At 50.4% G+C, this 60948-nt stretch overlaps 1 protein-coding gene and 1 long non-coding RNA gene across 3 annotated transcripts; one reads left to right on the plus strand and one right to left on the minus strand.

Moving 5' to 3' along the window:
• The first annotated feature begins 12333 nt into the window (after positions 1-12333).
• On the plus strand, positions 12334-31526 carry TPRX1 (tetrapeptide repeat homeobox 1). The gene is given in 9 exon segments (XM_031659106.1): positions 12334-12413; positions 12843-12913; positions 28938-29107; positions 29651-29831; positions 29834-29857; positions 29860-29909; positions 29993-30070; positions 30072-30104; positions 30106-31526. Coding segments are annotated over 9 exon segments (1353 nt in total). The 3' UTR covers positions 30772-31526.
• Positions 31527-44972: 13446 nt separating this feature from the next.
• Positions 44973-51100, minus strand: LOC100999318. Of its 2 annotated transcripts, XR_641027.2 has the most exons (7): positions 51086-51100; positions 50588-50710; positions 48636-48660; positions 48468-48521; positions 48211-48285; positions 48005-48103; positions 44973-45366 (listed from the first exon to the last, which is right to left on the minus strand). It is a non-coding gene; the product is annotated as an uncharacterized LOC100999318 (long non-coding RNA). The 2 variants fall into 2 exon arrangements; XR_002519006.2 differs by lacking the exon at positions 51086-51100 and having other exon boundaries at positions 50588-50719.
• Positions 51101-60948: the final 9848 nt, after the last annotated feature.

Genomic DNA, 60948 nt, shown 5'->3' on the forward strand with positions numbered 1-60948 from the left:
TAAAATACAAAACTAGCCGGCGAGGTGGCGGGCGCTCAGAACAGCCACCGGGAGGGGCTGAGGCAGGAGAATGGCTGCAAAACCCGGAGGTGGAGCTTGCAGTGAAGCTGAGTATCTGGCCACTGCACTCCAGCTCGGGCGACAGAGCCAGACTCCGGCCTCAAAAAAAAAAAAAAAAAATGCAAAACCCCAGCTTAAAGGAAGGCGGCCGCATCCCAGCTGCTGGGGAGGCTGAGGCAGGAGAATGGCTGAACCCAGGAGGCGAGCTTGCAGTGAGCTGAGATCTGGCCACTGCACTCCAGCCTGGCGACAGAGCTGCAGACTCCGTCTCAAAAAATAATAATAATAATAATAATAATAATAATAATAAATAGGCCAGGTGCAGTTGCTCATGCCTGGAGTCCCAGCACTTTGGGAGGCTGAGGCAGATTGATCACCTGAGGTCAAGAGTTCGAGACCAGCCTGGTCAACATGGCAAAACCCTGTCTCTACTAAAAATACAAAATTAGGCGGGCATGGTGGTGGGCACCTGTAATCCCAGCTACTCCAGAGGCTGAGGCAGGAGAATCGTTTGAACCCGGGAGGCAGAGGTTGCAGTGGGCCGAGATCCCGCCATTGCACTCCAGCCTGGGCAACAAGAGCGAAACTCCATCTCAAAAAAAAAGTAATAATAATAACATAAATTTAAAAATAAAAATAAAATAAAAACATAAAAATTAGCCAGGCATGGTGGTGCATGCCTGTAATCCCAGCTACTTGGGACGCTGAGGGAGGAGACCCTCTGGAACGAGGGAGGAGACCCTCTGGAACCTGGGAGGTGGAGTTTGCAGTGAGCCGAGATTGTGCCAGTGCACTCCAGCCTGGGTGGCAGAGTGAGACTCCATCTCAAAAATAATAAGTATTATTATTATTAATTAATTAATAAAATGGAGCATTGATTTTACTCATGTGTAGAATATACACTTGTAGATGCATAGAAAATTCCCAGGAAGGAAGCAAGCTACTAGTACCAGTGACTGCCTCTGGGAAGGAGTGCTAAAGCCATATCTTGTTTCTATAGTTTGGATTCGTTTTTAATTGTGCGTGTGTGCATTCATGTGTGTGTGTGGTTTTGTCAAAAGCAAAAACAACAATGAAATCTTCGAAAAAGCAAACAGAACATGAAACCCTCCGAGGGTTCCTCATTGCCCTCATTAGGATGGCCTCAGAAAACCTCTCAGCCTCCACAGCTATTTACATAAGCCGTTTCCTGGGCTAGGAACGCCTCTCCCTCACCCCAAAGCCCCTCTCACCAGCTAACCCCTTCTCCTCCAGGTCTCAGCTCAGCTACTTTCCCCAGAGAAACCAGCCTACGCCCCTGAACTGGATTTTACACACACACACACACACACACACACACACACACACTCCCTACCTCCTTTTCTTCAAGACACAGCTTGTATTAAATGACATATTTACATGTTTGTTTATCTATCTCTCTCCCTCAAATTCTATCAGTTACCTGAGTTCAGGGACTGGGAATATCTCGGTTCCTACCATGTCCCCAGCACCCCCAATAAATATTTGAAACATAAGAAAAAGAATTAAAAATGGATGGCGTTGCCGGTCGCGGTGGCTCACGCCTGTAATCGCAGCACTTTGGGAAGCCAAGGCAGGCGGATCACGAGGTCAGGAGATCAAGACCATCCTGGCTAACATGGTGAAACCCCGTCTATACTAAAAATACAAAAAAAATTAGCCGGGCGTGGTGGCGGGCGCCTGTAGTCCCAGTTACTCAGGAGGCTGAGGCAGGAGAATGGCGTGAACCCGGGAGGCAGAGTTTGCAGTGAGCCAAGAAAAAAAAAAAATTAAAAATGGATGGCATTTATTTTCAGCTCCCACCCTTCATTCCTCTCACTGTCCTTTCCTTCTCATCCCTCACGTGAGGAGGGGGAACAGATTCTGTTTATTTTAAGTGAGATTCTACTGCTCATTCAGTACATATTTTTTGAATGCCTTCCCTGCTCTAGGAACTAGGAATATAGCAAGAAATAAGACCACAGCTTCTCTGTTCTCATAGAATTGAACTTCTTGGTTCCGTTCCTAGAGAAACCAATAATGAACAAGGAAAAAAAAATAGTCTCCCTCTTGTCCCCCAGGCTGTAGTGCAGTGGCGCGATCTCGGCTCACTGCAGCCTCTGCCTCCCGGGTTCAAGTGATTCTCTTGCCTCTGCCTCCCGGGTAGCTGAGATTACAAGCGCCTGTCACCACACCCAGCTAATTTTTGTATTTTTAGTAGAGACGGGGTTTCACCGTGTTGGCCAGGCTGGTCTCGAACTCCTGACCTTGGGTGATCCTCCCACCTTGACCTCCCAAAGTGCTGGGATTACAGGCGTGAGCCACTGGGCGCCCCAGCTTTTTAATAAAGATGCCATGGCCGGGGGCAGGAGCTCATGCCTGTAATTCCAACACTTTGTGAGAGGCTGGAGTTAAGTGAGGATCATTTGGTGCCTGGTGAGTTTGAGACCAGCCTGGGCCAAACAGCAAGTGCAAAACCCCATCTCTACTAAAAATACAAAAATTAGCCAGGCATGGTGATGGGTGCCTGTAATCCCAACTACTTGAGAATCACTTTAAATCTCGGAGTGAGCTTGCAGTGAGCTGTGATGTCACTACTGCACTCCAGCCTGGGCGACAGAGCAAGACTCTGTCTCAAAAAAAAAAAAAAAAAAAAGAAAGCCTTCAGCAAGTCTCAAAAACTCCCAGAAAATAAAACGGGTGGAAAAAAAGCCTTCAGAGAGCCGGGTGCGGTGGCTCACGCCTGTAATCCCAGCACTATGGGGAGGCCGAGGCTGGCTGGATCACTTCTAGGTCAGAGAGATTGAGAGCATCCTGGCTAACACGGTGAAACCCCGTCTCTATAAAAATAAAAAAAATTAGCCGGGCATGGTGGTGGGCATGGTGGTGGGCGCCTATAGTCCCAGCTACTCGGGAGGCTGAGGCAGGAGAATGGCGTGAACTTGGGAGGCAGGGCTTGCAGTGAGCCAAGATCATGCCACTGCACTCCAGCCTGGGTGACAAAGCGAGACTCCATCTCAAAAAAAAAAAAAGCCTTCAGAAAGTTTCAAGAACTCCCAAGAAAATAAAACAAGTTGTTATGAGAGTGAAGGAGTTTGGGGTGGAGTGAGGCATCTAAGAAGTTTTGTGGATCTGGGATAGAGATTTCCAGGCAAAAAAAAAACAAAAAACAAAAAAACCAGCAGGTGCAAAGGCTTGGAGGCTGGGCTGGACTCTCACACTGTCACCCTGAGCGAGACGGAGTCTCCAACTTGGTCTTGTTGGAGGAGAAACAAGGCACCCCGTGTGACCACAGCAGAGTGGTCATGGAGAAAAGCAGAAAGAACAAGTAAAACCTGGTAGGAATGTCACGAGGAGGCTCAGTGCTGACAATAAAATCAAAAGCAGCCACATTAAATCCCCAAAATCAAACTGCCTCCAAGGTAACTCCCAATAATCCTTACCTGCTGATATTCATGCCCTGTGTAGTCCCTACTGACAAGCAGGCTGACGTGTGTAACCAATGGGATATTGCAGAAATGACAGAGCGTAGCTTCCAAGGCTAGCACCTGCTCTAAGGACAGCCAGCCACCATGTTGTGAGGATGCTCAAGCCATCCCATGGAGAGGTCTATGTGGCAAAGAAATGAGGCCTCCTGCCAACAGCTATGAGAGTAAGCTACTATGGATGCTATCTCCCCAGCCTCAGCCATGCCAGTAAGTGACTTCAGTCCTGGTCGACATCTGACTACACAGCCCCATGGAACACTCTGAGCCGGAATAATCCAGTTAAGCCACTCTTGGACTCCTGTCCCTCAGAAACTATAAGAGATCAGAAATGTTTATTGTTTGGGCCAGGCGTGGTGGCTCACGCCTGTAATCCCAGCACTTTGGGAGGCTGAGGCAGGAGGATCTCGAGGTCAGGAGATCAAGACCATCCTGGTTAACACGGTGAAACCCCGTCTCTACTAAAAATACAAAAAAATTAGCTGGGCGTGATGGCGGGTGCCTGTAGTCCCAGCTACTCGGAAGGCTGAGGCAGGAGAATGGCGTGAACCTGGGAGGCAGAGCTTGCAGTAAGCCGAGATCGCGCCACTGCACTCCAGTCTGGGCGACAAAGCGAGACTCCGTCTCAAAAAAACGAAGAAAAGAAAAGAAATGTTTATTGTTTGAAGCTGCTAAATTTTGGGATAAGCTGTTACCCAGCAATAGGTAACTAATACAGGATGTCATTAAATCCCCAGCATAACCTTGGGAGGTAGAGATTGTATTACTATGATGCTTACATTTTGCTTTTGGTTTTGGTCTTAGGGACAGCATCTCACTCTGTCACCCAGGCTGGAGTGCAGTGGCACAATCATAGCTCACTGCAGCCTTGACCTCCTGAGCTCAAGCCGTCCTCCCACCTCAGCCTCCCAAGTAGCTGGGACTACAGGTGTGCCACCACGCCTAGCTAATTTTTTTCATTTTTGTGTAGACAGGATTGTCTTGCCATGTTGCCTAGGCTAGTCTTGAACTCCTGGCCTCAGTAGATCCTCCTGCCTCAGCCTCCCAAAGTGCTGGGATTACAGGCCTGAGACACTGGTTTGCCTGATGCTTACAGATTAGACAGCATCGTCAGGCTCAAAAGTGTGACTTATCCAGGATCACACACAGGCTGGCAGTGCAGAATCCAGGATTTCAAGGCTAGAGGAACTCCTGAAGGTCCTAGTCCCCCAGCCCCCTATCCTGGGATCCCTCTGTCCTCTCCCACTTGTCCAAAAACCAATAATGTTAAATATGAACCTCCAGAGAGGGGAGGCAAGGAAACTGGTGAACTTGCCCCACTGAGGACCATTTGCAGGGCCTGGAACAAAAGCACACACTTTCATTGTCTTCGTCGTCAAATCTGAGCCAGGTTGCCCGGCTAAGCAGTTGACCTTATAGGAAAGCCAAGAAAGCTCACATTTAGGATCACCCCTTTCCGGATTTTTGTTGCTTTTGTTGTTGTTGTTATTTTGAGATGGAGTCTCTGTCATCCAGGCTGGAGTGCAGTGGCGCGATCTCGGCTCATTGCAACCTCCACCTCCGGAATTCAAGCAATTCTTCTGCCTCAGCCTCCCAACCTGGGACGACAGGCATGTGCCATCACGCCTGGCTAACCTTTTTTTTTTTTGTGTGTGTGTGTGTGTGTTTTTAGTAGAGATGGGGTTTCTCCATGTTGGCCAGGTTGGTCTCAAACTCCTGACCTCAGGTGATCCGCCCACCTCGGCCTCCCAAAGTGCTGGGATTACAGGTGTGGGCCATGGTGCCTGGCCAGGATCATCCCTTTTTACGGATAGGGGATAGGAGGCTCCGCAAGAGGAAAGTGTGGGCCGCAGATCAAACAGCTGATAATAATGATTAAAGTGCTGCCTGGACAAGATGTCAGCAGAGAATAATAACAAGAAAAATAACATCGAACATCCACTGAAATCTTTCTCTGGGTTTGGCAGCAACCTGAGGCAGCTGATGACAGAAGAGCCTGCAGTGAAGGCTGGGCATGGTGGCGTGTACCTGTAATCCCAGCACTCTGAGAGGCTGAGGTGGGAGGATCGCTTGAGCCCAGGAATTGGAGGCTGCAGTGAGCTATGATCAAGCCACTGCACTCCAGCCTGGGCGACAGAGCAAGACGCTCTCTCAAAACAAAACGACACAAAACAGGCCTGGCCTGTGGCTCAGCACTTCGGGAGGCTGAGGCTGATCACTTGAGGTCAGGAGTTTAAGGCCAGCCTGGCCAACGTGGTGAAACCTCGTCTACTAAAAGTACAAAAAATAGCCAGGCATGGTGTTGCGCACCTGTTGTCCCAGCTACTGGGGAGGCTGAGGCACAAAAATCTCTTGAACCTGGGAGGCAGAGGCTGCAGTGAGCTGAGATTGCACCACTGCACTCTAGCCTGGGCGACAGAGCAAGACTCCAGCCCAAAACACAAACAAACCAACAAAAAATCAATCAGTCAATCAAAAGAGGACGTGTGTCATGGGGAGGAAATAAAAAAGAAAGTCCGGGAAAATTCATCACTCGGCAGACACGACCAGGCTTTATATACAAGATCTCACAACGACAACGATTTCCAGACACTGGTGTTTTATGATTTCAAAGGGTGGAACAAGGGACATCAGTGTCCCTGCCCTGGGGATCAACCTGGGAGGCCCAAGGCTGGTTCTCAGAGCTGTGGGGTGTGGCACTCCATCAGTCCCCCTGCCCCACCTGAACAAAGTCATTGTTCCCTACAGGTGAGACCTGAAGCCTCGCTGGCAGCCACCTGGTGGGGGCAAGCAGACACGCAGATAACCTGTTCTACAGCAGGGGAGGACTGTTTGGAGGAGGGAGGAGCCCCGCCATGTCAGGTGGGTTAGCAAGACCCAAGGACTTCCAGGTGTCCCAGCTGCCTGGCCACACACACTGCATGCACCACGGACCTTGGGAACAAAATCTCAGGGAACCATAACCCCATGGAAACTTCCTCCCAGGCGGCTCCTGGTATCATCCCCGCTTTACAGAGGAGGAATCTGAGGCTGAGAGAAGTGGAGTCTCCAGCGTCTGTCTCATGGTGCAGAGCCAGGGTTGGGCCAGGCACCTGCCTCTGAGAGCATGTATGTGCCTCCCTGACCACCAGGCGACATGGCTTAGGACACTCACCACAGCCCCACGGAGCTCAGGAGGTCCTTTCTCAGGAGGAGAAACCCAGGCTGAGAGAGGTTTTGCCTACCCCCAAGGGTCACAGCAGATGAGTGAAGAACCAGGGGTAGAATTTAAATCTCTTTGGCCCCAGAGCCCCGCTCTTCACCCTCAAGTCTACCTGGGGACCCCAGAAACAGAATGAAGCTGGTATCCTGCCCTGCTCCCACTGCAGGCCAGGCCTGCAACACGGGGTTCCCATGGCTTATCTGGCCGGATCATCGTGACAACTTCTCATTGTCCCCACTTTGCACAGGAGGCAACCGGGACCCAGAGAGCCCACGTGAGGGGTCCAAGGCCACACAGTGAGAAAAGAACAGGGTTTAAACCCAGACTCGGCAGGGCGCGGTGGCTCATGCCTGTAATCCCAACACTCTGGGAGGCCGAGGTGGGTGGATCACCTGAGGTCAGGAGTTCGAGACCAGCCTGGCCAACATGGTAAAACCCTGTCTCTACTAAAAATACAGAAATTAGCCGGGCATGGTGGTGGGTGCCTGTAATCCCAGCCACTTGGGAGGCTGAGGCAGGAGGATCGCTTGAACCTGGGAGGTGGAGGTTGCAGTGAGCCGAGGTCGTGCCACTGTACTCCAGCCTGGGTGACAGAGTGAGACTCCATCTCAAAAACAGAAAACAAAAAACAAAAAAACAGACTCATGTGGTTTCATGCCAGCCTTTGGGAAGACCCTCCCAGCCCAGCCACGTTCAGGGCCCTCTCCTGTCAGCCACTCCAGCCTCTCTCTGCAGCCTCTGTTGGCACCTCTGTCCAGTGGGGATAAGGAGCTGGGTGGATGCACCCACTGCCGGGCATGAGACCTGGGGGAAGCGGAGATCCATGGCACAGTTAGAGTCTGAGCAAATCAACTCAGTGATCAACAATGTGATCCCTGGAGCATCCAGAAATTCAAACACAGTGGGCAGCCTTGAAGTCAGACCTCACTCTGCGGCCATCACAGCCCTCGCTCGGTCCTTTTGGGAAAACCACATCACACCTCCTCTCTGTGGCAGTCTGTCTACCTGATTCTACCCTCTGCCCTTCATTCATTCATTCATTCATACCTTCATTCATTCATTCCCTCCATATTCAGTGAGCACTCACTGTGTGTCTAGGACTGACCCAGGCACTGGGAATACAGCCAAGAACAAGACAGACAAGGCCCCAGTCCTCCTGACTGGGGCAGACAAGGAACAAAGTGTCAATCAGAGTTTTGCAGGAGACCGGCCAGGCGCAGGGGCTCATGCCCGTAATCCCAGCACTTTGAGAGGCTGAGGCGGGCAGATCACTTGAGGTCAGGAGTTCGAGATCAGCCTGGACAACATAGAAAGACCCCCATCTCTACTAAAAATACAAAAAATAGCTGGGCCTGGTGGCACGCGCCTGTAGTTCCAGCTACTCAAGAGGCTGAGGTGGGAGGACTGCTTGAACCCAGGAGGTGGAGGTTGCAGTGAGTGGAGATCATGGCGCTGCACTCCAGCCTGGGCAACAGAGCATGACTTCATCTCAAAAAAAAACAGCTTTGCAGAAGATCAGAGAGAGTGACTGTGCTGGAAGCTAAGAGGGCAGGAGTGTGAGGAACCCCCCAGTCCCAAAGTAGAGCCTGGGCTGAAAGCCGGAGCCTCTGGGTGCGTCGAGGCCCCAAGTGATCAATTCACCTGCACAGTGATCCCCAGTCATCACATTTCCAGCTCCCTCGGGCAGGCCCAAGTCCACCCGGACTCCTTCCTGCTGCAGCCACAGACCTGGGCTCTCTGCGTCTATGTCCGTTCCGTCCCTTGTCTGTCATTCATCCATCCATCTACGCAACACATATGTAGGCAAATCCCAGCCACAGGCTGGGGCACTGGGGAGAAATCAATGCTCAGCAAGGGAGGGAGACCGGCCATTTGTGGATCATCGCGCAAATGAAAATTTTGGGCAGTGCTAAGAGTTTTAGAGAAAATCCAACAGAACTGTGTGCTGAGGAGTTGCCTTAGAACCACGGTGAGAAGCCCCCAACCCCGGATGCTGTCAGGGCTTGAGGGCGCCCACAAGCCACCCTGAATCCTCCAATGCCCCGAGTGCCATGGGCCAGTCCCTGCTGTCTAACCTTACTCCCTCCTGCTGCAATCACATCCCAGCCCTGTTTCCCCAAACACCAGGACGACACCTCTGTTTTGTGCGTGACTATTCAGCAAATGTCACCTGCAGAGCACGGCAAACACAGCTATGAATAAAATAAACCCAACTTCTCCCCTCTCTTTCTTCTCCCCCATTCCCTCTCCCTTCCTTGGTCCCCTCCGCCTCTCCTGCAGACGCTCACCTTCAGAAAGGAGGGACGGAGCTCTCCTGGTGGCCCAGGACCTAGACAGAGCGGCCAGACAGCAGAGGCTGAAGGAAACACGTCCCCTCACATGGGGAGATTTTAAGCCCGGGCTGGGAGTGATGTCATTTGTCATGGCCCGGATCTCGGAGGGTAATCCTGGCCAAGGTGGGGGACTCGACTGGGCACCAGGAGGTGACATTGGCTGGAAGGGGGAGGGGCACCCGTCTGCTTAATCCCCTCCTCTTCCCCCCATGACATCTTGGCAATTAGGGTTGATGGGGAAGGGAGGCCCCAGCTCCTGCCGGTGACCATAAGCCCCTACTCCTCAGGGAAGTCCTTCCTTTGGTCTGACTGGTGTCTCTCCAGCTTCAGCTGGTATCCCAAGAGAGAGGCATCAAAGAGGAAGGAGAGAACTGTCAGAGGGTCCTGAGAGACCATCTGAAAAAAGAGAGGCGCGGGGCTTTCGGGATCCCTCTCCTGGGTCCCCCTTTCTCTGCACAACAGTTTGTCTGATAGTTAGTTTATCTCTGTACTGCCTCATTGTTCTCCGTTTCTGCCTCAGTTTCCCCTGTTTCTCTTTCTTTGACTTGATCAACTCCTGCCTGTGGCCTGTCTGTCTCTGTGTTGTCAGACATGATATTCTCCTCTTTTGGGGGACAGTGGTGGGGGCGGGGGCTGCTCCCAGCACTGAAAATAGGCAGACATTAGAAAGGGTGTTTCGTTTTTCTGGTTTTGGTGGAGTTTGAGATTTGGGTTTTTTTTCTTTTTCTTTTTCTTTTCTTTTCTTTTTTTTTTTTTTTTTTTTTGAGGGTGGGTCTCTCTCGCTCAGGCTGGAGTGCAGTGGCATGATCACGGCTCACTGCAGCCTTGACCTCCTGTGCTCAAGGGATCCTCCCTCCTCAGCCTCCCAAGTAGCTGAGACTTTACAGGCACACACCACAATGCCCAGCTAATTTTTTCATTTTTGTAGAGATGGAGTCTCTCTATGTTGCCCAGGCTGGCCTCAAACTCCTGGCCTCAAGGGATTCTCCCACCTCAGCCTCCCAAAGTGCTGGGATTGCAGGCATGAGCCACCGCACCCAGCACTTGCCATCTCTCTACACACCATTGGCCTTTGTCTGGTTTCTCTGGACCTCAGTTTCTTTTCCTTTGGGCCTCAGGCTGTGGCATTTCTGCCTGCTTGCCTGAATACCCCTCTTTCATTCTCCATCTGCTCCTCTCACCTGCATTACCACCTTGGTCTCTCTTATTCTTTCCCTCTCTTTCTCTGTCTCTCCCTGTCTGTCTCACTCTCTCTCCCCTCTCCCTCAGCCTCTGTGTCCTTCTGTTCCTGTCTGTCCCTCTCTTTGCTGTCTTTCTGCCTGTCCACCTGTCCCTGTAACTCCAGCCTCGTCTCCGTCTCTGTCCTCACTTATCCACCATGCCTCTCTACAGCTCCAATCTCTGTTCCTCCTTCTCTTTTTCCCTGTCTCTCTCTCTCTCTCTCTCTTTCTCTCTCTCTCTGATTCTTGTTTCCTGTCTCTCTGGATTGCCCTTCATTTTTGTTTTGGTTTGTTTTTGTTTTGAGACAGAGTCTCGTTCTGTCACCCAAGCTGGAGCACATTGGCACCGTCACGGCTCACTGCAACCTCCGCCTCCCGGGTTCAAGCAATTCTCCTGCCTCAGCCTCCCGAGTAGCTGGGAGGATTTCCTTTCATTTCTGTCCTTCTCCCCTATCTTGGTACCTCTGTCGCTCTGTATTTCCGATGTTCCTGGTCTCTGGCCCTCTTTGTGTCTCTCTCCTCTCGTCTGTCTCTCTAGATATTAATATCTCCCTGAGCTCCTGGGCCCCACACGGGTCTGCTTCACTTCCCCATGCACCCGAACACGCACGCACGCACACACAAGCACACACGCGCACGCGCGCACACACACACATGCCCAGTAATCCTTCCTTGTGGCTGGGTCGTGTGTCTCAGCCATAAGGGGCCCTTTCTTTCTCCTCCTCCCTCCCCCAAACCCCCTGCTAGGAGAGATTAAGGCTACAGGCCTGGCTGAGGAATCAGGACAGGTCTCATTAGCTTGAAGAGCCAGGGGTGACAGCAAGAGAGGGAGGGGCCGTCTGACCCTCGGCGACCGGTCCAGAGGCTCCCGATGGGAGAATCCAGTCCTGGAACAGACCCTCTGGCCCTGGAGCAGGGAAGGAAGGTCAGCTGTGCAGGGAGAGGGAAGAGAAAATAACTTCTAACAGGATAGAGAAGGTGTCAGCAACTCTGAAATCGCCTGCCCCTGGGAATCTGGGTACTGGTTGGCTCTTGGATCCAGAGTCCTTCCAGGGGCCAGGGTACAGAGAGGTGGCTTTCAGCTGGTCCTGCACATGGCCCTGGGATCAATTAAGCTGAAATCAAATCCAAGTACTTCCTCTCTGAGCTAGGTCTTCTGAGGCAAGTTGCTTTCCTTCTCATCTCCACCCAGTGGCTCAGGCAGAAATCTGGGCACTCAACCAGGCCCCCAACACCTTTCTCCCCACCACTCACATCCAATCCATCCATAAGTCCTGCCTTCTCTTCTTTCAGATCATTGTCCTACTGAAACAATATAAAGCACTGCTGGAAGAAATTAAAGGAGACTTAAGTCAGTAGTGAACTATATACCATGTTCATGGATTAGAAGACTCAATATTATTATTATTATTATTATTTTTTTTTTTGAGACGGAGTCTCGCTCTGTTGCCCAGGCTGGAGTGCAGTGGCGCAATCTCGGCTCACTGCAAGCTCCGCCTCCCGGGTTCACGCCATTCTCCTGCCTCAGCCTCCCGAGTAGCTGGGACTACAGGCGCCCGCCACTGCGCCCGGCTAATTTTTTCTATTTTTAGTAGAGACGGGGTTTCACCATGGTCTCCATCTCCTGACCTTGTGATCCGCCCGCCTCGGCCTTCCAAAGTGCTGGGATTACAGGCGTGAGCCACCACGCCCGGCCCCAGAAGACTCAATATTATTAAGAGGTCAATTCTTCTCAAACTAATCTTTAGATTTACTGCAGTCCCAATCAGAATCTCCTCAGGATTTTTCTGTAGAAATTGATTGTCAAACTGATTCTGAAGTTGCTATGGAAATATAAGTGATTTAGAATAATCAAAGAAGCCTTGGAAAAATAAAACGAGTTGGAGAACTTATGCTACCTGATTTTGAGACTTATTGTAATGCACATGATTGCAGTTGGAAAAAGTGGGGCTAAAGATTAAGAAAATGTGGCACATATACACCATGGAATACTATGCAGCCATAAAAAAGGATGAGTTCATGTCCTTTGCAGGGACATGGATGAAGCTGGAAACCATCATTCTGAGCAAACTATCACAAGGACAGAAAACCAAACACCACATGTTCTCACTCGTAGGTGGGAATTGAACAATGAGAACACCTGGACACAGGGTGGGGAACATCACACACAGGGGCCTGTCATGGGGTCGGGGGTAGGGGGAGGAATAGCATTAGGAGAAATACCTAATGTAAATGACGAGTTAATGGGCGCAGCAAACCAACATGGCACATGTATACCTATGTAACAAACCTGCACGTTGTGCACATGTACCCTAGAACTTAAAGTAAAATAAAATAAAATAAAGTGGGATTAAATTCTGGGGACAGTCTGAAGATGTGTGGAATACTGGAGGATCCTTGGATCAGGTTGTTAATGAGTTGCACTCCAGGCTCTGCTGCAGGATGGGGGACTCCTCATGCCTGTACCCCCTTAGCTCCCTAACACGTTCATCCTGTTTTCTGCAAAACTCTTATTGACACCTTGTTTCTTGTCTGCCCTTGTCAGGAGGATGGTGCCCTGTCTGTCTTGTTCTCAGCTGTATTCCCAGTACCTGGGACTGTCCCAGACACACCGTAGTAAGTGTGTGTTCAATAAATGTGAAAGAAATGGATGAATGGATGGATGGATGAATGGATGGATGATGGATGGATGATGGATGATGGATGGATGGATGAATGGATGGATGATGGATTGATGGATGGATGGATGAATGGATGGATGATGGATGATGATGGATGGATGGATGGATGGATGAGTCCATCTTAATCTTACTCTAATTTAATTCACTTAATCTACCTCAATGTTCTACCACCTGGAATAATTTTAATTTTAATCTTGTAATTCAAAACCTTAATTCAATCACCCTTTCTTACCTAATTAATTTGTCTTAACTGTTCCTAATTTATTCAATTTTAATTCTAATTCAATTTACCACCTTTTAATTCAATCTTAATTCAAACCACCTTACCTTTAATTCTAATCTTAATCTTAATCTTTAATTCCACCTTTAATCTTTAATTCACTTAATCTAATTTTAATCTTGCAATCTTAATTCAAACCCAATCTTAATCTTAATCTTAATTCATCTTACCTTTTAATCTTAATCTTAACGTCCACCTTTAATTCAATTTCTAATTTTCACCCACTTAATTCAATTCCTAATCTCTAATCTTAATCTTAACTTACCCGTCCCTAATTCACCCACCTTGTCTTAATCTACCTTTAATCTTACACTTTAATCTTAATTCTAATCTTAATTTGACCAAACCTTAATCTTACCACCTTTAATCTTTAATCTTTAATTCTAATTCCACCTTAATCTATTCACTTAATCACCTCTAATTTTAATCTTAATCTAAACCTTTTGACCCTAATCTTAATTTAATCTTTAATCTTAATCTTTAACTAATTCTAATTCTATAATCTTTAATCTTAATTCCAATTTAATCTTTAACTTAACTTTTCAAACCTTAATCTTTAATCTTTAATCTTGACCCCACCACCTTCTAATTTAATTGATGGATGATGGATGATGGATGAATGGATGGATGATGGATGGATGAATGGATGGATGATGATGGATGATGGATGATGGATGGATGGATGGATGATGGATGGATGGATGGATGGATGGATGGATGATGGATGGATGATGGATGATGGATGGATGGATGATGGATGATGGATGGATGGATGAATGGATGGATGGATGGATGGGCAGAACCAGGTAGAGAAACTGGCACAGAGAAATGGTGTGATGTTTCTGCAAAAGGACAAAGGGTCTGTGAGGTCAGACTGTGGGGCTACCCACTGGTGTTTGAATCTCTGGATGCTTCAGTAATCATATTGTTCCTGAGTTAATTCATTCAGGCTCTAACTGTGCCATGAATCCCGGCTTCTACCAAGTCCCATGCCTGGTAGTGGATGCATCCACCCAGCTCCTTGTCTTCACCGGACAGAGGAGCCTACAAAGGCTGCAGAGAGAGGCTGGTGGGGCTGACAAGGGAGGGCCCTGAACATGGCTGAGCCAGGAGGGTCTTGCCAAGAGCTGGCATGAAGCCACATGAGTTTGGGTTTAAACTCTGTTCTTTTCTCACTGCATGGCCTTGGGCTCTTCATGTGGGCTCCTGGGCCTCAGTTTCCTCTTCTGCAAAGTGGATACAGTGACAAGCTGTCACAATGAGCCCTGGGAACCCCGTGTCCCAGGCCTAGCATGGGGTGGCCTGGGGTGGGAGTGGGAGCAGAGGAGGAAGCTGACCTCATCCAACTTCTAGGAACCCCAGGTAGACTTGAAGATGAAGAGCGGGTCTCTGGGGCCAAAGAGATTTAAATTCTACCCCTGGTTCTTCCACTCATCACCTGTGTGACCTCGGAAATTGACGAAACTTCTCTCAGCCTCAGTTTCCTCCTCTGCGAAAGGGACCTCTGAGCTCCGTGGGGCTGTGGTGAGTGTCCTAAGAAGCCATGTCGCCTGGTGTGGTCAGGAGGGCGCAGGCTCCGGGGCAGGTGCCGCCTCCCAGCCCCTGCCTCTTTCCCCTGCCGGGGCTGATGCAAGGGAGACAGAACTGAGACCCACTCCCTCAGCCCTGCGCCTCCCTCTTCTGTAAAGCGGGGATGATACCAGGAGCCGCCTGGGAGGAAGTTTCCATGGGGTTATGGTTCCCTGAGATCTTGTTCCCAAGGTCCAGGGAAGGCGTGAGAAGCTGGGACTCTGGTCTCCTTAAGGTCTTCAGCCACCTGACCTGTGGGCACCTCCCTCCCTCCCAGGCTCAGTCTCCCCTGCTGTAGAACGGAGTTATCTGCATGTCTGCCCCACCAGGTGGCTGTGAGCTTTCAGGTCTCACCTGCAAGAACAACTGTTCAGGTGGGAACCTGGGACCCAGTGGGTGCCACACCCCACAGCTCTGAGAACCAGCCTTGGGCCTCCCAGGTTGATCCTCTGCGCAGTGGCCACTGATGTCCCTTTGTTCCTGTTCTTTTGAGGTCATAGTAAACACGCGCATACCCAACCAGCTCAAGGTTCATACAGCCACAGCACAATCCACCAAAGTGACAGTGGCTCACATTCATTGATCAACAGGGAAAGGCAAATGAAAAGCTCATAGTGGTAACTCCACGTCCCACCAGGACAGCTAAAATGGAAGACTGACAATGCCATGTGTTGACAAGGACATGGAGCATTCAGGATTTGCACACCCTGCTGGGGCAAAGTACTGTAGCTCTCTTTGAAAAATGGTTTGGCAGTATTTTTTAAAGTTGAGTATATGACTCAGTGCCTTCATTCCTTGGTACATACCCAACAGAAACTCTGTCTTGTTTCACCAAAAAGATGAGAACAAGAATGTCCCTAGCATCAACCTTCACAAGAGCCCCACACTGAAAGCTTCCCAAATGACTGTCGATAATAGACTGGATACGTTTTTTCTGCTGCATTCACTTAGAACAATCCTGCCCAGAGATAAGCCCTGTTCCGTCTCAGGATCCCTTTTTATGTTCTTTTTTTTTAATTTATTTATTATTATTATATCTCTTTAGTTGTAGGGGTACATGTGCATAACGTGCAGGTTTGTTCACACATGTATACTTGTGCCATGCTGAATTCAGTTTTTCGCACCCATCAACTCTGTCATTTACATCAGTATAACTCCCATTGCAATCCTCTCCTTCCTCCCCCATGATAGGCCCCCGGGTGTGGTGATGCTGCTCCTTCCTGAGTCCAGGGATCTCATTGTTCAGGGGTTCCCACCTATGAGTGAGAACATGGTGTTTGGTTTCTGTTCTTGTGATAGTTTGCTTAAGAATGATGGTTTCAGCTGCAACCATGTCCCTACAGACGCAAACTCATCCTTTTATGGCTGCATAGTATTCCATGGTGTATATGTGCCACATTAGGGCTAATATCCAGAACCTAAGAACTCAAACAAATTTACAAGAAAAAACAAACAACCCCATCAAAAGTGGCAAAGGATATGAACAGACATTTCAAAGAAGACATTCATACAGCCAACATGACATATGCTGAAAAAATGCTCATCATCACTGGCCATCAGAGAAATGCAAATCAAACCACACAATGAGATACCATCTCACACCAGTTAGAATGGCGATCACAAAAGTCAGGAAACAACAGGTGCTGGAGAGGGATGCTGTGGAGAAATAGGGAACACCACTTTTACACTGAAGCTGGTGGGATTGTAAATCAGTTCAACCATTATGGAAAACAGTATGATGCATTCCTCAAGGATCTGTGAAGAAGTAGATGTGTACCCATATGACCCAGCCATCCACACATTGGGGATATACCCAAAGGATTATAAATGGTGCCGCTATAAAGACACATGCACACGATGTTTATTGCAGCACTATTCACAATAAGGAAGACTTGAATCAACCTTTATGTTCTTAAAAGTCATTGAAAAGTTGGGCATGGTGGCTCACAGCTGTAATCCCAGCACTCTGGGAGGCCAAGGCAGGTGAATCGCTTGAGCCCAGGAGTTCACGACCAGACTGGGCAACATAGTAGGACTCCATCTCTACAAAAAGAAACATAAAAAATTACCTGGCGTTGATGGCACATGCCTGTAGTCCCAGCTACTCAAGAGGCTGAGGTGGGAGGATCATTTGGGCCTGGAGGGACTTAGGCTACAGTGAGCCATGATTGCACCGCTGCACTCCAACCTGGGTGACAGGGCGAGACCGTGTCTCAAAAAAAGAAAAAAAAAAATCATTGAATACCCAAAGAGCTTTTGTTTGTATCAGTTATATCCATTGCCATTTACCTTAAGAAACATTAAAACTAGCCAGGCGCAGAGGCTCACGCCTGTAATCCCAGCACTTAGGGAGGCCAAGGCAGTCGAATCACTTGAGGTCAGAAGTTCAACACCAGCCTGGCCAACTTGGTGAAACCTGTCTCTACTAAAAATGCAAAAATTAGCCGGGCGTGGTGTTGCATGCCTGTTGTCCCAGCTACTCAGGTGGCTGAGGCATGAGAATCACTTGAACTCAGGAGGTGTAGGTTGCAGTGAGCCGAGATCGCACCACTGCACTCTAGTCTGGGCAACAGAGCAAGACCCTGTCTCAAAAGAACAAAAAATTAAAACAGAAAGAAACAAAATAATATATTTATCAATCCATTAAAATAATAAAAATAGGCTGAGCGCAGTGGCTAATGCCTGTAATCCCAGCACTTTGGGAGGTCGAGGCGGGTGGATCACTTGAGGTCAGGAGTTTGAGACCAGCCCAGCCAACATGGTGAAAGCCCACCTCTACTAAAAATACAAAAATTAGCTGGACTCAGTGGCACGTACCTGTAATCCCAGCTACTCGGGAGGCTGAGACAGGAGAATCACTTGAGCCTAGGAGGTGGAGGTTGCAGTAAGCCAAGATTGCACCACTGCACTCCAGCCTGCGTGGTGGAGCAAGACTATCAAATATCCATCAATGATAGACTGGATAAAGAAAATGTGGCACATATACATCGTGGAATACTATGCAGCCATTAAAAAGGGTGAGCTCATGTCCTTTGCAGGGACATGGACGAAGCTGGAAACCATCATTCTCAGCAAACTAACACAGGAACAGAAAACCAAACACCGCATGTTCTCACTCATGAGTGGGAGCTGAACAATGAGAACACATGGACACAGGGAGGGGAACATCACACACCGGGGCCTGTTGGGGGGGGGGGGGCTAGGGGAGGGATAGCACTGGGAGAAATATCTAATGTAGATGACGGGTTGATGGGTGCAGCAAACCACCATGGCACGTGTATGTCTATGTAACAAACCTGCATGCTCTGGACATGTATCCCAGAACTTAAAGTATAATAAAAAATTAAAAATAAATAAATAAACAAAAAGAAACAAATGATAAGATACACAATATATGGGTGAATCTCACAACTATAACACCGAAAAACAGAAGCCAGACATAACAGAGAGTATGTAGGAGAGGGAGAGAGAGAGAGAAGAATACAGTATGATTCCATTTACACAAATTATAAAAACTGGCACGTGGGCACCATGCTATTGGAAGTCAGGATAATGATTGCCATTGGAGGAAGGGAGTGAGTTGAGGGATGAGAAGGGCTTCTGGCTTCTGGAGGGCTGGCTATATTCTCTTTTTTTTTTTTTTTTTTTTTTTTTAGACAGGGTCTCAGCTGGGCGCTGTGACTCACGCCTATAATCCCAGCACTTTGGGAGGCCCAGGCGGGCGGATCACGAGGTCAGGAGATCGAGACCATCCTGGCTAACACGGTGAAACCCCGTCTCTACTAAAAAATACAAAAAAATTAGCCGGGCGAGGTGGCGGGCGCCTATAGTCCCAGCTACTAGGGAGGCTGAGGCAGGAGAATGGCGTGAACCTGAGAGGCGGAGGTAGCAGTGAGCCGAGATCGCGCCACTGCACTCCAGCCTGGACTACAGAGCGAGAGTCTCTCTCAAAAAAAAAAAACCTTGGTTTGGGAGGCCAAGGCGGGAGGATCATTTGAGGCTATGGATTAGAGACTGAGGCCGGCCTAGGCAACATAGGGAGACCCTATCTCTACAAAATAAAATATATTAGAAGGGGGAGGAGGCCAAAAAAAATAATTTTAAAAAATTAAAAAGAAGGTCAGGCGCAATGGTTCACACCTGTAATCCCAGCACTTTGGGAAGCCAAGGTGGCAGGATCGCTTGAGCTCAGGAGTTCGAGACCAGCCTGGCCCACATGGCAAAACCCCATCTCCACTGAAAATACAAAAAATTAGCTGCATGGTGGTGCGCACCTATAATCCCAGCTACTCAGGAGGCTGAGGCGTGAGAATCGCTGGAACCCAGGAAGCAGAGATTGCAGTGAGCCGAGACTGATCACACTACTGCATGCCAGCCTGGGCAACAGAGCAAGACCCTGTCTCAATATATATATATAAAAATACATAAACAAACAATATTTGGAACCAGCCATGTTTGCCTCTCAAAACTGTGCCCTCAACTACCCCGCTACTACACATGACCCAGAGTCTAAATAAGACTTGTCCCAAGTCCCAAAGAAACACCGCAGGGTCCTCTCCAGCTCTTGAAATTTAAAGTAACTAATGGCTCAAAGAGCTTTTGTTGATATTGACTATATATCTATTGCTACTTACTGTATTGGAAATTATTTCTTTTTACTTTTTTTTTTTTTTTTTGAGACAGGGTCTTGCTCTGTTGCCCAGGCTGGAGTGCAGTGACGTAATCACGGCTCACTGAAGCCTCAACCTCCTAGGCTCAAATGATCCTCTCGTCTCAGTTTCCTGAGTAGCTGGAACTACAGGTGCACACCACCACACCTGCCTTTTTTCTTTTTTTCTTTTTTCTTTTTTTTTTTTTGAAGAGACGAGGGTCTCACTATGTTGCCCAGACTGGTCTCAACCTCCTGATCTCAAGTGATCCTCCTGCCTGGGCCTCCCAAAGTGCTGGGATTACAGGCATGAGCCACTGGGCCTGGCATGAAGTAGAAATTAAAAGTGTGGAATTAAAAAAATACTTTTGAAGATTTTAAATTTTATTTAAAATGTATTTTGAGCCGGGCGCGGTGGCTCACGCCTGTAATCCCAGCACTGTGGGAGGCCGAGGTGGGTGGATCACGAGGTCAGGAGTTCAAGACCAGCCTGGCCAACATGGTGAAACCCTGTCTCTACTAAAATACAAAAATTAGCTGGGAATATATATATTCCTAGCTATTGGGAGGCTGAGACAGGAGAATCCTTTGAACCCAGGAGTCAGAGGTTTCAGTGAGCCAAGATCACACCACTGCACTCCAGTCTGGGCGACAGGGCAGAACTCCGTCTCAAAATAAAAAAAATTCAGTAATGTTGGCCCCCTTCTAACCCCTTAAATGTGGTTCCCTAAACAGCCAGGGAATATGCCTGTGTCCACTCCCTGCCTCTGCCGACATGGCCCACAACCCCCATCCCACCCCCACCCCCACCCTGCCCTTCTCTGTCCCCTCTGTCTTCTGGTCTCCCTCGTCCTCTGCCGCCCCCTGGTGGCCGTCCTGGCGCCTGGGTCTCCCCATCGCCGCCTCTCTGACCCTGTCCTGGTCCCATTTAGCAAATGTTCCAATCCTCTTAGGCCCGGCCAGCCTCAGCAGAGCAGAGAGAATTAGATCCGATTTGGGGGTGGAGGGGGGCGGACTCCCAGAATATAATGAAAACTCCTGCTTGTCAGACCCTGGAAGGCGGTAGACATATAGCAACTCACACCCTGGGATCCCACAAGGGGCAACGAGGAGGGGAAACTGAGGAACAGAGAAAGGGGGAGACAGACGGGCAGGGTGTGGGGACGCCAAGGGGCGGAGAGAGCACCTGGAGGCTGAGAGGTCTTGCTCCCTGCGCCTGGAAAGTGTCTTCCCAATTTGGCTCTCACTGCCACGGTCACCGGAGCGCCTAGTGCCTCCACCTGCAATTCTGGAGTATCTTCCCTCTCCACAAGGACCTGATTCTCTCATCCAGAGTTATTTATTAATTCTTGGCATGTGGTTTTTTGGGGTTGTGTTTGGGGGGGCTTGTGGGGTTTTGGGGGGATTGTTTGTGTTTGGAGACAGGGTCTCACCCTGTTGCCCAGGCTGGAGTGCAGGTGGAGGGCACAGCTTAATGCAGCCTCAACCTCCCAGACTCCAGCGATCCTCCCACCTCAACCTCCCAAGTAGCTGGGACTACAGGAGCACACCACTCCACCTGGCTAATTTTGGGAGAGTTTTTTTGTTTGTTTTATGCTTTTGTTTTTATTTGTTTTGAAACAGAGTCTCACTCGGTCACCCAGGCTGGAGTGCAGTGGTGTGAGCTCGGCTCACTGCAACCTCCACCTCCTGGGTTCAAGCCATTCTCCTACTTCAACCTCCTGAGTAACTAGGATTACAGGCGCGTGCCACCACGCCTAGCTAATTTTTGTATTTTTAGTACAGATGGGGTTGCACCATGTTGGCCAGGCTGGTCTTGAACTCCTGACCTCAAGTGATCCATGCACCTCGGCCCCCCAAAGCGCTAGGATTACAGGTGTGAGCCACCATGCCCAGGCTTTTTTGTTTAGTTTTTGGTTTTGGGGGGATTTTTTGAGATGGAGTATCACTCTGTGGCCCAGGCCAAAGTGCAGTGTTTCTCACTTAACCTTTGCTTTATTCTGTTTCTCTCTTTTAATTTCTGCCTCAGTGTGATCTCGGCTCACTGCAACCTCCCCTCCTGGGTTCAAGCAATTCTCCTGCCTTGGCCTCCCAAGTAGCTGGGACTACAGGCACACACTACCATGCCCGACTAATTTTTTGTATTTTTAGTAAAGACAGAGTTTCACCCTATTGGCCAGGCTGGTCTCGAAACCCTCACCTCAATTGATCCTCCTGGCTCAGCCTCCCAAAGTGCTGGGATTACAGGCATGAGTCACCATGCCTGGCCATTTTTTGTATTTTTTAGAGAGACAAGGTCTCGCTATTTTGCCCAGGCTGGTCTCGAACTCCTGGCCTCAAGCAATCCACCCACCTCAGCCTCCCAAGGTGCTGGGATTACAGGCATTAGCCATAGCACGCAGCCTATTCTGTGATTCTTTGAGTAAAGCACCTGACTTCCCCCACTCGGAGGATGAGTTCCATGAGAACAAGGGCTATACCCGTTAACTATCTGGAGGTGCCTAGGTCAGTCCCTTGAATGTACAGAGCACTTAATAAATACAGGCAGTTCTCAGGCCGAGCGCAGGTGACTCACACCTATAATCCCAGCACGTTGGGAGGCTGAGGTGGGCGGATCACCTGAGGTCGGGAGTTCAAGACCAGCCTGACCAACATGGAGAAACCCCATCTCTACTAAAAAAAAACAAAATTAGCCAGGCGTGGTGGCAGGTGCCTGTAATCCCAGCTACTTGGGAGGCTGAGGCAGGAGAATTGCTTGAACCCAGGAGGCAGAGATTGCAGGGAGCTGAGATTGCGCCATTGCACTCCAGCCTGGGCAACAAGAGCGAAACTCCGTCTCAAAATATATATATATATAAAATAAATTAAAAATAAATAAATAAATACAGGCAGTTCTCAGAATATTCTCACTGGTTATGTTCTATGAAGTTGCCGTGAACATGGTCTTAGCCAATAAGGAACCACTGCTCCTGGGGGAAATACAGATTTGGGGTCCTGCAAGGATCTGCTCACACTATTGTCATCAATCGATCAATACCTCACCCTGGTTCATGCGTGTTTCGGTTTAAAGACACCTTATGGAATATATATTAATATATTATTGATTCATTCCAATTAAACTCAGGGCTGGCCAGGTGCAGTGGCTCACACCTGTAATTTTAGCACATTGGGAGGCTGAGGCGGGTGGATCACCTGAGGTCAGGAGTTTGAGACCAACCTGGCCAACATGGTGAAACCCCGTCTCTACTAAAAAGACAAAAATTAGCCAGGCATGGTGGCAGGCACCTGTAATCCCAGCTACTCTGGAGGCTGACGCATGAGAATCCCTTAAACCCAGGAGGCAGAAGTTGCAGTGACCCGAGATCAATCCACTGCAGTCCAGTCTGGCTGACAGAGAGAGATCCTGTCTCAAAAAATAAAATTTAATAAAAAAGAGAGAAAGGACAGTGTTTCAAGAATGAACGTCCAGACACTGAGAGGAACCCCAATGGCAGAAAGACATTGAACAACAGGATTCTAGAAAGCAGGCCAGGCGTGGTGGCTCACACCTGTAATCCCAGCACTTTGGGAGGCCGAGGCGGGTGGATCACAAGGTCAGGAGATCGAGACCATCCTGGCTAACACACAGTGAAACCCCGTCTCTACTAAAAATACAAAAAATTAGCCGGGCGTGGTGGTGGGCACCTGTAGTCCTAGCTACTTGGGAGGCTGAGGCAGGAGAATGGCGTGAACCCGGGAGGCAGAGCTTGCAGTGAGCTGAGATTGTGCCACTTCACTCCAGCCTGGACGACAGAGCAAGACCCCATCTCAATAAATAAATAAATAAATAAATAAATAAATAAAATTTTTTTTAAAAAAATAGAGAAAAGACAATGCTTCAAGAATGAATGTCCGGACACCGAGAGGAAACCCAATGGCAGAAAGACATTGAACAACAGGATTCTAGAAAGCAAAAGCCAACCTCACGCCTTCATCACCCTCACTCTGATCTGCCCAATATTGTCTTCAAAGCCCAAAGGATTCCTTGTTGCTCGTGTGCCCCTCCTGAACCCCCTGCCCCTGCACCAAGAGATACCCTCACAATGCAGAGGATGGGGAGGTGTCTGTGGGCCTCTTGGGGGCAGGAGTAGAGATGAGTCAACCCCACCAAGAGGTCCACCCCATCAGAACCCACAGGCATAGGGTAAAAGAGGAGACTGAAGAATTGATGGAAGGCCAGGTGTGCCTGTAATCCCAGCATTTTGGGAAGCAGAGGCAGGCAGACCACAAGGTCAGGAATTCAAGACCAATCTGGCCAATATGACGAAATGCCAACTCTACTAAAAATAGAAAAATTAGCCAGGGATGGTGGCAGGCACCTGTAATCCCAGCTACTCGGGAGGCTGAGGCAAGAGAAGGGCTTGAACCCAAGAGGTGGAGGTTGCAGTGAGCCAAGATCCCGCCACTGCACTCCAGCCTGAGTGACAGAGCGAGACTCTGTCTCAAAAAAAAAAAAAAAAAAAATTGATGGATAAGGAGAGAGCCATTGTTTCTGTTCTAAAGGAATCGAATACGAATGGATTGATTGATTGATTGATTGATTTGAGATGGAGTCTCATTCTGTCACCCAGGCTGGAGTGCAGTAGCACAATCTCGGCTCACTGCAACCTCTGCTTCCCGGGTTCAAGCGATTCTCCTGCCTCAGCCTCCCGAGTAGCTGGGATTACAGGCGCCCTCCACCATGTGCAGTTCATTTTTGTATTTCTAGTAGAGACGGGGTTTCACTATGTTGGCCAGACTGGTCTTGAACTCCTGACCTCAGATGATCCTCCAGCCTCAGTCTCCCAAAGTGCTGGGATTACAGGTGTGAGTCATTGCGCCTGGCCAAGAATGGATTTCATAATCCCTTCTGCATGCTTTTCCACCTGCTTCATTCCCACCTACGTTGCTTTTGCCCCAGGCTCCGGAAGACCTCCCTCCATCCACCTGACTCTAGGAATTTGGCCATTGCCTGGGAAGGCCCAGGAGGAATCTCCAGAAATTCCATCCAACCCTGAAGACACATCAGGACGAGAGAAGGCATGGGGACTTGCGTGGGCAGGGTGCTGACGAGCCTTCGGGTGGTATTCAAGGCCAGAAATACTTCTTGTTTTCCAGGTTGTCCCTTAAAAAATCATAATTATAAGCAGCAGGAAATAGAGAAAATAGACATTCCCCATCATCTCTGGGTAATTACTTTTGCAGGAGTTTTTATCGTTGTTATTTATCGTTCATTCAAATATATTACAGGCCAGACAAGGTGGCTCATGCCTCTAATCTCAGCACTTTGGGAGGCCAACGTGGATGGATCACTTGAGGTCAGGAGTTAGAGATCAGCCTGGGCAACATGGCAAAACCCCATCTCTACAAAAAATACAAAAATTAGCCAGGCGTGGTGGCGCAGGTGCCTGTCCTCCCAGCTACTTGGGAGGCTGAGGTGGGAGAAGGGCTTGAGCCAAGGAGGCAGAGGTTGCAGTGAGCCGAGATCGTGCCAGTGCAATCCAGCCTGAGTGACAGAGCGAGATCCTGTCTCCAAAAAAAAAAAAAAAAGGAAAGAAAAGAAAAAATATATATATGTATATTATGTATATATTTTTGTATGTGCTTATTAAACGTATACATTCTTCAAAATAAACAATGTGCCTGAGACAGCACTCGACATGGAAAACACAAACTCAATCCTTTAGTTCATTATTAGTCAGCAACTGAGCTTTTCCTATTATAGACATGGGAATTCGGGAGGAATAAAAAAAAAAGCCCAACAAAGTGTCTGTGTTCAAGACACATTTATTTCAGTAAACAGCAAGCAGACATCCAACAGGCAAACAAAACAAAAAATACATTAAAAATCATCATTTGTGACTAATTGGTTACCCCTGCATCCCTTTTTTAGACTTTTATTACCACTCCATAGTCTGAGGTTGCCACAAATTAATCATCTTCTAATTTGTGAGCGTGAGTTAATCCAATTAACTCAGTTGATATTTCAAAGAAATGCTACACTGAACACTGATATCTGCGCTTATTCACAGGGGAGCAATAATTTTCCCAGGATAAGTCTTACAATAAATAATTGAGGGCAGGCACGGTGGCTCACACCTGTAATCCCAGCACTTTGGGAGGTCAAGGTGCACAGATCACCTGAGGTCAGAAGTTCACATGGCGAAACTCCATCTCTACTAAAAATACAAAAAAAAAAAAATTAGCCGGGTGTGGTGGCAGGCGCCTGTAGTCCCAGCCACTCAGAAGGCTAAGGCAGGAGAATAGCTTGAATCCAAGAGGCAGAGATTGCAGTGAGCCAAGATCACGCCACTGCACTTTAGTCTAGGTGACAGATTGAGACTCAGTCTCAATAAATAAATAAATAAAATAAGAAAATTGGCCAGGCGCGGTGGCTCACAACTGTAATCCCAGCACTGTGGGAGGCCGAGGTGGGCAGATCACGTGAGGTCAGGCATTCAAGACCAGTCTGGCCAACATGGTAAAACCCTGTTTCTACTAAAAATACATAAAATTGACTGGGCGTGGTGGTGTGCGCCTGTAATCCCAGCTACTCGGGAAGCTGAGGCAGGAGAATCACTTGAACCCGGAGGTGAGGTTCCAGCGAGCCAAGATCACGCCACTACTGCACTCCAGCCTGGGTGACAGAGCAAGACTCCATCTCAAAAAAAAAAAAAAAAATTAAATGGTTTTTAGTCTATTTGCAGAGTTGTGCCTCCACCACTACCGTCAATTTTAGAACATTTTTCACCATGCCCAGGAGCTATCCCCATAGCTATTGCCAGTTGGTCCCAATTTTCCCTTCTCCCCAACCCCTAGCAACCACTAATCTGCTTTCTGTCCCTATGGATTTGCCTATTCTGGACACTTTGTATAAATAGAATCATATATGTGCTTTTGAGTCTGGCTTCTTTCACTTGGCTTCATGTTGGCAAGGTTCATCCACGTTGTAGCATGTATCAGAGCTTTATTCCTTTTCGTGGTTGAGTACTATCCCGTTGTGTGAATATAGGACATTTTGGGTTTCTATTTTTGGTGGGTTTTTGGGGGGGGCGTTGTTTTGTTTTGTTTTTTGAGGTGGAGTCTCCCTCTGTCACCCAGGCTGGAGTTCAGTGGCACGATCTCAGCTCCCTGCAACCTCTGCCTCCCAGGTTCAAGTGATTCTCCTACCTCAGCCTAACAAATAGGTGGGATTCCAGGCTCCTGCCACCACGCTTGGCTAATTTTTTGTATTTTTAGCAGAGACCCGTTTTTACCTTGTTGACCAAATTGGCCTCAAACTCCTGACCTCAAGCGATTCGCCCACCTCAGCCTCCCAAAGTGCTGGGATTACAGGCATGAGCCACCGCGCCCGGCCACGCGGCATTTTGTTTATCCATCAGTGGATCCATGTTTCAGCATTTTCTCCTCTTGGGTGATTGTGAATCATGCTGCTGTGAACTTGCTTATATTTAAATGTCTGTTTTCACAAAATAGTACCAGTGAGCTTGTTCATCTGTTTAAGTCTTTACTGGCCAAATAAATAGCCACAGTGCAAAATCTCTGTGGTCACCACTGTGTTCCCAGCATGTCCTGTAGATGAAGCCGGATGTGTGCGATGAGGAATCATTGCTGGGGATGCTGCTTTCTACAACAGAACTCTAAGTAGCAGGTGAAAACAATAAGCCAGGCCTGTGGTAACAATGTCTACGTTTTATTGAATTTTGAAATTGATTGCATGAGTTATTTCTAGTTCCCTGCACCATGAGCCTTGTCAATCTCTCTAACCCCCGAATCCATGTGGGTCCTGCCATGGGGAAATGGGGACAGCCAGGTGTCTGACAGAGAAGATGCATCTCTGAGGGATCTGATTTCTGTAGACCAAGGTCATGGGTCCCCTGTATCTTCAGCAGCAGGTTCATTCACTCACAAGGGCAGACCAGCAGCGGTCCATGGGCACGTCCATCAGACCTGTGCCCCTTCCTGATACAGGGAGCCCCGTATATAAACTGGAATAAACCAGCACTGAGGTCATTTACTCACCAGGAGAAACCGGCAGAGGTCTATGTGAATGCCCATCAGAACTTCGCCCCACGGGCAAATTCACTACAGAAACCAAACCATTATCAGCAGGACCAATGTGTACTGAGCTCTGCTTACACCTATAGGCACATGGGGGGCAATTTTTGGAATGGATAGTAGGGGCCAGAGTGGCCTCAAGGGATCAAAGAGGAGGCTGTGGGGTCATCCAGGAGGGAGGGATGGTGGCTGGACAAGGCGGGCAGCCCGGGAGCCGGGAGGAGTGGGTAGACTCGCTGACATTGGTCATGCGGGGCCCCAGCCCTGGGAAGGAACAAGGATGACTCCTGGGGACTGACTGGCGGTGCCTCTCCTGAGATGGGGACCCCAACCACAGGTCACAATGCTGACTCCCCAACCCCGCGTGGAATGCCACCTCGCCTGGGCCCACGAGGGTGAAACCAAGGCTGTGTTGCCCACTGAGGTTCCCCAGCTCCTAGCACAGCTTGGCAGGCAGTACCTGATCAGTGATGAAGGATTCATCCATCATTCAGCTCCTCCAGGGGGTGGGACTGCAGGGCAGGGTGGGAAAGGGAGGGTCCCGGCAGGGTGGGCCAGGGTGGGCACAGCACAGAAGTGATTTAAGAGCCAAGCACTTGTCAGTACACACTTGTGTTTGGGAACAGAGCAGGACGCAGGATGCAAGACCCTGGTCATCGCCAAGGTGAGCGGGGGCAGGGGTGTGAGGGGTCTGAGCTGATCCTGTGGCGGAGGCTGCAGAGTGCAGATCTGGGCAGCCAGAGCAGGGCTGGGCCTGTGCGGGAGGCTTCCCGTCCTGCAGAGAGGGGAGAACTTAGCGGCGTTTGGGAAATGAAAACCCATGCAGCCGTGCGGAGCGTCTCACGCCTGTGATCCCAGCTCTTTGGGAGGCCACGGTGGGAGGATCACTTGAGCCCAGGACTCTGAAACCAGCTGGGCCAACACAGTGAGACCCATCTTTACCAAAAATACAAAAGTTACCCAGGGGCGGTGGTGCACACCTGTGTCCCAGCTACTCGGGAGACTGAGGCGAGGGGATTGCTTGAGCCCCGGAGGTGGAGGCTGCCTTGAGCCGTGATCACTCACTGCACTGCAGCCTGGGTGACAGAGTGAGATCCCCTCTCCAAGAAAAAGAAAGAAGGAAAGATATTAAACCAGCACCTATGCTGCCTGCCTTCCCTTCTCTGGGGTCCCTAATAATACAGGAGCTGTTATCATGCCCATTTCCTAGATGTGGACCCTGAGGCCCAGAGAGGTGCAAGGTCTGGTCCAGATACCAGGCTGCCATCCGCGGTGCCGCCCCAGCCCACACTGCCCGGGCTCCTGGCCTCGGGCAGGGGACAGGGTACCTAAGGGGGCCGGGGGCTCCCTGGGGCCTTCTCTGACCTGTTTCCCTCCCGCCCCCAGGCCCTCCCGTGGCCCCGGACCCTCCAAGGAGACAGCGGCAGGAGCGCACGGTCTACACTCAAAGCCAGCAGGAAGTGCTAGAAAGTTACTTTCAGAACGACCAGTACCCGAACTACCACAAGCGACAGAAACTGGCGGAGGAACTCGGCCTCAAGGAGCACCAACTGCAGGTCTGACTCCCAGCCCCACCCCGCCCGCCCCAGTCACCCCAAGGAGCCTCTCCACCTCTGTCACTCACCGGGGCCTGGCCTGCCCGACCACCTCCTGCCCTGCCACGCAAGGGGTCCCGCCAGTGTAGACCCGGGCTGCATCGAGTCCTGTTCCAACTCTCTGCCAACCCAAACCCGCCCACAGGATCGGCCCAAGCTGTCCCCCACGAGGTCTCCCGGTGCCCAGACCTCAGGCCCCCCTGAGAACCCGCGGTCCTCCCCTCGAACCCTCCCTGGCCCCCCGGGCTCCCGGGCAGCAGGCCCCGCTCCTCCTCTCCCACCCCACCCTTCACCCCTCCCACCCCACCCTCCTCCCCCTCTTTTCCCCTCCCTCTCCCCTCCCTTCTCCAGGCCTGGGAGCCGGGGTGGGGGGGTCCCTCTTATGGTGGGTGCGGGGTGGGGGTGAACACAGGGAGAGGCTTGAGGCCGGCCCCGCCCCCAAGCGGCTCACCGGACCGCGCGAGCCCCTCCTTCACACCTGCTCCCCGTCCCCACTGCCCCCAGGTGTGGTTCAAGAATCGCCGCGCCAAACTAGCTCGGGAGCGACGGTTCCAGCAGCAGCCCCAGCGCGTCCCTGGGCGGAGAGGCCGAGGAGCCCGCGCTGCACCCCTAGTCCCTGCAGCCGCTGCCTCCGCCCCTCAGCCGGGCCTCTCGGGAATCCTTCCAGCTTGTCCCACTTACCCGTGTTTTCCCACCAGGCCTGGGGCACTGCAAGTGCAGAGCCCAAAAGGACATCCCAGATGTCCTGGGTCCAGGCCTCCTGGTCTGATCCTCTCCAGCCCCCAACTGCGGCCCAGCTTCAGGTCCCAGGCCCACTTCTCAGGGCCTCCCACCAGCCGGGTCCAGATCCCAGGCCCACTCCTTGGCCCAATCCCAGGCCCAGCCCAGATCCCAGGCCCACTCATGTCCACCCCAGGCCCACTCTTCAGGCCCAGCCCAGATTCCAGGCCCACTGCCTCGGTCCACTCCCAGGCCCAATTTCAGGCCCAGTCCAGATCCCAGGCCCACTCGCTGGTCCACTCCCAGGCCCAATTTCAGGCCCAGCCCAGATTCCAGGCCCACTGCCTGGTCCACTCCCAGGCCCAATTTCAGGCCCACTCCTTGGCCCAATCCCAGGCCCAATTTCAGGCCCAGCTCAGGTCCCAGACCAAGCCCAGATCCCAGGCCCAATCTCAGGCCCAGGCCCGATCCCAGGCGAGATTCCTGGCCTAGCCCAGATCCCAGGCCCAGGCAGACTGGGAGGCCCAGATCCCATCTTAAGTCCTGGCCGGATGCCAAGCTCAGGCTCACTTCCAGGCCCAGCCCCGATTTTAGGCCCAGGCCCAGGCTCAGTCCCAGCCCCAATCCCAGGTCCAGGATCATTCCTAGCCCCAGCCCCAGTCCCCTTATGGCCTGAGAGCCCCGATGCCTCCGACTTCTTGCCAGACACCCAGTTATTCCCTCAATTCACAGAGCTGCTCCCACCCCTAGACCCCTTGGAGGGATCCTCAGTCTCCACCATGACCTCTCAGTACCAAGAAGGGGATGACTCTATGGGCCAAAAAGACTCAGGGTCTCTGTACCAAGAGGAAGGTGGCTCTGTGAATGAAAATGACTCAGGCCCCAGGTCATTACTGGATTTATAGGGGGCCTGTGCCTGCAAAGTTCTTCAGATCCCAGTGGGCCTGGAGTGGCTGGTCCACACTGCTGGTGACTTTCTGCAGTGAATGCACCACCCTTTACCCACCCGGCTGCAGGCGGACATTTGCTGTCTTCACTGTGCAGCCATCACAGGTGGCCTGTGGATGTGCCTGCCCCTCATTTGAATTAAGCCTGAGCATTTCTCTGCTGGGATTGGAGTCACTGCTCACTGGGATGTTTGGCATTAGTGGATGCCACTTGAGAGAGCTTTGTAAAGGGCTTTTCCCAGTGCTTCTGATGGTCAGCATCTTCCCCAACACTGAGGATTGTGAGACCTTTTAATGTTTGTTGATGCAATGACTTGTGATTTTGTTGTGGCTGTAACATCCATTTCCCTGATGTTTGATAGGTTAAACTCTCACATGTTAACTGAACCTTAGAAATCCTCATAATGTGTCTCTTTGTTTACCCCTTTTCCTTCATTTATTTGAATGTATTCTTATATTCTCTTGGCAATTAAAGTTCTGCAAACGCCTTTCCTATTTGCATTTTGTTTCATTAGTAGCATTTCTTGATTTCAATGTTGTCTATTTCACTGTTTTTCAAATTACCTATTGTTATGGACCAGTTTGTCTTAATTTTTCGTTTCCGTCAGCAGCAGACTGATAACGCTGTAAAACACAATGAAGTTATTAATAAAAATTAAAATGGGCCAGGCAAGGTGGCTCATGCCTGTAATCCCAATAATTTGGGAGGCCAAGGAAGGTGGATCACTTGAAGTCAGGAGTTTGAAACCAGCCTAACCAACATGGTGAAACCCCATCCTCACTAAAAAGAAAAAAAAAAATACAAAAATTAGCCAGGCATGCTGGTGGGTGCCTGTAGTCCCAGCTACTCTGGAAGCTAAAGCAGGAGAATCACTTGAACCTGGGAAGTGGATGTTGCAGTGAGCTGAGATCATACTACTGTACTCCAGCCTGGAGTATGGAATGAGACCTTGTCAAAAAATATAAAATAATAAAATAAAATGACTTTTACAAAATATCTCAATATATCTGTATTTTCAAATTGAACAGAAAAGCTTCTAAAAGCTGGTGTTTCTAAAAGACCTCTGTTACTAATTGTTACTAATTGGAGACGAAGCCCATAGGTGGCACCAGTCTGAGGTGACCAGCTTACTGCTTTGAAAATTGCTCCATTTTCTCACTTTTTCCTTCTAAGAGTAATACTTTTTTTTTTTTTAATGGCTTGTCTAAATTATCTTTCTCCAGGCCAGGCACAGTGGCTCACATCTGTAATCCCAGCACTTTGGGAGGCTGAGGCAGGTGGATCACTTGAGGCCAGGAGTTTGAGACCAGCCTGGCCAACATGGTGAAAACTCACCTCTACTAAAAGTACAAAAATTAGCCAGGTGTGATGGCACATGCCTGTAATCCCAGCTACTCAGGAGGCTGAGGCGGAAGACTTGCTTGAACCCAGGAGGTGAAGGTTGCGGTGAGCCAAGATCATGCCACTGCACTCCAGCCTGGGTGCCAGAGTGAGACTCCATCTCCAAAAAAAAAAAAAACAACTTTCTCCAAGATCAGGTAACCAACAAGAGAAAAAGAAATCTTGCATCATCACATGATGAGGAAGGTATTCCATTTTTTTCTCTAAATTTTTAGTTTTACCTTTCATATTTAGGTCTTTAATACATGTATAATTTATTGTGTATGATGTGAAGTAAGGATTTTTCCTTTCTCATGGATTTCCAGTTGCCAATTTATTGAGAACTTGCAATTTGTTTTGTATTTTGTCATAAATCAAGGGTTCATTAATGTATGAGTCTGTATCTACAAACTCTTTGCCTTTGTTGAGACGGAGTCTCGCTGGCCAGGCTTCCACCCAGGCTGAGGTAGCATGCTGATCTCGCCTCACTGCAAGTCCGCCACCCCAGGTTCACGCCATCTCCTGCCTCTTTAGCCTCCGAGAAGATTACAGTCACCACCACGCCTCTCGGGCTAGTTTTTGTATTTTAGAGATCTGGTTTCACCCATGTTAGCCAGGGATGGTCTCGATCTCCTGACCTCAGGATCCAATCTCGCCTCCCAAAGTGCTGGGATTATGGGTTTGAGCTACATCACACCCGCCAACCCCCTTTATTTTTTGGTCTTTTTTTTTTTTTTTTTTTTTTGAGATAGTCTCACTCTGTTGCCCAGGCTGGAGTGCAATGGCATCATCTTAGCTCACTGCAACCTCTGCCTCCCAGGTTCAAGTGATTCTTATGCCTCAGCATCCTGAGTAACTGGGTTTACAGGCGTGCACCACCATGCCCAACTAATTTTTTGTATTTTTAGTTGAGACGGGGTTTAGCCATGTTGGCTACATTGGTCTTGAACTCCTGGCCTCATTGATCCGCTAGCCTCAGCCTCCCAAAGTGCTGGGATTACAGGTATGAGCCACCACACCTGGCTTTTTTTTTTTTTTTTTTTTTTTTGACACGATCTTACTCTGTTGCCCAGGCTAGAGTGCAGTGACACAATCACAGCTCACTACAACCTCAACCTCCCAGGCTCAAGTGATCCTCCCACCTCAGCCTTCTGAGTAGCTGGGACCACAGGCACACACCACGATGCCTGGCTAATCTCCTTTTACTTTTTGCAGAAACAAGGTCTCACCACGTTGCCCAGGCTGGTCTTGAATTCCTGGGTTCAAGTGATCCCCTCACCTTGGCCTCCCAAACTGCTGGGATTACAGGTGTGAGCCACCATGACTGGCTCTACAAAAAGTCTCTATTGGGTTCTTGGTCTCTATGTCCTTGCACCAATAGCATGCCACCCCTTGCCTCTGTCCTCTCCTCTCCTGCTTCTTTTGCCATCACCTTGCGGCCATCCTGGCCCCTGTGTCTTCCCACAGCTAGTTTTCTGACCCTGTCCAAGTCTCATTTAGCAAATGCTTCAATCCTCTTAGGTCAGGCCAGCCTCAGCAAAACATAGGGAGAATTAGTGCGGATTTGGGGGAAACATGTGACAGGCTGCGGTTGGAGGTGGGGACAGACTGCCGGGATATAATGAAAAACCCTCCTGCTCCTCAGAGAGACCCTGAGAGGGATGTACACAGAAAACCACACTGAGACCGTCCCAAGGGAGGCAGAGCGGTGGAAAAAGGGAGAGACTGAGGGGCAGGGAGAGAGGGAGAGAGGGAGAGTGAGGTGCAAAGAAAAGGGGAAACTGAGGCATGGGAGTCTCCTGCCCTCTAAATCAGAACAGACAGGGTCTCCCCAGCCTGTGTCACTTCCCATGTGACAGCAGCTGTCCTGTGCGCTCTAATATCCTTACAAAAGGTCCTTTGAGGCTGGCAGCCTATAATCCCTTTGCCTATGGGGGGTTACACCAAACCTCAGGGTGTTTAAGTGCCTTTCTGAGAAGACTGAAAAGATTCAGTCGGAGCATGGACCAGTCCACCCAGCCAAAGGGCACAGCCCTTAAACCCTCCACTCTATCGAGTGATACCCAGCTCATCTGCTTCTTGGACTCTTTGGAGGAGGACCTGTGGACAGCTGAATGTCCATGAGACTTTGGGTAACAACTACATCTTCTCCATATGTGTGGGGTGTAGCAACATGGAACTGTGCCATTTACAAGCCCAGCACAGAGCCTAGCTTTCAGGAAGCTCGGAGTAAATGGGTGATCTTATTATTTTGCCATTTAGACACACCTTCCTCCCATATCTCTTCCCTCCTCTGACTCATCTCCTATCTCTCTCTGCCCTGTGCAGACCCGTGCTCCCCCTTCCCTCTCCTTCCCTAGTCTCTCTCCCTCCCTCTCAGTCCCTGCGTTTCTCCCTAGCAGGTTTCCCCGGCCTTGACCTAATCTAACTCACCACCTGCCCCAATCCTCTTAGAGCCAGGTGAGGCAGCATCTGCAGAATCTCAGCCGGGTCAGAGAAGAGTTGAAGGGGAGATGGGACATATTGGTGGATGATGTCATAACCCTTCTCAAGCCCATGCTGGCACCTTTTCATGCTTCCTTACTGGCCATGAGACTTCAGTTACAGAAGTAGGTGCTGTCAGGGTCTCCTGGAGCCCTTCCCCTATATAAACCCCAGAGAGACTCCTCAGGAAGACAAAATGAACCTGCAGAATCTCCTCTCCCTGATTTGGGCAGTGAGTGGAACAACATGTTGTAGATGTTCCACAGACACACCTGATTGTCTCTGCATATATGATGAAAAATGTAAACTGACTGGACGCAGTGGCTCACGCCTGTAATCCCGGAACTTTGGGAGGCTGAGGCAGGCTGATCACAAGGTCAGGAGTTCGAGACCAGCCTGGCCAACATGGTGAAACCCCATCTCTACTAAAAATACAAAAATTAGCCAGGCATGGTAGTGTGCATCTATAATCCCAGCTACTCAGGAGGCTGAGACTGGAGAATCACTTGAACCCGGGAGGCGGAGGTTGCAGTGAGCCGAGATCACACCATTGCATTCCAGCCTGGGTGATAGAGTGGGACTCCGTCTCAAAAAAAAAAAAAAGCTAGGTATAGTGGTACGTGCCTATAGTCCCAGCTACTTGGGAGGCTGAGGCAGGAGAATTGCTTCAACCTGGGAGGTGGAGGTTGCAGTGAGCCAAGATCATGCCACTGCACTCCAACCTGACAACAGAGCAAGACTCCATCTCAAAAAAAAAAAAAGAAAGACGGGCATGGTGGCTCATGCCTGTAATCCCAGCCCTTCGGGAAGCTGAGGCAAGAGGACTGCTTGAGACCAGTCTGGGCAATATAATGATACCCCATCTCTACAAAAATATTAAAATTAACTAAGCATGATGGCACACACTTGTAATCCCAGCTACTTAGAAAGCTGAGGTGGGAGGATCACTTGAGCCTGGGACAAGGATAGAGCAAGCCATGATCACTATACTCCAGCCTCGGTGACAGAGCAAGACCCTGTCTCAAGAAAAATAATAAATAAGAAATAAACGGCCGGGCGCGGTGGCTCAAGCCTGTAATCCCAGCACTTTGGGAGGCCGAGATGGGCGGATCACGAGGTCAGGAGATCGAGACCATCCTGGCTAACACAGTGAAACCCCATCTCTACTAAAAAAATACAAAAAACTAGCCGGGCGACGTGGCGGGCGCCTGTAGTCCCAGCTACTCCGGAGGCTGAGGCAGGAGAATGGCGTAAACCCGGGAGGCGGAGGTTGCAGTGAGCTGAGATCCAGCCACTGCACTCCAGCCTGGGCGACAGAGCGAGACTCCGTCTCAAAAAAAAAAAAAAAAAAAAAGAAATAAACATGTCCACAGGAAGACTTGTACAAGAATGTTCATAGCAACTTTATTCATAAAAGACCAAAACAGAAACAACCCGAGTGAACGGTTAAGCAAATTATTGTATGTCCATACAATGGACTATAACACAGCACTGAAAAGGAACAAGTTGTGGATACACATGTGATATGGAAGAATCTCAGAATCATTATGTTGGGTGAAAGAAGCCAGACACAAGAGGCTGTATGTGGTGCCATTTCATTTCTATGAAATTCTAGAAGATATGGAAGTAATCCGTAGTTACAGAAAGCTATATATGATACAATTTCATTTATATGAAATTCTAGAAGAGACAAAAGGAAATATTCTATAGTTAAAGAAATCTGATTGGTGGTTGCCCAGGCAGGTGTGGGAATGAACAGAAAAATGACTGCAAAAAGGTCCCAGGGAACTTTTGGGGCTGATGGATGCTTCTTGTTTGGGTGCCGGTATCATAGTTGTATACTTTATTTTTGATGCTCTTTGAGACGGGTCTCGCTCTGTCACACAGGCTGGAGTGCAGTGGCACAAACATGGCTCATTGCAGCTTAACCTCTCAGGCTCAAGTGATCTTTTCACCTCAGCCTCCAAAGTAGCTAACACTACACGTGCACACCACCACGACCAGTCAATTTTTTAATTTTTTGTAGAGACAGGGCCTTGCTATGTTGCCCAGGATGGTCTTGAACTCTTGGGTTCAAGTGATACTCTTGCCTCAGCCTCCCAAAGTGTTGGGATTGCAGGCATTAGCCACCAACCAGTTGTATACATTTATCAATGCAATTATACTGAACACTTAAGACAAGTGTGTTTTATCTAAAGAAAGCATCTATCGGCCAGGCGCGGTGGCTCAAGCCTGTAATCCCAGCACTTTGGGAGGCCGAGACGGGCGGATCACGAGGTCAGGAGATCGAGACCACCCTAGTTAACACGGTGAAACCCCATCTCTACTAAAAAATACAAAAAAAAAAAAAACTAGCTGGGCGAGGTGGCGGGCGCCTGTAGTCTCAGCTACTCAGGAGGCTGAGGCAGGAGAATGGCGTAAACCTGGGAGGCAGAGCTTGCAGTGAGCTGCGATCCGGTACTGCACCCCAGCCTGGGTGACAAAGTGAAACTCCGTCTCAAAAAAAAAAAAAAAAAAAAAAAAAGAAAAGAAAACATCTATCTTTAAAAGTTGATGTTTTAAAACTCTATGAATGGGGCCAGGCGAGGTGGCTCATGCCTGTAATCCCAGCACTTTGGGAGGCCGAGGTGGGCGGATCACCTGAGGTTGGGAGTTCGAGAACAGCCTGACCAACAAGGAGAAACTCCGTCACTACTAAAAATTCAAAATTAGCTGGGCATGATGGCACATGCCTGTAATCCCAGCTACTTGGGAGGCAGGGGAATTGCTTGAACCTGGGAGGCAGAGATTGTAGTGAGCCGAAATCACGCCATTACGCTCCAACCTGGGCAACAAGAGCAGAACTCCATCTCAGAAAAAATAAAATAAAAATAAATAAAAATAAAATAAAAAATTAGCCAAGTGTGGTGATGCGCCTGTAGTCCCAGCTACGCGGGAAACTGATGCAGGAGAATCTCTTGAACCCGGGAGGCAGAGGTTGCAGTGAGCCGAGATCACACCACTACACTCCAGCCTGGGCGACAGAGCGAGACTCCGTCTCAAAAACAAACAAACAAACAAACAAACAAAAAACTCTGTGAATTTTTAATATGAAAGATTTTTTGGTGAAAGGGAGGGTTTGGAGAAGGGTTAGATGAGTCAAATCATGTAAATCTTAACACTGATTATGGTCAGTGATCAACAAACCATATCTGCCATTATTATGGCTAATAATAGCATCACATACAGAATGTTCTTGGTCTTTTTCTAAGTGTCAGTCTCTCTCTCTTTTTATTTTTTATTTATTTATTTTTTTGAGATGAAGTCTCTCTCTGTCACCCACGGGCTACAGTGTAGTGATGCGATCTCAGCTCACTGCAACCTCCACCTCCCAGGTTCAAGCAATTCTCCTGCCTCAGCCTCCCAAGTAGCTGGGAATACAGGCACCCGCCACCATGCCCGGCTAATTTTTGTGTTTTTAGTAGAGTCGAGGTTTCACTATGTTGGCCAGGCTGGTCTTGAACTCCTGACCTCAAGTGATCCAACCACCTTGGCTTCCTGAAGTGCTGGGATTACAGGCATGAGCCACCTCGTCTGGCCTACATCTTCAATTATTTTTGTTGTTGTTTTTTCATTTGTTTGTTTTTTGAGTCAGGGTCTTGCTCTGTCGCCCAGGCTGGAGTGCAATGGTGTGATCTCAGCTCACTGTAACCTCCACCTCCTGGGTTCAAGGGATCCTCCCACCTCAGCCTCCCGAGTGACTGGGATCACAGGCACATGCCACCACGCCTGGCTAATTTTTTTTATTTTTGGTAGAAACGAGATTTTGTCACGTTACCCAGGCTGGTCTCGAACTCCTGACCTCCAGAGACCCTCCCATCTCAACCTCCTAGTGTTGAGATTACAGGCATGAATCACTGGGCCCGGCCTCATTTTTCAATATGTATCCAGTGACCATGTAAGTATTGTTAACCCACTCAGGTGGGTGTGGGCGGATCTCTATACCATCCCCTCCCGGTCCACCACCCCGCCCTCCTCCTGCCCGCGGTGAGATGGAAGCACCCCCACCTCTTCTTTCTGCCACTCTGCCTCTCCTCTGCTGCCCCCTGGTGGCAATCCTGGCCCTTGGGTCTCCCCAGCGCTGGTTCTCTGACCCTGTCCTGGTCCCATTTAGCAAGTGTCCCAATCCTCTTAAGCCAGGCCAGCCTCAGCAGAGCAGAGGGAGAATTAGATCCGATTTGGAGGCAGGAGACACCCGACAGGCTACTGGGGGAGGGGGTGGGGACAGACAGCTTGGATAAAACAAAAGCCCCTCCTGCCTCGGGAGGTCGAAGCTGGCAAATCGCTGGAGCCCAGGAATTCGAGACCAGCCAGGCAACCAGCAATACCCCGTTTCTATAATAATATTTTTTAAAAAGAAAAGAAACCAAAAGCTGAACAACTTGAGCTTACAAAGAAGAGCTTCAATGGATTGAAAGACGTCAGATGCATAAAAGTTCATGGGTTCACAATAGTCCTCAAAAGAGAGAGAAAAAAACTAGAGAAAGTTGTTGAGGCTCCAATTTAATGTTCTGAAAACTGCTAAATTAAAAAGAATCTCCTGGCCAGGCACAGTGTGGTTCACACCTGTATGACTGGGCACAGTGACTCACACCTGTAATCCCAGTACTTTGGAAGGCTGAGGCGGGTGGATCACCTGAGGTGAGGAGTTTGAGACCAGCCTGGCCAACAGGGTGAAACCTCGTCTCTACTAAAAATACAAAAAAAGGCCAGGTGTGGTGGCTCATGCGTATAATCCCAGCACTGGGGAGGCCGAGGCGGGAGGATAACAAGATCAAGATATCGAGACCATCCTGGCCAACATGGTGAAACCCCATCTCTACTAAAAATACAAAAATTAGCCAGGCGCGGTGATGGACCCCTGTAATCCCAGCTACTCAGGAGGCTGAGGCAGGAGAATCGCTTAAACCCAGGAGGCAGAGGTTGCAGTGAGCCAAGATCTTGCCACTGCACTCTAGCCTGGGTGACAGACTCCGTCTCAAAAAAAGAAAAAGAAAAAAAAGAGTTTAATTGCATTATTTGTAACACAAAAGTTAAATGCTTGAGGGAATAGATACCTCATTTACCCTGATGTTATTAGTATGCATTGTATGCCTGTATCAAAATAGCCCATGTGCCCCATAGATAGATACACCTACTATGTACCCAGAAAATTTTTTTTATTTATTTTTTATTTTTTATTTATTTTTTTTGAGATGGAGTCTCACTCTGTCACCCAGGCTGGAGTGCAGTGGAAGGATCTCGGCTCACTGCAACCTCCCCCTCCTGGCTTCAAGCGATTCTCCTGCCTCAGCCTCCCGAGTAGCTGGGACTACAGGAGCGCACCACGACGCCCGGCTCCTTTTCGCATTTTTAGTAGAGACAGGGTTTCACCATGTTAGCCAGGATGGTCTCGATCTCTTGACCTGGTGATCCGCCCTCCTCGGTCTCCCAAAGTGCTGGGATTACAGGTGTGAGCCACCGCGCACGGCTAAATTTTAGTATTTAAAAAGAAAGTGTCATGTCACCAATCCAAAAATGGTGTTTCACTTGACTATCCTAAATCTAGATGACCGGAAGTTATTCCTGGTGACCCACAGGGATTCCGCAGGGATTCCTGGTCTTCCGCAGTGATCCGAGGCGAACTGAGAAGATGCAGTTCTCGGACGTGGCCACATGCTGTCGCTGTTAGAAAGGAATTCGTGGTGTCTCCCCTTTCAGGCTGGGTGATGTTCAAGCTGAATTCTTTGAAGGTATGAATTGTCTTGATTACTCCAAAATCAGATGGTGGCGTTTTCATGCATACGGTACAATTAAAACAACAGCCCTGGTAGATATTTGTAGTGCTCACCAAGTTTTCAAGTTCTCATCTCCTTCCTAAACATAGGAAAATTAGGTTCCCCAGCCAAGTTCTGCAGGTGGGCGGGAGTTTCGTGGTAGGGGTTCGGAAAGTGGGCGGGGCTGTGTAACTGGTTCTGGCCAATGGGCTCTGACGAAAGCTGATACGCATCACTTCCGAGCTGACGCCTTTAGCAGCCAATGCCTGCTCTGAAGGCCAAGGCGGGAAAGATCGCTTGAAGCCAGGTTGGAGACCAGCCTGAGCAACACAGCAAGGCCTCCCACCGTGCCCCATCCCCGCCCAGTTCCCTCCAAAATGAAAACAATAAATTAGCTGGGAGTAGTGGTGCGCTTGTAGTCCCAGCTGGTCGGGAGGCTGAGGGGGCAAGATGGCTTGAGCCCAGAAGTTCCAGGCTGCAGTGAACCGCGATCATGCCACTACACTCCAGCCTGGGCGACACAGCGATACCTTCATCTCTTTAAAAACAAGAAAAGCAGGCCGGGCACGGTGGCTCACATCTGTAATCCCAGCACTTTGGGAGGCCGAGACAGGTAGATCACCAGGTCAGGAGTTCGAGACCAGCCTGGCCGACATGGTGAAACCCCATCTCTACTAAAAATACAAAAATTAGCTAGATGTGGTGACGTATGCCTGTAGTCCCAGCTGGTCGGGAGGCTGAAGCAAGACAATCGCTTGAACCTGCGAGGTGAAGGTTGCAGTGAACTGAGATCACACCACTGCACTCCAGCCTGGGCAATAGAGTAAGACTCCGTCTCAAAAAAAATGAAAGAAAAGGCAATGCAAGATTGCCTATGCTCTCTCCGCTCTGTTCACTAAAGCTGCTTTGGGGCCAGGTGCAGCAACAGAATGCAGAATTGCACTGTCTGGTAACAAGCACATATTACATGGGTTGAATGTGTTTTGTTTTTTTTTTTTCTTTTTTTTTTTTTTGAGACAGACACTCAGTCGCCCAGGCTGGAGGGCAGTGGTGCCATCACAGCTCACTGCAGCCTCAACCTCCTGGGCTCAAGCAATCCTCCCACCTCAGCCTCCCAAATAGCTGAGATTACAGGCATGCACCACCATGCCTGGCTGTTTTTTGTATTTTTTGTAGAGACAGGGTCTTACTATGTTGCCCAGGCTGGTCTCAAACTCCAGGGCTCAAGTGATCCTCCCAGCTCAGCCTCCCAAAGTGTTAGGATTCCAGGCGTAAGCCACCGTGCCTGGCCAAACGTAAATTTAATCATTCAGTTCCTTGGTCATGCCACATTTCAAGTTGTCACCAGCAACATGAAGTCAGTGACTATGGTGTTAGGCAGGGCAGATAGAGAAAAATTCCATCGTGCTGGCCAGCGCAGTGGCTCTCCCTGTAATCCCACCACTTTGGGAGGCCGAGGTGGGCGGACCACCTGAGGTTAGGCGTTTTGAGACCAACCTGGTCAACATGGTGAAACCCCATCTCTACTAAAAATACATTAAAAAAAAAAAAATTAGCTGGGAGTGGTGGCTATAAGCGGGCGCCTGTAATCTCAGCTACTTGGGAGGCTGAGGCAGGAGAATCGCTTGAACCTGGCGGGTAGAGGTTGCAGTGAGCCAAGGTCCCGCCATTGCACTCCAGTCTGGGGAACAAGAGTGAAACTCCATCTCAAAAAAAAACCAAAAAAAAAAAAAATTCCATCGTGCAGAAAGTTCTATTGGACAGCATTGCTCTACATTTCTGACTAGAAGCAGAACTGTTGCCCTGGAGAGGGCTCTGCACGTGCTGTGTTCACCCATGGAGATGTACATTCGTTCTGGTTTGTTCCCACTGAAGCATAAGCCAATCTAGCCTGGCCCTGCCAGATTTCTTGCTTAAAGGACTGAAAAGTCATGTGTCATTTAAATGATTACCTGGTGCCACAGTGTGGCTTGGCTAACAGGTGGAGTGCTGACAACTGAGGATGATGATACCCAGCTGACCTCAAATGTGAGACCAGTTGGCAAATGGGATTACGGAACCTCCATTGAGTCTCAGATGTTCAGATGCCACTCTCTGTGATCTCTCTCTACCTAGCTTAGAACTACACCACCAAGGCCGGGCGCAGTGGCTCACGCCTATAATTCCAGCATTTTGGGACGCCAAGGCAGGCAGATCGCCTGAGGTCAGGAGTTTGAGACCACCTGGGCAAAATAGCAAGACTCTATCTCTACAAAAAAAAAAAAATTAGAAAATGAGCCAGGCATGTTGGCATGTGCCTGTGGTTCCAGGTACACAGGAGGCTGAGGTAGGAGGATCACTTGAGCCCAGGAGGTCGAGGCTGCAGCGAGCCATGATCATACACAGCACTCTAGCTGGGTGACACAGGGAGAACCTTAGAAAAAAAATGAACTATACTACCAAAGGACTGTCATACTAAGAAAATCTCAGAATCATTAGAAATGAAGCCACGTGGGGGCTTGTTTCTTTGAGACAGTGTCTCACTGTGTCACCCAGGATGGAGTGCAGTGGCATAACCTCAGCTCACTGCAACCTCTGCTTCCCGAGTTGAAGCGATTTTCATACCTCAGCCTCCTGAGTAGCTGGGACCACAGGCACCTGCCACCAGCCGGCTAATTTTTGTATTTTTAGTAGAGATGGGGTTTCACCATGTTGGCCAGGCTGGTCTCAAACTCATGGCCTCAAGCAATCCGCCTACCTTTGCCTCCCAAAGTGCTGGGATTACAAGCATGAGCCACTGCACCCGGCCTCTTGATGCTACTGTTGATGGCTGTCTTACATTTCCCAAATGTCACTGGGCAGAGATCCATGGAATGTGGTGGGTTTCAGGAGTCAGCATTTGACTTGGGGGAGGAACCATTTTATTTCTGTCCTCCCAGAATGAGTGGGTCAAGGTTTGAGTGAATCAGTTTAAAATTGCACCTGATTGGAGTCAAGTGTGCATGCACTTCACGGCTATCAATAGTTACAAAAACAGCCAGGCGTGGCAGCTCATGCCTATAATCCCAGCACTTTGGGAGGCCGAGGGCGGGTAAATCACGAGGTCAGGAGTTCAAGACCAGCCTGATCAACATGGTGAAACCCCGTCTCTACTAAAAATATAAAATCCTATTAGCTGGGCATGATGGCACAAGCCTGTAGCCCCAGCTACTCAGGAGGCTGAGGCAGGAGAATCGCTTCAACCCGGGAGGCAGAGGTTGCAGTGAGCAGAGATCACACCACTGCATTCCAGCCTGGGTGACAGAGCGAGACTCTATCTCAAAAATAAACAAATAAGAATAAATAGCCGGGCGCGGTGGCTCAAGCCTGTAATCCCAGCACTTTGGGAGGCCGAGACGGGCGGATCACGAGGTCAGGAGATCGAGACCATCCTGGTTAATATGGTGAAACCCCGTCTCTACTAAAAAGTACAAAAAAAAAAACTAGCCGGGCAAGGTGGCGGGCGCCTGTAGTCCCAGCTACTTGGGAGGCTGAGGCGGGAGAATGGCGTGAACCCGGGAGGCAGAGCTTGTAGTGAGCTGAGATCTGGCCACTGCACTCCAGCCTGGGCGATAGAGCGAAACTCCGTCTCAAAAAAAAAAAAAAGAATAAATAAAAATACAAAAATTAGGCCGGGCGCGGTGGCTCACGCCTGTAATCCCAGCACTTCCGGGAGGCAGTAGTGGATCACGGAGTCAGGGAGAAATCAGGATTGCAGGTGAAACCCGTCTCTACTAAAATACAAAATTAGCGGTGGCCTGTAATCCAGCGCAGGAGGCAGGAGAATGGCGTGAACCGGGGCTGAGGCTTGCAGTGACGAGATCCTTCCCCTGCCTCCAGCCTGGAAGCTGACAGGCGAGACTCACGTCTCAAAAAAAAAAAAAAATACAAAATTAGGTACAGCACGGTGGTTCACACCTGTAGTCCCAGCACTTTGGGAGGCTGAGGCGGGAGGGTCACAAGGTCAGGAGTTCGAGACCCATCTGGCCAACACAGTGAAACCCCATCTCTAATAAAAATACAAAAAATTAGCTGGGCATGGTGGCGGGCACCTGTAATTCCAGCCACGTGGGAGGCTGAGGCAGGAGAATCGCTTGAACCCTGGAGGCAGAGGTTGCAGTGAGCCGAGATTGCACCACTGCACACCAGCCTGGATGACAGAACAAGACTCCGTCTCAAAAAAAAAAAAAAAAAGAAAAATTAGCCAGGCATGGTGGTGCACACCTGTGGTCCCAGCTACTCGGGAAGCTGAGACAGGAGAATCACTTGAACCTGGGAGAGGGAGGCTGCAGTGAGCTGGGATCGCACCCCTGCACTCCAGAGCAAGACTGTCTCAAAAAATAACCTCAGCATCGCTGTAAGGTGCTTCCTTACAGAGGGCCGGTGCAACGAACACTCAACATGCGGTCGCTCGTTTCTGGGACAGGGTCCTGGAGGGAGGAGGCCCAGGGGTAAAACAGGATACACTCCTCACAGGCACGTTCGGTTCAACTCCTGCAGTATTTATTGAATCGTGAATGGTTGCAAACGTCGCCGCAATCAGAAACTCACCCATCCTGATGCCTCTCTTGGCTTCCCCTTGAGAAGGATGCCTGAGGCGGGACGTCCCCCAAACTCCAGGGGACAACTGGGGAAGACATGGGGTATGCAAAGAGAGATGATGAAACCAGGGGACAGGAGGAGGGTGGGGTGGTGTGGATTCCGGGGAAGACACATACACACAGACTCCCACACAGAGGCAAAGACCAGCGGCGTCAATCTCTGCCCCCAGCAGCAGCCACGAGAACATCAGGGAAAGACCAGGCGTCCACAAGACTTTTCAGTCCTTCCTATCATGAAGCGTCTGCTGAGAGGGGCTGGGTCAAGGTCGCTGGACTGTGGAGAGAAAAAGAGGTGGTTGGGGGAGGGAGTCAGTTTGCAGGAAGAGAGGCCAGGCTTGGGGCCCGCGTTAAAAGGAAGAAAGATAGCCGGGTGCCGTGGCTCATGTCTGTAATCCCAGCACTTTGCGAGGCTGAGGCAGGCGGATCACTTGAGCCCAGGAGTTTTAGAGACCAGTCTGGGCAACATGGTGAAAAAAACCCATCTCTACAAAAACTAGAAAAATTAGCTGGGCGTGGTGGTGCATAACTGTAATCCCAGCTACTAGGGAGGCTGAGGCAGGAGAATCCCTTGAGCCAGAGAGGTGGAGGTTGCACTGTGCTGAGACCGCGCCACTGCACTCCAGCCTGGGTGACAGAGCGATACTGTCTCAAAAAAAAAAAAAAAAATTCAAAGGCTGCATGGTGGTACCCCGCCCCCATGCTCAATAGCACCAGTTCACAATGCATTCAGCTGATGCAGCTTTGGAATTAGGTAATTCCATTTTTCTTTTTCTTTATGCTAGAGGGATTTGCTTTGTTTCAGACCGGCACATAAGGCAAGATATCGTTTCTCCATTACTTCAAATTGGCACGTCCCAAGTCACATTGAACATGACCTCATTCTGCTCTGGTAAAGAATTCCAGGAAATGAACTTCAGTGTAATGCATTTGAAATTAGTTTTCTGGCACAAGGCATGCTGGGAGCTGGTACTTGGGCCCACAGTGTGTTGGGATGGGACACTGTTCTTGATCAGCATGGAGAGGGAACTGGTGCTGAAGTTTAGAGGGGAGTAAAAAGTATCTCCGGGAGCGGTGGCTCACGCCTGTAACTCCGGCACTTTGGGAGGCCGAAGCAGGTGGATCACCTGAGGTCAGGAGTTCAAAACCAACCTGGCTAACACTGTGAAACCCCGTCTCTCCTAAAAAATACGAAAAATTAGCCGGGCGTGGTGGCAGGCGCCTGTAGCCCCAGTTATTCAGGAGGCTGACGCAAGAGAATGGCGTGAACCTGGGAGGCGGAGCTTGCAGTGAGCTGAGATCGTGCCACTGCACTCCAGCCTGGGTGACAGAGCGAGTCTCCGTCTAAAAACAAAACAAAACAAAAAAATACAAAAATTAGCCCGGCATGGTGGCAGACATCTGTAATCCCAGCTACTCAGGAGGCTGAGACACGAGAATCCCTTGAACCCAGGAGGCAGATGTTACAGTGAGCCGAGATCATGCCACTGCACTCCAGCCTGGGCGACAGAGCCAGACTCCACCTCAAAAAGTAAACTATGCTCTAGGCCCTGGAGTGCCAGAGACCAGAACAAAGGGCTAGTAACTAGTACTACAAAGGGCTAGTAAAAGTTCTAGAATGGGTTGGGTTTCAAGCTTATCTGGACCACACTGGCTTAAAAACTGGAAAATCAGACTCAGAAGGTCCTGGAAAGTAGTACTTTGTGCCTGAGGTTCATATAGAAATTGCCACTTGTTCCACAATGTATTAGGTTGGAAACAATACTTGGTTCAGAGTGCATGAGGAGGCCGGGTGCAGTGGCTCACGCCTATAATCCCACCACTTTGGGAGGCCAAGGCAGGTGGATCACCTCAAGTCAGGAGTTCAAGACCAGCCTGGCCAACACGGTAAGACCTACTACAAATACAAAAATTAGCTGAGTGTGGTGGCGGGCACCTGTAATCCCAGCTACTTGGGAGGCTGTGGCAGGAGAATTGCTTGAACCCGGGAGGCAGAGGCTGCAGTGAGCTGAGATCGCGCCACTGCATTTTAGCCCGGGAGACAGAGCGAGACTCCACCTCAAAAAGAAACACAGTATATAAGGAACCAGTAGCCAACTCCGGGAACTAGTGGTGAATTCTAGTGTTTGGGGGCCTGGCTCACATTTCTCATTGCTGGGCTGGGAAGGGGAGCTCAGGTTTACAGTGTGTTGGGAGCTGGTGGTGTGTTTCGTTCTCAGCTCTACCGGGGGGGAACTGGGAGTCAGCTCTAGGGTTGTTTTGGAGCAGACAATCCGTTCTAGAGTTAGCATTTGTTTCTAGAGCGTTCTTGGACTCATGTTCAGTTCTAAAGTGGAAATGTTTCTGCAGCTGCATCAGGTCTGGAATATTCCTAGAACTAATTCTCAGGTTCCGAGCCCGATGATAATTACTGACCTACTTGAAAATTGTGGAGCAAGGAAATTCTGTCTCAAAACATGCTGGGAACTTGGTGAGATGTATTACATGCCCTGCTGGGTTTGAACTGTTCCCTGTAATGGAGTCACGAAGACCTAGAGAGTTCGGATTCTGAACCATTTGGGTGCTTCGCCTTTTCATTTCCCAAACCAGGAGAGCTGTTTTAGGGCAGACCTCTGACCCCACCACCAACTCAGCTGTCATCCCGCGCACCTCTGACCCCATCTCAGCTGTCATCTTGCACACCTCTGACCCCATCTCAGCTGTCATCCTGCACACCTCTGACCCTATCTCAGCTGTCACCCTGCACACCTCTGACCCCATCTTACCACCCGGGTCTAACTTTATCCTGCTCGCTCTGAGGACACACGTGATGTGCCCCCACATCTTCCAGGCTCTCCACCCTGGGCCAAGGACTCAGAGCATGGGGCAGGGAGAAGATCCATAGGGAGGTGTCCCTGTCTAGTGGGCCCCCTCACCTCTGCCTTCAGGGCGCATTAGCCCTGAGCCAAGGCGGCTTTGATGGCGGCCACCAGCTTCAGAAACTTGCTTTCTGTGTCCACGTAGCCATCGCCTTTCTAGGGAGGGGAGGAAGACGGAAGGGGTGAGCTGGGACCAAGACACCAACCTCAGCCCCGAGCCCACGCTAGCCCCAAAATGAGGCAGGACGGACAGACAGACATACCTTCTTAGAGTGAATCAACTTCCCAGCTACCATTACTTCAAAGAACCCGGTGGCCTGGGGAGTTCCCTCGCCGCACTGAGGAAAGGAGGGGGGGGGGATGTTGGAGGGGCTGAGATGTCCTCTTGGGGAGACCCTCCCCTTCCCAAGGGATGGAGAACATGGGTGAAGGGAGTAGGGCCAACCTAACCCCCACCCAGTGCCACTGGGGACTGACACAGTGGCTGTATTCAAGTCTTTCTCCCCATCCCAAGACTCACGATGTCCAGGCGGCCGGGGAACTCATCTTCTAACTTCTTCTTGAGCTGAAGATACTGAAAATGCAGTGTGAGGTCACAGTAGGGGTCATACCAGTCAGCCCGCCTCCCGATATGCACTCTACCCCTCCCCAGCTTCCAGGAATGTCCCCGGGCATCCACCCTGCTTACCTTGGACTTGTAGCCTCAAGCGCCACTGGTAGGAGAGTTCAAGACATCCAGGCCGGGGAGGGAGAGAGGGAGAAGTGGGGGATGGGGAGAGGAGGGTAGAGACAGGCGGTGGGGGGAGAGAGCAAGGTGGGGCCAGGAAGAAACAAAGGCCAATACAGATGACCAAGCAGAAGAGGTGACAGATGCCCTCAAGGGAGAAGACAGGCACCAGCCAGGCAGAGCGTTGGGGCACAGCACAGGGGGTGGCACGGGGACACACAGAGACACACAGAATACCAACACCAAGCAAGAGACAGAGAAGGGGGAGCGGAAAAAGGGGAGAGAGGAGACGAGACCACAAATGCGAGAGACGGGGACAGGGGGAAAACCAGGAGAACTGGATTAGGAGAAGAACAGCACAAATAAGGTCCCCACCTACTCCCTGTGCCCACCACCCTCACCCACAGCCCTTGAAAAACTCCAAGGAAAACCCTGCAGGCTCCTGGCTTCTTACACCACGCCCTGCCAATGTTTGTATTTTCACAATGTTGGCCAGGCTGGTCTGGAAGTCCTGACCTCAGGGGATCCGCCTGCCTCTGCCTCCGCCTCCCAAAGTGCTGAGATGACAGGCGTGAACCACCGCACCCTGGCCCTGCGGCTCCTAGGTTCTGAACACCTTCCCAGTCCCCAGGGTGAAATACAAGCTCACCCAACCCCCACAGCAGGCTATTTTGGGACTGGAATCTGGTGCACAGGCCTGGTAGGCGTCTCAAAATGTTACTCTTGCCTCTGCTTTGTCGAGCAGGCAGAGACAGTGGAAAGCTGACGGCGAACCCAGGTTCCAGTTACCCCTGTCACCTGCAGTCCAGACTTGAAGCTACTGACCTGCCCCCCACCCCAGTCCCAGCCTGTTTTTTCACCTGTAACACAGAACTAACATTCCCCTCTATTTACACTTTTTTGTTTGTTTTTTGAGAGAGTCTCGCTCTGCTGCCCAAGTAGGAGTGCAGTTATGCCATCTCAGCTCACTGCAACCTCCGCCTTCCGGGCTCCAGTGATCCTCCTGCCTCAGCCTCCGGAGTAGCAGGGACTACAGGTGTGCACCACCATGCTCGGCTAACTTTTCAAGTTTCTGTAGAGATGAGGCGTCTCCCTGTGTTGCCCAGGCTGGTCTCGACCTCTTGGGCTAAAGTGATCCCCCCGCCTCAGCCTCCCAAAGTGTTTGGATTACAGGCGTGACCAACAGCGCCTGGCCTAAAATTCCCCTCTCTTAAGGGATTCCTGGGAGGATAAATTCATTGGACAGGTATTTATTAAATACCTCCTGCATGCCAGCACAGTATTAGGTGCTGGGGAGTGGAGAGAACGTAAAGTAATTCATATCCTACCCTATTATATCGTTCCTGAGACTTGTAGAAATTAAGCGTGTTCAGTGCTGACACAGAGCTTCCCTCTCGCCACAGACGGGAAAACTGAGGCCAGAAAAGGAGTGGGGTTCGTGGGCAAGGGAACCCACTGGGCAGAGGCCAACAATTCAAGTGCTTTTGAAACACAGGCTGAGACATTCTCGAACCTTCTGAGCTCTCACTGTCCCCACCCCGCGACTGTTCCGGATATTGGGGGAGAGGAAGCCTTAGGGTGGAGGAGCCTTAGGTCCCTTTACAAAGCTGATCACCAGCCCCCTCCCAGCGGAGCCCCGGAGTCGGGGGTTCGAAATTGACACACACCCGTCTCAGTCCCACCTTTTATAACCCGAGATGCCCAACGTGGCAAGCCTAAGAGGGGGCCGGGCACCACCGCTCTCTGTTTTTCACCCCTCCCTACGCCCACCCCACCCACACCGGAATCCTTTTTCCCATACAGGGGTCCCCATGGGTCCTCTCCCCGACGCTCCCAGACCCCGGCTCCGAGGGTGCGGAGGATCGGGTCCCGGGTGGGGGTCGCACACGGGGGCCGCTGGCCGCTGCGCTTACCAATAAACGACTCGCACGGCGAGAGCCATGGCTCGGGGCCGCCACATCCGCTGAGGAGCGGACGCCGGGGCCACACCGCTCTCCCAGCTGGACGCGCTAGGTCTGCGCGAGTGCGGCGGGAACCTGCGCAGAAAGGATGGAGCCTCGGCTTCCTCTGGCGCCAACCAATGCCAGGGAGGGGTGGTGGGCGGAGAGGCGCCGAGGCGGGGGACAAGGGAACGGCGACCCCCCAGCCCGAGGCCTCCACACAAGTCTCCTTCCCATCCCCCTGTTGGGCTGGAGAGAGTCTTGAGAGAGGCAGCCTCCGGGGGAAGCCCTCCGCGCGTCCCCTCCCAGGTCCCCCCCGGCCAGAATGGTACGGCCCGCGGGGGGAGGTGGTTCAGGGCCCGCCGCTCCCAACTGGACCCGGAATCAGCCTCAAGGGTGGTCCTTTCACCGCGGGGGCTGGGGAACGGCGCGGTGGGGAGAGAAGCAGGGCGCGATTCTCGAGTCCCTTACCTTCCCTGGAAAGGGCGAGAGGGACGAAGGGGGAAGGATTGGGGTAGACCAGGTGAGGGAGGAGAGAGAGGGTTGAGAAGGAGGTTTTCAGGGAGCGTTCCAGAGCGCACAGTTGCCTTATAAAGACCTGCAGCCGCAGGGCGCGGTGGCTCACGCCTGTAACCCCAGCGCTGTGGGAGGCAGAGGCGGGAGGATCGCTTGAGCCCAGGAATTCAAGACCAGCCTGGGCAACATAGCCAGATGCGTCTCTACAGAATAATCATTGTCCTGCGCGTCCGTGTGAAGAGAGCACCAAACAGGCTTTGTGTGAGCAATAAAGCTTTTTAGTCATCTGGGTGCAGGCAGGCTGAGTCCGAAAAGAGTCAGCGAAGGGAGATAAGTGTGGGGCCGTTTTATAGGATTTGGGTAGGTAAAGGAAAATTCCAGTCAAAGGGGGGTTGTTCTCTGGCGGGCAGGAGTGGGAGTCACAAGGTGCTCAGTGGGGGAGCTTTTTGAGCCAGGATGAGCCAGGCACAAGATAATGTCATCGCTTAAGGCAAGGACCGGTCATTTTCATTTTTTTTGTAGTGGAATGTCATCAGTTAAGGCGGGGCAGGGCATTTTCACTTCTTTTGTGATTCTTCAGTTACTTCAGGCCATCTGGGCATATACGTGCAAGTCACAGGGGATATGATGACTTGGCTTGGGCTCAGAGGCCTGACAGTAATAATACTTTAGCGGCTGGGTGCGGTGGCTCACGCCTGTAATCCCAGCACTTTGGGAGGCCGAGGCAGGCGGATCACTTGAGGTCAGGAGTTCAAGACCAGCCTGGCCATCATGGTGAAACCCTGTCTCTACTAAAAATACAAAAATTAGCCAGATGCGGTGGCGCGCACCTGTAATCCCAGCTACTTGGGAGGCTGAGGCAGGAGAATCACTTGAACCCGGGAGGCGGAAGGCAGTGAGCTGAGATTGCACCACTGCACTCCAGCCTGGGTGACAGAGCGAGACTGTATGCAAAAAAAAAAAAAAAAAAAGGTTAACTGTATCTGGGATTTCCCTGTCCCCAGATCCCCTAGTCTTTACCTCTTAGAACCCTAAGCAGACAAAGTTCAAGTCAACTCCACTCACCTCGGTCTGATCCCCCTGATCTGGGGAGGATTTAATGAGCAAGTGCATGTAAAGCAACATAGGGCTGGGCAACAAGTGAATGCCCCACAAATAGAGCTATCTTCTGTGGCTCCCAGGCCCTCAGTAAAAACCCAAACCTCTGCCTGGGCAACATAGTGAGACCCCATCTCTATAAAAACAAATTATATATATAGATACGTATATACACAAAAATATATATACAAAATAAACATATACATACACTCTATATATATATTTTTTTTTTTTTTTTTGAGTCGGAGTCTCGCTCTGTCACCCAGGCTGGAGTGCAGTGGCGCGATCTCAGCTCACTGCAACCTGCGCCTCCTGGGTTCACGCCATTCACCTGCCTCAGCCTCCCGAGTAGCTGGGACTACAGGTGCCTGTCACCACTCCCGGCTAATTTTTTTTTTTTTTGTATTTTTAGTAGAGACGGGGTTTCACCATGTTAGCCGGGATGGTGTCGATCTCCTGACCTTGTGATCCGCCCATGTCAGCCTCCCTAAGTGCTGGGATTACAGGTGTGAGCCACCATGCCCAGCCTTTAAAATTTTTAAAAAATAGAGATGGGGGCCGGGCGCGGTGGCTCAAGCCTGTAATCCCAGCACTTTGGGAGGCCGAGACGGGTGGATCACGAGGTCAGGAGATCAAGACCATCCTGGCGAACACGGTGAAACCCCGTCTCTACTAAAAAATACAAAAAAAAAACTAGCCGGGCGAGATGGCGGGCGCCTGTAGTCCCAGCTACTTGGGAGGCTGAGGCAGGAGAATGGCGTGAACCCGGGAGGCGGAGCTTGCAGTGAGCTGAGATCTGGCCACTGCACTCGAGCCTGGGCGGCAGAGCGAGACTCCGTCTCAAAAAAAAAAAAAAAAAAAAAAAAAATAGAGATGGGGCCAGGCGTGGTGGCTCATGCCTGTAATCCCAGCACTTTGGAAGGCCAAGGCAGGCGAATCACTCGAGGCCTGGAGTTCGAGACCAGCCTGGTAACATGGCAAAACCCCATCTCTACTAAAAATACAAAAAAAAAAAAAAATTAGCCAGACCTAGTGGTGCGTGTTTGTTGTCCCAGCTATTCAGGAGGCTGAGGCTTGAGAATCGCTTGAACCCAGGAGGCAGAGGTTGCAGTGAGCCAAGATCATGCCACTGTACTCCAGCCTAGCTGACAGAAGGAGATTCCATCTCAAGAAAAAATGAAAACTAAAAATAAATAGAAATAAAAATAGAGATGAGGTCTCATTATGTTGCCCAGGCTGGTCTCAAAACTCTTGGGCTCATGCAATCCTCCTACCTCGGCCTCCCAAAATGCTGATTACAGGCATGAGCCGCCATGTCCACCCCATGTGTTCATTTTTAGATCTGCAAGACAGTCATGGTTTTACCTGTTTTCCCATAGTTATCTTGTAACAATATTATCCTCATGAAGGCCCTCTCAAAGCCCCTGGGCTCCTCCATCGATGGCCAAGCCACTGTGGTTGTCACACGTCCTGTGCCCTCACTGATGTCCTCAGCACACTCTGCAGGTGGCCGGGCTCAAAGCAAAAGCTCAGAGGGCCTTTTGTTGACCAGGCTCAGGGCTGAGAACTTGCCAGGGGCCTAAAGGACATCACTGCTTCTGCGACTGTGAACAAAGGGGCCTCTGTTGCCCAGAAATGGGGGATGCTGGAGGAATTAGTAATGACTCCTGGGCTGGGAGGCCACCTCTTTCTCTCTTCTTTCTCTCTCCTCTCTCTCTTTCACACCCACACACACACACGACAAATGATAACTCACAAGTAATCACTCTCACCCATTTACACAATTGCACATCCAGACAAACCCAACCCAGCCAGAGACACAACACATCAAACACACCTTTACTCATTCACACAGCTACACAAAAGCACACCTGGCTCTCAATACACGACAGCCCTGGCCAAGTGCAGTGACTCACGCCTGTAATCCCAGCACTTTGGGAGGCCGAGGTGGGCGGATCACTTGAGGGCAGGCAGGCATTCGAGACCGGCCTGGCCAACATGGTGAAACCCCGTCTCTACTAAAAATACAAACTAGGTGGGTGTGGTAGCGGACGCCTGTAATCCCAGCTACTTGGGAGGCTGAGGAAGGAGAACTACTTGAACCTGGAAGGCAGAGGTTGCAGTGAGCCAAGATTGTATCACCACATTCTAACTTGGGCAATAGAGTGAGAGTCTCCAAAATAAAAAACAAACAAACAAAAACAAAAAAATTCTAATAATTAGGCAGGGGAAGAATGGGCAGTTTTCATGGGTTTAAGACAGAAGGCACATCCAAATGCATGTTTGCAGCCCAGGAATTTTCCCTGAATTCCAAATTTTTACCTCCAACTGCCTACTTCATGTCTACACTCGGGCGTCTGATGGGCGTCTCAATCCCAAGTTCCCGTTTCTCCCCTGCACCTGCCCCACCTCTGAGCCCATCTCAGGCAACAGCAACTCTAGACCAAGTCCAGAAACCTTGGAATCACCTTTGGCTCTTTTTATTCCCCTTGTACCTCGGCCAGTTATGGTGGATCTACTTTCAAAGTATATTCCTAGGCTAGGCGCGGTGTGACTCACACCTGTAATCCTGACACTTTGGGAGGCCGTGGCGGGCAGATCACTTGAGGTCAGGAGTTCGAGACCAGCCTGGTCAATATGATGAAACCCCATCTCTACTAAAAATACAGAATTACCCGGGCGTGGTGGCACATTCCTGTAGTCCCAGCTACTCGGGAGGTTGAGGCATGAGAATCGCTTGAATCGCTTGAACCCGGGAGGCAGGGGTTGCAGTGAGCTGAGATCGCATCACTGTACTCCAGCGTGGGCAACAGAGCAAAACTCTGTCTCATCACACACACACACACACCAGAGCCAAACTCTGTCTCATCTCTCACACACACACACGAGTATATTCTGGATGCGCCCACTCCTCCCCACCTCTACCTGGTACCGCAGGTGGGGCCTCCCGCACTCCAGCGTGGGCAACAGAGCAAAACGGTCTCAACACACACACACACACACACACACACACACACACACACACAAAATTCCGGATGCGCCCACCCCTCCCCACCGCTACCTACTACCGTGGGTGGGGCCCCCACCATTGCCCACCTGGAAGGGCTGCTCTGCCTGTTCTCCTTGTCGCCGACAGGGGGCGCCGGTTCCCATTTACGGCGGCTCCTGCTCGCTCAGAGTCCAAGTCCTGACCGCGGACTCCAGGGCTCTGCATGACCTGGCCCCTTACCTCTCTGACCTTACATGAACCCCTCCTCCCTGTGCCCCAGCCGCGCTGGGCTCCTTGCTCTTCCAAGAACACAGCAGACCTATTTACTCCTCCGTTTTCCCCCTTTTTAAAAAATTGAGGTAAAAAAATCACATAAAATTAACTTTTTAGAGACAGGGTCTCGCTCTGTTGCCCAGGCTGGAGTGCAGTGGCGTGATCATAGCTCACTGCAGCTTCGACCTCCGTGGCTCAAGCGATCCTCCCACCTCACCCTCCTGAGTAGCTGGTGCCACTATGCCTGGCTAATTAAAAATGTTTTTTTGTAGACACGGGGTCTCCATAGATTGTCCAGGCTGGTTTCAAACTCGTGGGCTGGAAAAATCCTCTTGCCTCAGCCTCCCAAAGTGCTGAGATTACAGGCATGAGCCACTGAACCTGGCCTCGTGTGTGATTTTTCTTTTTCCTTTTTTTTTTTTTTTTTTGAGATGGAGTCTTGCTCTGTCACCCAGGCTGGAGTGCAGTGGCATGATCTCAGCTCACTGCAACCTCCCCTTCCTGGGTTCAAGGAATTCTCATGCCTCAGCCTCCCAGGTAGCTGGGATTACAGGTGTGCACCACCTCACCCAGCTAAGTTCTGTATTTCTAGTAGACACAGGGTTTCACCATGTTGACCAGGCTGGTTTTGAACCCCTGATCTCAGGTAATCCACCTGTCTCGGCCTCAGAAAATGCTGGGATTACAGGCATGAGCCACTGCACCTGGCCTTGTGTGTGATTTTTAATTGTGGTAAGATACACATAAGCACTGGGCCCACTTCGGGAGGCTGAGGTGGGTAGATCACAAGGTCAAGAGATCGAGACCAGCCTGACCAACATGCAGAAACCCCATCTCTACTAAAAATACAAAAATTAGCCAGGCATGGTGGCACGTGCCTGTAATCCCAGCTACTTGGGAGGCTGAGGCAGGAGAATCACTTGAACCCAGGAGGCTGTAGTGAGCCGACATCATGCCACTGCACTCCAGCCTGGGCGACAGAGCGAGACTCCGCCTCCAAAAAAAAAAAAAGAAAAGAAAAGAAAAGAAATTGACTGTGGTCCGTTTTCTTCTGAGCTCCTTATATAGTAAACAACCATACAGCACTTGCTATGTGCTGGGCATTGCTGTCAGCATTTACAGCATAAATAAGGTAATAGGCATTACCTTATTTAATGCTGGACACTAGTATTACTTGTCTTGAGGCTCAGAGAGGTTAAGTGACTTCCTCAAAGACACCCAGCTGGTAAGGAGTGGAGCCAAGATGTGATTCCAGGAGCTTGGCTCCAGAGTCTGTGCTACTAACCAATGCCCTGTATCACCTGCATCAACAGGTGTTGATTAAGCACCTTCTGCATACAAGGTTCACGTTCCCCCATCTAATAGTTAAGGGTGTTTGGGATGTCAGAGGGAAGCTGTAGTTACCTGTTCATGAAGTTCAGATGGGAAGAATCGGACTGAGCAGACTTGAAACCAACCCCCCAGCTCTTAGGTGGGGAGCCCGGTATTGCTACTGATTCTACTTCATGTGGGTGGGGTGGGGAGACGGGTGCAATCCAGGCTGACTTCCTGGAGTAGAGGGCTTGAGGACAAGGGCAGGAACAGTGAGAGGAGGACCAGGGAGAGGGGCCCAAGGCTGATGTGCCAGGTAAGGGAGAATTGAGGTGGCGGTGGCGGTGGCTCAAGCCTGTAATCCCAGCACTTTGGGAGGCAGTAGGCCGGCGGGATCCACCGCGAGGTCAGGAGATCAGAGACCATCCTAGCTAACACAGTGAAACCCGTCTCACTACTAAAATACAAAAGCTTAGCGGAGGGCTGAGGCGAAGCCTGTAGTCCAGCTACTGGGAGGCTGGGGAGGCAGGAGAATGGTGAACCGGGGAGGTGGAGCTTGCAGTGAGCTGAGATCGGCCACTGCACTCCAGCCTAGATGACAGAAGCCGAAGACTCCGTCTCAAAAAAAAAAAAAATAAAAACAAAAAAAATAAAAAAATAAAAATAAAAATAAGGAGGGTGAGGTGCTTGAACTTGAAGGAGCCAGATTCAAGGTTTGGATGGATTCCCACCAGTGACAAGGGCAGAGGTGAAGCCTGGGGAAGGCAGCTGAGATGGGGGAAGGGGCATCAGGGCATGTTTCAGATAAGTTCTGGTCATAAGTGTCTGAATCCAAGTTGTGATTGGCTTAAGCGCGGCTCCTGCTTAACCAAAAGTAGCCGGGAGGGCAGCTGGATCAGATTCTGTCTATCTCCCCTGTCCTGCTCTGTTCCCCCAGACTGTCCCTGATTCCACTCCACCTCCATCCATTCTCCCATGAACACTACATGGCGTGTCCCTGGGGTCAGAGTGGGGCAAGTGATCACCCACAGGATTCCATGGTGCTCACTGAGGTTGCTCCCAGCCCTGAACACCCACTCCCTGGGCAATTCTCAGCAATGGACACCCAGCCCCGGCCTCCTGGCCGACCCTCCTGGGGTACCTTCCAGCCTTGTGTGGGCAGGTGAGGGAGTAGCTCATCCACAGCCCCGATTCTCTCCCACACCCTCCCCGCCACCCCTGCTCAGTGCCCTGTGCTGGTCCCCACCCCCCACCTTTTTCTCCTTCACCTGGACCTCCCTGCTTTTCACCTGTCGCCTTTGGTCTATGTGTAATTCCTACCCACTCCCACTGCCTCAAATGTCACACACCCACACGCTGACCACCCATCTCTCCCTGCCAGGTCCCCTGAGCTCTGGCTCCCGTGTCTGCCAGCTCAGCGACATCGCCATTCACAAGCCAAACAGGAAGCTCAGGCCAAATCCGGCCAAAGCCTAATCTGAATTTCTCTGCCCCAAAACCTACTCTCACTTGAGTTGTGTCTACCCATTAGTATGGAATTTTTTTTTCTTTTCTTTTTTGAGACCAAGTCTCGCTCTGTCCCCCAGGCTGGAGTGCAGTGGCACAATCTCGGCTCACTGCAACCTCCACCTCCCAGGTTCAAACCGATTCTCCTGCCTTAGCCTCCTGAGTAGCAGGGATTACAGGCACCCACCACCATGCCCAGGTAATTTTTGTATTTTTAGTAGAGACGGGGTTTCACCATGTTGGCCAGGCTCGTCTCAAACATAGCGCCTAAACAGAAAAAAGAATAAGGAGAAGTGCTGTCAGGTTATCCGCCCCCCTCAGGGTCCCAAAGTGCTGGGATTACAGGCATGAGCCACCACACCCATTTTTTTGTTTTGTTTTGTTTTTCAAATAGAGACAGGAGTCTGGGTGTGAGGGCTCCTGCCTTTAATCTTGGTACTTGGGAGGCTGAGGCAGGAGGACTGCTTGAGTCTAGGAGTTTGAGACCAGCCTGGGCAACATGGCAAGACCCCACCTCCACAAAAAATACAAAATTAGCCTAGCATAATGGCATGCACCTGTGGTCCCAGTTACTTGGGAGGCTGAGGTGGGGGGATCACCTGAGCCCTGGGGAGGTGGAGGTTGCAGTGAACCATAATCGTGCCACTGCACTCCAGCCTGGGCAACACAGCAAGACCTGGTCTCCGAAAAAAGCAACTACTAAAACAAAACAAAACACACACAAAATGCAATGCATGATTGTCTCTAGCGCCTAAATAGAAACCACTCCAGGTCTCTTACAGGGAACTGGGTGCTTACAAAATCATGGGAAGCTGAAGCAGCAGCTCTAGGCCAAGCCCTCAGAAATGACACCCAGGACAGCACTGAACTGACCCACCAGGGGCGCTGCTGCCTATGGGGCCACTGCTGGAACCGTTGGGTTCAAGGACACCAAGCCCGGCTGCGATTCCAGGATCGCTCCTGCCGTCCACGCCTCACCAGGGTGTCTCTAATTGTTGGAACCTAATTCTCATCCAGAATCCCAGCTGCTGGGGTGTCTGGGAAATACAGGCGTTGCTTTTAGCCTCTGATGAGAGGATGGAGGGAGGTCAGCCCGGCCCACCCAGCCCATGGTTCCCACCACCATGAAGAGCATGGGAGCACATGGAGAGGACACAGAAAAGCGGATCTAAGGAAGAAAATAAAAATCCCCCAGGCAGGGCACGGTGGCTCGCCCCTGTAATCCCAGCACTGGGAGGCCGAGGCGGGTAGATCACCTGAGGTCAGGACTTTGAGACCAGCCTGGCCAACAAAGCAAAACCCAGTCTCTAGCAAAAATACAAAAAATTAGCCAGGCGTGGCGACACGTGCCTATAATCCCAGCTACTTGGGAGGCTGACGCAGGAGAATCGCTTGAACCCGGGAGGTGGAGGTTGCGGTGAGCCAAGATCGTGCCACTGCACTCCAGCCTGGGCGACAGAGCAAGAATATCTCAAAAAGAAAAACAAAGGAAAAAACCTTTGGATTCCTTTTTTAAGTTTGCTCCATTACAGATAATTTGGGGCCTGGCTCAGTGGCTCACACCTGTAATTCCAGCACTTTGGGAGGCCGAGGTGGGTGGATCACTTGAGGTCAGGAGTTTGAGACCAGCCTGGGCAACATGGCAAAACCCTGTCTCTACTAAAAATACAAAAAGAAAAAACATTAGCCAGGCACGGTGGCATGGGCCTGTAAATCTCAGCTATTCAGGAGGCTGAGTTCAGGGGATCACTTGAGCCCAGGAGGTTAAGGCTATAGTGAGCTGAGACAGAGCCATGTGCTCCAGCCTGGGCAACATAATAAGACCCTTTCTCAAAAAAAAAAAAAAAAATTTTTAAAAAAAGGAAATGCTGGAAAAAAGAATAAGGAGTCGTCCTCTGAAATCCTCCCACTTAACAGACTTTTGGCATGGGGGTTTGTTTGATGAACGCCAGCGTGGACGGCGGCAGATCCTGTTCGCTTTTTCCCACAAAGCATCCAAACACGAACGCCTTCCAGTGGCTGCAGGCACTTCCGACCCCTCGGTTAATGGCCACAGAGGTGGCGCCTGCGTGGCCAACGCCCGCCCCGTGTCCATGACCATGTTTCCTCCCATTCTCCAGAACGCGCTCAAGGACCAGCCTGTGCAGAATGCTCTTCCCCTTCCGGCAGAGCCCCGTTCCCAAGCATGCAATGGCCTCGTCAAGGTCAGAGCAGCGAGGCCTCTGGCACAAATTGCAAGTTTCCGCATCTTTTTAAAATCATCTTCCCCACCTAACGCATTGTTGCTAAAGCAGCGCCCACCTAGAAGCTTACTGTACCCAGGGCCTCACTTTCACGTGCAGACTCACTTACTTATAGCCCACAGCAGCATAAGCTGCTCGTTGCTGTCTGTTTTTACAGACCTGCTTACTACAAGGCCTACAGAGGTTAGGTAACCTGCATCACACAGCCAGTATGTAACAGAGTAGTTCTGGGAAATCAGGACCACGGACTCTATCATGTACTCTTCGCCGTGCAGTGGCTCCGCCTGTAATCCCATGGGAGGCGGTGGATCCCACCAAGGTCAAAGAGATCAAGACTATCCTGGCTACTTTCGGTGAAACCCCGTCTCTACTAAAAATACATGGCGGGGCGTGGTGGC

The sequence above is a fragment of the Papio anubis genome, chromosome 20 (genome assembly GCF_008728515.1).
Source record: "Papio anubis isolate 15944 chromosome 20, Panubis1.0, whole genome shotgun sequence".
Lineage (NCBI taxonomy): Eukaryota > Metazoa > Chordata > Mammalia > Primates > Cercopithecidae > Papio > Papio anubis.